This window comes from Nilaparvata lugens, chromosome X (assembly GCF_014356525.2).
Source record: "Nilaparvata lugens isolate BPH chromosome X, ASM1435652v1, whole genome shotgun sequence".
Classification (NCBI taxonomy): Eukaryota; Metazoa; Arthropoda; class Insecta; order Hemiptera; family Delphacidae; genus Nilaparvata; species Nilaparvata lugens.
Window position 1 is genome coordinate 95746803 of NC_052518.1, and position 72089 is coordinate 95818891.

Here is a 72089-nt window from a genome sequence, read left to right on the forward strand (position 1 = left end):
AAAGTTTATAGATGAGAAAACGTAATGTGAAAATGGAATTTTCGGGTTTAATCTCGTGCGAATCCAAGTAGGATTAAACTTCGGATTACAATCCTAATTTTAATTACTCGTACCACGTTATTCTGTTCCACTTGTATTGATTGCATTCAATAGAGTTAGTTATACTCCTTTCAAATAATTATCATATTGAATTTATATTACAAACTGAAACTTATCAACTGAGCTGTCATTTTAAGAACATTGCAGAAATTCAGCGTCAAGTCTCCACCAGAGTTTAAGCTGCTATATTCGTTTTTGAGTTGAACTCAAAATATATATTTTAGTATATTGAAGTTCATATTCTTCGTAAGGGCTACTCGTATTTACATAGAATTAAAATTAAAGTACCCTTTTTAAAACTTTATTCTATTTCTCAAAACATCATCCAACTCATAATGTAATATTCAAGTACGAAAAATGGAGTCGAACCATGTTATGAAAAATAATAGAGGGTTGAAAAAGGGTACGTCGAATTTAAATTTTATCTCAAAATCTAACGAATGATAAAACATTATCAAGATATGATGTGATTTTCATACTTTCTATTGTAATGGGGTATTTAAAATATGAATATATTGGGGTTATATTATGTATGGTATTGTGATGGTATTATAAGGTTGTGAGAACAACCCTAGACATTATGGTAACAATTTATAATAGGGGAATCGCTTGGCTTGCGAGAGGTTAAATTGATCTAACTCTATAACTCATGAGAAAGGAACTATATTTTAAAATAATAAACAAAACAGTTATATTTTGGAGAACTAAGTAATCGATTTAATCAAATTGTAACTCAAAATGAAACTGGAAACTTAAATAAAAATAATATTGAGAAAACTTTTTAAACAAACGATAGAATAATTACAGGATTTGCCTTCAATAAAAAAAGATGAATAATATATAATAATAAAATTGATAATATTAGCTCACTGAACTCACTGAACCAGGAAAATGGTGTTTCGGAAAAGAAGGGTAGAGCCGGGCCCGATTATCTGCTGTAGATAGCTCCAGGTCCCGTCCTCGTAACCGACTGACTAGAGCCTCTCATTTTTCCATAATTTTACTTGTCATGAATTTTCACCGTCGTCAACAAATTATCTATTCATTGTGAAAATTCATGACAAATAATAAAAATTATGTAGTTCTATTACATCCCCGGGTCCCCCTAAACTTCGACCCGAAGTTATCGAAAAAACGGCATCTCTCTAAGTTAATTTTTACACATTTCAATAATATTTCAAAAATTAAAGTCAAAATTACCGCAAGCTAAAATTATTATTATTATTCACAATATTATTCTAATTGGATATTTATATGTAACATAACTTTCAATGAATACCTTAAATCTATGTGAGTGCCAATTCATAAGCTAAATGCAAGTGATATAAATTACATTATAGTGAAGTAATTCATAAAAAATCAAACTTAGCCTAACACATCAATCAACTTCAAATCAACAATTCAATACATTCATATCTGAATAAGAATTGAATGGAAAAAATTTCAATTATATTGATGAATAAAATTAAACCTACAAAATCTACGAAAGTAATAAAATTGAATCATAATGCAAAAATTAAACATCAAGTCCGAATAGTATTCGAGTAAGCAAAATAATATTGTGGACCTTGAAAATAGGAATAATAATAATAATAATTGAAATAGTTTATCTTCTAATCTGGGAAAATATTTGAATCGATAGCATAAAAGAGTAAATGGATACAATAATAGTGAATAAGTAATTATTATTTGCATAGTTTCCTATATCCTAACCCATTATTTTAATGATTTCATTACATACTACTTTACTAAAACACAATATATTCTTAAAGCTCCTGTGGGTAGTCCACAATTGGAGTACGTTTCGGGACTCTCAGTTGATTTGCTTTCTTCTTAATATAATTTTGAAGACATAAATACAAGAATATAACAGTTATCAGTGTTTGCCAGACAATAATAATATAAATGATCAGTTTATTGTTCACCCCTAACAAATCAAAGTTATTTGGCATTTCAACATGATGGAAAATGTCTTCTGAGAATGAGTTGTGCTCTTCAAATTTTGAAAAATTCAAGTGCCAATTTTCATTTAAGATTTCCGAAAGGTTTAAGTACTGAGGCAGAGTCTCATGTTTAAAAATTGGGATGCTCAATTTAGATAAATTTGTCCACATGTGAGGAATTAAGTTATTAATAGCTGGAGAAGGATGGGAACGGGAGTCGCAAGGATAAAGAGTGCTTATCAGTACGTCGCCGTTGTCGTCTTGAAGTTCGCAGTTGCAAGGGATGTGGAGTGATAGGGTTCCTGGACTGTTGCTTGGGACCTCAGTTGTTGAGTTTTTACAGCGAATTGTCGTCTTTTTGCCGGTGTTGTGGAATAGGAAGGTGTCTTCTCGTAGGCGAGTGATTAGGGTTTGATTGTCAGTTGCTTTACAATCAAATTTGCAGACTTCTCGTAGCTCCGATACGTCTGCTTCTGATGTTAGAAGGTGGAGACAAGTGGCTTGGGTGGCGGAGTTCGACATCTTTTTCCTCGGAATCAAGCAGAGGCCTTTCTGCTTGAACTGGCAATCGTCTTCTTCGTCATCTGACAGGATTTGCAGTTTATTTTCTTCTCTAAGTATCAGGTGATGTTGGGAGGTCAAACGGCAGGTATGACCATTCCAATGAAGCGGGATAGATTGCAGGTGGAATAATGAAATAGTTGAATTTTTCTTCTTTATTGGTATTTTGAGGGTAACCAATAGTTCGTTGTCGGATTTTCTGCAGGATGTTAGTTTCAAGTTTCGAATTTTATCGTTGTCTTTTGTTGATATGGTGAAGTTTCTCTTGTTTATTTTCTTTTCGAGTTCTTGAAGTCGATTGTTTAGGTCTTCTTTTGAAATGACGTGATGAGAAAGTTGTTGATTGTAGCATCTCATGTCGATTTCATTGTAGTTGTTAGATAGAGTCATCATATACATGAAAATAGTAGTCCTCAGTTGTGTTTTCAGTACATCGGTTGTAGTATTCCCTTTCTGAAACTTATTCTGTTGGGTGAATGATTCTTGCCAAAGAATAAGGTCATGCTTCATGTTGTTCAATACTTTCTTCACGTTCTCTGCCATGCCGTTCATCTTGCGTGTGTTGTCTATCAATTCGACATGTTCAGCGTGAACGAAGTCTTGAAGATTACTGAGATGAGAAGTGATGTCGGTTTCGGTTTTCACGTATGCGCCCAATTCTTCGTCGGTAGCTACTCCGCAACACCAGTTTAGGACCGCCCCGATCGTATCGATAGAGCGTTCGCGGCGTGGTAGTCGATTTTCGCTCTCAGCTGGAGTGTTGTCGTCATCGCTGCCAATGTAAATGCCGTCTTGTAGTTGTAGAAGTTGCAGCTCCGTTCGATGAATCTGATCAAATACTGCACACTCCGATGAGGAAGGGAAAGGACATGAGTCAATTTTTGAAGGAGTACTCAGAAGGTTCCTCATAACAAATAAAGGATTTGACCTAGGAATACTGAATGTTATTGGAACTGTGGACTCGTAAAATACTACATTGTGAATTTCTTTAAATAGAGCTCCGTGAAAAAGAGAAATTTCTTGAGACAATACCGTACAACATATTTCTACAAATGCTAAGGAACAAAGTATTATGGTATTCATTTTAAAAATATTATAACCGTTAGTACTCTATATTAATCTATCAATGAACAGTTCGTATAAGATATCAATTTTATAAACAATAATTACTAGTAAAATCCCCAAAAACCCTACAAATAGATTATGTAAATGGTCAAATTAATAGCTATTTCTTATATTCCAATCGTAATCACCTACTGGAATTGATTATTTCATTAACATCAATACAGATAATATTGTTATTAAAATATACGTTTTCACATAAATAATCTTATAAATAAATAAATTATTATATCAAGAATCATCCGTTTCTGAAAAAGAGAAACATTTTATTACATACGAGTCAAGAAAATAATATTCAAGCATAAATCGTATTTGATGATTTTCAAATAGCATTCATTCATAAACAAAAACGTGAGAACAATTCACATCTTTTAATAATGAATCATCGTTAGAATGTCTAGTAAAATTGTCTATCAGAGCTCAATTATATTTCATTGTTTCATCGAAGTAGAAATCCAATCAATTAATTGATTGATTGAAAACTGCATACTATTGTGATTTGAGAATCATCTCGATATTTAGTCGTGAGAAAATGGATTTGATCGCTTCACAAGTCAATACTGATCTCGCAAACAAAATTCTCTAAAAATTCAGTTGTAAGCATGATATTGTTTTTCAATGATTTGGAAAATAAATAAATTACATGAATGTTTCATCTCGATTTCTTCTCATCAATTGTCTTTTAAATTAATGAAAGGCAAAGATTTAGGATGAGCGAGGTATAATTGCTAGCATAAAGAAAAGTGCTGGAATAAAGAATACAGTTAGACAATAGAACAATAAACACTTAATTGATGGGATCTCGTATGAAATATTTTTTCAATTTATCTACATGAAAAGCTACATTTTTATAAGTACCTCGTAGCGGAAAAAATATCTCATAGACTTCATCTGTTACTTTCTTTACTACTTCATATGGGCCTGAATATTTTTTGACTAATTTCCTAGACTGTCCTTGTCTTACATCAGGATCGTGGACCATAACTAAATCTCCTGGTTGAAAAATGCAATCTGTTCTATTCCTATCGTAATAGTATTTCTGTTTTTCTTGTGCATCTGATAAGATTGATGGTATCTGTTCTCGCACTTCTTTAAGATTTGCTAATCTCGCGTCTAAATGATAAGTGACGTCGTCATTTTCGGGAAAGATTTTCAAATCTAAAGGAGTAGTGGCTTCAAAACCGTGCAATAAGAAAAAAGGTGTATATTTCAAAGAGCATTGTTTCGAAGTATTGTATGCGAATAAAACTTTCGGCAGCATTTGTACCCACAATTTCCTATTATCGGCTACGTAAGCTGCATCTCTTGAATTGTCCGGTTGGCTCTTTCGGCCAGACCTTGACTTTGGTGGTGACTTGATGATCCTAATATGTGTTTGATTCCAAGCTCAACCATAAGGTCATCGACTTTTTTATTTACAAAATGTGTACCTCTATCGGATCGAACTTCTTTTGGAACGCCAAATCGGTATATTAATTTCCATAAGCATTTAGTGGTATTATTTGCGTCGGCGTGTTTACAAGGTTCAGCTAAAATATATCGGGTCGTTAAGTCAACAATCGTTAGAATGTATGAATAGCCCATTGAGCTCTCTAACGGACCGATGTAGTCCATCATGATACTTGAGAAAGGCTTACTATCACACTTGATGGGTGATAAGAAACCTTGAGGCTTCGAAGTAGGGGTTTTTCTCTCTTGGCAATTTTTACATGATCTTACATAATTCGCAATGTTTTCATACATATTTTCCCAATAATATTTCGATGATATTTTCTCATGGGTTTTATAAATGCCGGTATGTCCACCTGTTAAGGAATCATCATGGAATGTTTCAAGGATTTTATTGATAAGAGATCGGGGTACGAGAAGTTTCAATTCGCTCCTATTTCCAAACTGTCTATTAGGATTAGGATTATGTGATTGTGTGTTTCTGTCGCGATCATTGTAATTTTTATTGTTTGAATAAGGTTGTCTTTGGAAGTTGTTCTGATTTGTTTCGTGTGGGGAAAAGTTTCCGCTCCTATTTCCAAACTGTCTATTAGGATTGGGATTTTGTGATTGACCTACATTTCTACTCAAATTTTTCACCACAATACTCAGATCGTTCAATTTCTTCTCTAAAGTATCTACTACATTTATTTTTTGGACAGGCTGTTCGATTGAAGCATTATGCATTCCTAACTTTTTGTCTAGAAGGAAGCGAGATCTTTCATATTTGGCGAGATTTTTCTCTAAATCTTCAACTGATGCATTGTCCATGAAAGCAACATGTTGCAATGCTCCTACGTCTAAGCCTCTCAAAACATGTCCTACTATTCTTTTCTCTGACATTTGAGGCTCAAGAATGTGACAAAGTTTTATTATATCTGCTGTGTATTCTGTGTATGTTTCTGTTGGTAATTTGTTTCTGTTTTCGAGTTTTTGTCTGGTTGTCTCTTCATGAACAGGGTCTACAAGTTTACTTTTTAAGTGGCCTACTGCATCAAGAAATGTCGCGTTTTCATTTTTATCCGAAAATATGTCGAAAATTGCCAATGCTGTTTTCTTGAGGTAGAGGGGTAAATACAAGATTTTATCATCCTCATCCCACTTATTTATTTTTGCTGCCCTATTGAAGGTTTTCAACCACTCGTTGAAGTCTTCACTCTTTGTACCCCCATAGCTTTCGGGTTTCGCAAAGGGTCTTTTATCATTCCCTGCCATATTATTTTCTGGAATTAGGATATTTGCTAAGTTATCGGGAGCTACTGTGTCGTAGATGTGTTCTTGATTTCTGCCTAGCTTGCCTACTATTCGCTCGTAATCGGCTAACATAGGGAAGATAATACGATCGCGTTGAGACAGGGACCCTAACTTAAGTAATCGACTTAGAGCATCTCTAGCTCCTGAATCGTGGTCCACATAAATACAAACTTTTTTTTGCCAAGTCAACAGCGAATCTGAAGTATTCAATATTAACAGATTGAGGGATGTGAATACCTAACTGTTTACCTAGCTCTAATAATTCTGATTTATCCAGAGATTTTACTTTTAAATCAATAGGTAAACGTAATAATGAAACCTCGAATTCACTAGGTGATTGTTCAGAGTCACTAGAACTAGAGCTACTCATCTCAATATAACAATAATAACAATTATCATATTTACCCTGTACGTTGAGAGAATAGAGGACATAATTATACGAGATCAAACACAGAATATAATAATTATGATAATGACCTGAAATGAAAATGTCAATAGATAATTTGAAGGCTAATCTTGTCAATTAATAAACTCTTTCTCATGAGAACGACGCCTAACACCATGTAATGGGGTATTTAAAATATGAATATATTGGGGTTATATTATGTATGGTATTGTGATGGTATTATAAGGTTGTGAGAACAACCCTAGACATTATGGTAACAATTTATAATAGGGGAATCGCTTGGCTTGCGAGAGGTTAAATTGATCTAACTCTATAACTCATGAGAAAGGAACTATATTTTAAAATAATAAACAAAACAGTTATATTTTGGAGAACTAAGTAATCGATTTAATCAAATTGTAACTCAAAATGGAACTGGAAACTTAAATAAAAATAATATTGAGAAAACTTTTTAAACAAACGATAGAATAATTACAGGATTTGCCTTCAATAAAAAAAGATGAATAATATATAATAATAAAATTGATAATATTAGCTCACTGAACTCACTGAACCAGGAAAATGGTGTTTCGGAAAAGAAGGGTAGAGCCGGGCCCGATTATCTGCTGTAGATAGCTCCAGGTCCCGTCCTCGTAACCGACTGACTAGAGCCTCTCATTTTTCCATAATTTTACTTGTCATGAATTTTCACCGTCGTCAACAAATTATCTATTCATTGTGAAAATTCATGACAAATAATGAAAATTATGTAGTTCTATTACACTATATATAGAGGAAATAATATATTTCTCTGACAATAGCTATTTATGTATTAAGAGAGTGAAGCGACTCTATTGTTTGAGCAGAACAGTTATCGAGCGACACTTTATGGGACGCGATAATTTTCCGAAAGCAATATATTTTTTTTACAACAGCAGTTTGGTACTATAAAAAATAAATAATATATACACATAGTATATTGATGCGATTGTTGGGATTACATTAGCCATCATGGAACTTGGATGACCATATTAAATCATAGCTAGAACCAGCAACCAATCAGCTGGTGATAGGCGAAAGAAAAATCGAATTTATTAATTTCAGCGAGTGATAAAGTAGAAAATGTACTGAGCATGAAATGAATTACCAAAATAGATTACCCAGAAATTAGCTATTTTATGAAGAGCTTTCAGTACGTGGGCTGAATAATTGTTCTACAAGCAATTGTAGAAAAAAATCATTATTAATCAATAATTGTGATGTATTCATTAACTTGATATTCACATTGGACTTAACGAGGGCTTGGTCAAGTACAAAAACAATTACTGTAAGTGATCAAATACGTTTCAGCCTGTTCAAGAACACTTAGCTTGTCATTGCTGGGAGTGTTTACAAAACTTTTCACTTTTATTGAAATTGGATTTTTTATTACTTTTTCAAGCGTGTGAAATCCAGTAATTGGTAATCATCACTGTTAGATTTCATGAATTTGATTTCAAACCTCCCTAAATTTGTGAAAATATTTATGATCTTCTAGACTAATGTATTACCCTTGATGTCACTCCATCGAGATAGAGCATATGAACCGATATGCTTAACATCATATGATTAACATCATCGGCCGATATGATTAACATCAAAAATTTATTAATTTTAATTTTTCAATTTCTTAGTTTTCTGTTGATACTCTGTAAAATTTCCCTAAAATTTCCTCTGAGAAATTTATCTTCCCTCGATTTTGGACTACAACATCATTTGAAATTCATATCTGAGTAATATAACTCTAATTTTAAATGGTAAAGGGTTCCACCCATGATCATATTATTATTTCCCTTGCCCTATTACCATAGGTAAGGAAAGTATTGCTTTCCAAAAAAAATGAGGTACCCTAATTTCAAGTTTTCTATACGTTTCAAGGTCCCCTGATTCCAAAAACATGATTTTTGGGTGTTGGTCTGTGTGTGTGTGTGTGTGTGTGTGTGTGTGTGTGTGTGTGTGTGTGTGTGTGTGTGTGTGTTGTGTGTGTGTGTGTGTGTGTGTGTGTGTGTGTGTGTGTGTGTGTGTGTGTGTGTGTGTGTGTGTGTGTGTGTGTGTGTATGTCTGTGAACACGATAACTCGATAACTCCATTCCTAATTAACCGATTGACTTGAAATTTTAAACATGAGGTCCTTATACCATGAGGATCCGATAATAACAAATTCAATAAAATTCAATTCAAGATGGCGGATAATTACTAAAAAACCATGTTTTTCACGGTTTTCTCGAAAACGGCTCTAACGATTTTCTTCAAATTTATACCATGAATAGTTATTTATAAGCCCTATCAACTGACATGAGTCTCATTCCTGGGAAAATTGCAGGAGCTCCGTAATATTCTTGAGAAAAATAGCGGATAGTTACTAAAAAACCATGTTTTTCACGATTTTCTCAAAACTGATTTGACCAATTTTTTTCAAATTCATACTCTGTATAGCTATTTATCAGCTCTATCAACTGGCATGAGTCTCCTTCCTGGGAAACTAATGAGGGGTCCACCCCATCCTTCTCGTGGATGAGGTAGGTAGGTAGAGCAGTTTATAAAAAAAACACATAGTCGAGATAATTCATCTGTAGAACAGCTGTTTTGACGACTTTCAAAAACATCATCGAATTTCACAATTTACACGAAGAAAAAAGTACTCTGAAAAGCAATTATTATATAATTATAGGCCTACACATATACAGTAGTCTGATCGTAGTTTCAAATATGTTGCCGCCAATCGTCAGTATGTTATTCCCCTAAATTATTCTCGTTTAAGAATGAGGCTTCATTCAGTTCAATGAGCAAGGAAAGCTGTGTGAGTGTACCACACCAGATTTTTCTTGTATTGTATTCATAAAATAGAATTATAGTACCCATTTTTTGAAATTAATGGAATAATAGATTAAAGATACAATTAAATTTTGTATTATAATTTGTAACAGTTTTAATCAAGTTCACATCATCAGAATTGTATGTTCAACATAAATTTCATCTTATTGACCTGTAATTCAAGTATTACATACTTTGTTGATCAAGAATTCAATGAATTATTCCATTTCTATTCCTTTTTTTTCTCTACCTTTTGGGTTATACTAATGATCTTACGTCATATTCTCTCTCCCCTATTTGAAATCATTATATCAATATGTTACTACTGGTAAAAATGATTGGTGTTGAACTATTAAGGTGTTATTATTATTGATTAAGTGATTATTATAGCACAACTAGAATTTCACGCTCAGATTGTTCTTTGCGAAATTCAGTTGCTACAAATGTGAAAATGAATAGATTTTACTGCTGGTTGTTAGATTGATGGAATAAAACGAAAAATATTAGATAATCGAATGTGATTTGATGTTCCACTTATTGGTCTCCGTTCTACAGTCACCCAGCATTCAACTTCATTATGAGAGGTTGTTCCATCAATCATTAGCCTTCAATATTATTCTAACGAAGTTGAAATCTCAATTAAATCTAATAATATTTTTATTTTAATGGATTTGAATTGGTCGATATAATAGGAAGAAGGGATTGATAGAAGCAGAATTCAATTAAAATACATTTCAACTTTATTATGAGAGGTAGTTCCATCAATCATTAACCTTTAATATTATTCTAATGAAGTTGAAATTTCAAATAAATCTAATAATATTTTTATTTTAATGCGTTAGTATTGGTCGATATAATAGGAAGAAGGGATTGATATAAGCCGAATTCAATTACAATACATTTAATGATCAGTTTCAAGCAAATATCCAAACTACAAGCTAAATATGAATTTCATACTAAATAGCAGAATGCAAACTAATAAGAAATAAAAGGTTCAATCAAATCTTCAAGAAATACATAAGTATGGATACAATATACATATTCGATTTTTCAAATTCTGTGTCTGATAGTGTTAGGGTTCTAAACCCTCAATAATTCTATAACTTGAATTTATAATAATGAACAACCTGAGGTGTATTATTCATAAAAACTAACTTTGATATTAGAGCTGAACTATCATGAGAATGAAATTATTATTGATCACATCGGCTATATTATTTATCAATAATAAAGTCTAATAAAAAGACTTCACAAAGCAAAGTTGGATAAACTGAGAAATTTGGGGGGAGTGAGCATAATAAAGCTGAACTATCTAGAAATATCCATTCCGTTTTTCACTCTTGTTGTTAATCGAATAAGAAAAATCAACAAGGAATGACGAATAAGATATGCTTTGACTAGACCACACTCATCTCCTTTGAAAATTAAATCACACGATTTGAAACTACTCTTCCATACAATTCTCTCCTCTTTTATACAATACTCCACTCTTCTTTACAATTCTCTACTCTTTTCTGATTTTTCCTGATTTTCTCTGTTCTTTTTTACTCTTTTCAACTTCCTTCTACTCTTTCTAACACTTTTCTGATATTTTTCATTTTAATTTTTGTGTATTCATATTTTGAATTGTTCAATAGATATTCCTCAGTATGGAGGATGAAATATAATATGAGACTAGGAATATGATTCTATTAGATTGCTGAGATCAATTACGTTTGATTTCAAACTATTTTGAAATATAGAAGATATAGAAATATAGAAATATTATATATTATATAGAAATATTATATAGATATAGAAATATTGGAAGATATAGAAATATATTGGCAATCAGAATAACTGATAAATTTCACTTCATACGGAAAAACTCTTACGGAGTATTTAAAAAATCATGCAATATAACAAGCGTTGTTATACGTTGAAAAACGGGTTTTTTCATTAATGGTGTCTCTCTGTGGAGATAAGAGAAATATTGTCATGAGTATTCATAATAAAAACTGTATTGCTGATCGAGCTACATTAGGACTTTATAGGCCATATTTTAACGAGAATTCTATTGGTTTACGAAGTTTCGTTTCTGATTCATACGACTGTGAACAATTGGAAAACTTGTTCTCTATTCATTGTTTCTATGGTTGAAGAATTAGTGATTGATATTATTCTTGAAATCAAAAAGTTAATATTGTAATATCAATGAAGATATGATTAATCCAGTATGGAAGTGAAATTCTGCATACTGATATTGTACATGTAAACTGTATAACAGTGTGTGTAAGTAAGATTATAATTGTTTCAGATTACTAAATCTTTTGCATTCCAAGCATAACAGCATTTTGCATTCTTGAGAGTGACAGCTTGAGATCTTTTTGTGTATCATATTAAATATCCAAAGCTCTAAATTAAAAAAAAACTAAGATATATTTTTAAGACTACCTACATAAAATATTAGAATCTCTTAAAACTATTTAAGAATCACTAACAGAATATTAAATTGTAATTCATTAATTATATGGAATGTAGGCTGCAGAACTATTAATATAGTCTTTTCAAACTACAATATATTTTATTTCATTCAGGATATATTCTCAACTAGTTAATAATAATAAAGTATCAATATAAGTGAATATTGAAATTTTGAATAGAAAATCTTTTCGTCTATTTAAATATGTTGAAGCCCTTGAGGCAGTAGAATAGTTTTTATTTTAATTGGAAGTATAGTTACATTGGAAGACAATGGGAAACATGAAAGAGATCTTCAAAAGTAATGATTATCCAATTCTATTGCTTCATGATAACGAGTCTACATTATAGAAATACTGTATAGAATAATATGTATATTCAAAATGGATACATATATGTGATAGTTTTTGATAACTGAACAAAGACAGTTGAATTTTGTCTCCAAATTCTCTAGTAGTCATGATCCAGCTGAAAACTACTAAAACTGAAAATTTCTATAAATTAAAGCTAATGAAATGTAGAATCTAATAGTTTTTGATAATTGATTGATTGAACAAAGACAGTTGAATGGTTTCTTCAAACTTTCTAGTAGTCATGAGTCAGCTGAATACTAATAAAACTAAAAATAAAAATTAATAACTATCAAATTCTAATACTAATTTTGAAACTGATCGTGAAGTTTTTTAGTTTGGCAATCACACGTGTTCGGGATTGCGACATTCGCTAGCATTGTCCCTGTCCCTGTCCTTCACGCATGGCAAACACCTGCAAACACCACATTCAATAAGATAATCAAAATAATAATTGAAAATGAAAAAAATGATACGTGCATTATTCAATATATGTATAAACTGATAATAAGCTGAGAATTAGAGTAATTATTCGAATTTAGTTGATAGTTATGTCTAGAAAACTTGGAACCCTTACACTCAAAACCTGAAACCTGAAAATTTGAAACCCTGACACTCCGGGTTTGGGATACAATGGGAATAATAATATCGAAAATTGAAAATATATCAATTTGTGTATTATGTAATCAATGAATGAATGAATAATAAACTGAAAATCATAGAAATTATTTGAATTTAGTTTGTAGTTATTTGATGTTGAGGATCGTTTGACAGGATTTGATGTTTGAAGAGAAAATTAAATTTTGGGTCTATTGGAATTCATGCAATAATTGCAATATTCATACGACTTGCTGTCAATTATTTTAAACAGCGATCCCCACTGTTGAAAATGATTGCTTGCCGTTCGAATGTACTCCAGTCAGTAGTTTATTTGAAATAATTGACTGCTCGTCAAGTAAAATAAATCAAAAGTGTGTTAATACATCGCATCGCAATGGATCAAGAAACCATTATCTTTAATGGTTATGTCTGAAAACCTGGAAACCTTACATGTATCTAAGTCTCATAGATAGATAGATAGATGACTTTTAGTTACACTTTACAATAAAAGTGATGTGGGCGAAGTTGATGCAATAAGGGCCCCTTCTTCCACTTAACCCACGATTATAAGTTACATGAAAATAACAATATACTTTACAATTCAAAATTAAGACATAGAGTACAAATTGGGTATCAGTATTACAAACCATACAGTATTAAAAACCAGTACAGTATTAGAAAACAATACAGTGTATATGACATACAGTATTTTCCGATTTAGGACATACAGGAAATTCATTAGAGCAATGTTAAATTGATGCTCTACAAGAAAAGTTGTGCTTTTTTGGGTTCGCTGAATTTCTTAACCATTATCAGTTTTCCAGAACCATTTAATTTAGGATTTAGGATTACAATCTGAGTAATGAGTTTGAACCAAGAATCATTATCTACATGATACGGAGAATACATTTGTAATGTAATTAGAAATGTTTTACAGGTCTGGTACCTGGAGATGGGCTCACACTTATTGGAATTCTATTTTACAATAAACCTTTTAATATATAGTTTACAATAAGATAATTATGTTCTAGGTGTCGAAAATGTATTTTTTTGGATAGTGATTTTAAAACGTTTTGCTTTTTTCCCAATAAAGAATTAATTTCGTTTCTTTGTGAGTAGTTGACCAACATGGAGACGGGATATGACTAACGCCGAAAAATTGATAGAATGTTGATAAGAAGCAGACAGTAAAAATGTGAAGTATATCGTTCGAGAATTTGAGTCTTATCAGATCACGGAACTCTTTATCATGAAATGACTCAGGCTCTTAAAACTATTTCCGTAAACAATCAACCAACAGTTGAAAGAGAGCTCATGAATCAAACACTTGACAAGTCATTGCATTCATGGATCACTTCTTCCACGAGCTGTCAACGATTCTCAGAAAAAAAAATCAATAGAAGAGTTTTATAAGCGTTCTATAAACATATACAAATCTGAGTTGACTGTCCTGGAAGTGTAAACCTAGAATCTAAGGCTTTAGGTACAGACGTCTGCTTTCTGTAGAGATGATGCCCCTAAACATAATCAAAAGTACGCACATGGGCTATCTATCTATCTTTATCTATCTTCGTTCCTCAAAAGTCACAAGTTACATATGCACCTATAAATTTTAACGAAACAGGTGAATCTGAATTTACTATAGTGAGGTCTTCGTTAGTCTATTATGGCAGTAACATTGATGTTGCTTTCCTTGTCTATCAGTCGACAAAGCAGATAGCACCTTCCTTTTCTAGCTCCGCAAAGTTGCCAGATTGCTCTTGGCTCATGTACTAATATAATCAAAATACGAAAATGTGATAATTCTTGTTAGTTTTCACTAGTGATACCGGTTATTAGAAAATTAACGAAATGTTATGAAAAATAAGAGGTGACTGTCACTGATTAAAAAAATCTCAGGTGATTGGAAGAGATTTTGACATTACAATATAAAAAGACAGAGAACCAAATGAAAACTAGTCCATCTCAATTTACCAGTGAATATGTAACTTGTGACTCTTGAAAATGAGACCCATATAGATATAATAAGTAATTGAAGAGAGAGAAATAGGATTGCAAAGAAGGAGAAATGGGGAAAGATGCTTGCAAGGACTCACACAATGATTAGATGTAGAATAATTGAACGATTGTAGGGAGTTCCTACTGATGACTGTAGGCTTGAGTCGTTGTCATTTTGTATAATTGACGATTACTTTCGATTAAATCCACCAATCGAATTCAAACACATATTTTTTGAACCATTATACATGTCGAGTTCGTAGGCCAATGGAATAGATTCACTCCTTTATCATTTTTGAGGATATATAGTATAACATGAATGTGCGTAAGGAGCAAATTCATAGTAATATTCACCAAAATGAATCACAAACAGCTGTCATCTGGATTGCATGCAATGATGCATTTTATGCTATCAATAACTCAATAAATAACATTCAATGACGCAATAATCCATGCAATTAATAACTTTATCACAATGCAGCTGCAATAAATAACTTTATCATAATGCAGCTCGAACTTTATCTCTTGATTAGTCAGTGCTTTCAATAGAAAAGCTAACATATTTCAGCTTCAGTTTGAGCGAGTTCTCCAGCCAAGGAGTCTCATAGTTCAGTCGTTTATAGGAATAATTTTCAACTTCAACTTATCTACAGTTTTTCTTCAATCATCATGTGGATTATGGATGAAAGCATGAATAAACCATACAGAAATGTTTATAAATATTTATTTCTCGTCACTCAAACGTAAGATTGATTGATTGATTGATTGAGTACTTTTTTTATGTAGATTACAATATATACTGGCTCATACACTTATATACAATAGCTCACAATACAGCAAAGTTATAGAAGATGAGGGATGCCAATTGAAAATCCCGACAGCACTTGTCTAAGTATGATAATAAATTATTATATTATAATAATATAAATATATTTGGGATGTAGCCCAATGATATAATTTGTCGAATAACAGTATAAAAGAGAAACTTGAATGCTGAAGAGCAGTATTTTATTATTTGTGAGAGTCATATCTATGAGCCCATACTCAGCAAAATCTATATACTTAGCAAATTCTTATAATTTCAATGCTATTAACAAGTATTTTGAATACAACTCTTCTAATGTGTATTCGATTGTTCTTTCACTGTCAACTTGAGTGCCACGCCAAGTGAATATCAAACTTATCCTTATAAATAGTTTTATCGATATTTATAACAGAATATTGCAGGTTACTCACCTGAAATAGTTAATGAAGTTTCATGAATCTCCTACATTGGAAATTTGATAGAGATTCAAATCTGGGTAGAGTAGGCATAATCTTGAAAATTGACTTGAAAAATGTATTGTTTGGTAAGTATGATGCATTACCAAAATATCTTGCTACTACAAGATGAATTATTTTTATAATATTCAATCAATCTGACAATGAATGTTCATCCAGTCAATCTAATATAATAGAAATTCAAATCTGGGTAAGAGCATAAGCGTTTAAATTAAATTGAATATTGTCTTGTTTGTAAAGGTAACCATGATGCATTACCGAAATATCTAGCTACTTCAAGGTGAATTATTTTTTGAATATTCAATCAATCTGACTACCTTCTCTTTTCTAATAGATAGTGAACGGAGAAGCAGGGCCTTCACTGAATTTTCCTTTGCTTTTCCTCCACTAGAATGGTTATTTTAGAGATGTGAATAAATTCTGTGGTTTACATTTATTAATTTTATGGATTTTAAAGAGTAACTTGAGAAAACAGCTTCTACAAATACAACAGCTGCAAAAAAATGAACGTAGCTGTGATTTGCTGATTCCGTATTTGAGGGTTTTTTTCCAATCCCTACATGGATTAAGACGCAAATATGAACATTATAAACGTCAGAAAGAAACATAATAATCATGTCATTCATGTTTATATGTGCCTAGAAGTCAGACTGGATTGATAGCAACAGTAAGTAATGTTCTGAGAATGATTAGTAAGGATTTTGTGTTGGATCTCTCACAATTTTTAAATTTGTTTTTCTAAAATATTGATTGATAGTGGTGTGACCTAAATATTATTCAAGCAATCCATTTCTGGTGTTTCATGATTCATCAAACTACGTAGTACAAAAAAGTGTGTACCGAAGAATGATCCTTCGAGAGGATCTGTTATACATGTACGAGAAAGATAAGTTTTTATTTAGAGAGTGAGGTTGTTGTTGTCATCTTCCCGCACACACCCTTAATCTCTTCATTCTCTATTTTTCTCACTCTCTGTCTCTTTTGTTCTTATATTTCTCTCACGTCTACTTTCTCACTCACTCACGCCTGTCTCCAAGTAATACTCTACTGTAGAGAAGAACAGCTCTTGTATAATCTTCACCCTCTTGTTTAGAAGGAGTCCATGAACGCAGTGAACCAGTTCTCCCGTCCTCGCTGATGTTCACTCGATCCCACCGATCTGAGTTGCAGCTACCTCTACATAGAACTGCAAAGTTCAACAGGTCTTTCCTGGTTGTAGCTTCTCGATTGTGGAACTCACTACGATATAGTTTCAGCCCCTCAATCAATACATTCTTAACACTTGCGTAGCAGAGAGTCCCAATTCCACTCTTAATAAATAGGCAATAATAAAAGGCAGTAATTCAATTCACTCTCATCTACGTTTCCCGAAACCCTCTGATTTCTCCGCTCCACTATATTTCCTTCCTGATGGAGGCTTTCTGCAGGGGGCTAGCTGATTCATAAGAAGAGCAAACCAACAATCAATACCTCTTCTCTTCGACAAAGAAATTATTGAAATACCGAAGAGATTGATTGATTGATTTTATTATAATGTGCACAGATTGATAAGATTGATAGATCGATTGATTGGTTGAACTTATTATAATGTGCTCGGTCTCGACAGACCCATTGCATTAAACAATGTTACATAAAAATATACGGAATATGAGACAAAATATGAGTAAAGCTGGAGAGAGACAACAGAAAAGACTTGTAGTGGTCTACTCTAGTCCTTCAATTTTCACTTACCCAAAATATAAATATTGATAATATTTCTTTATTAATTTTAATAATGAATAATATTTTTTTATTCTTTTTAGAGCAATAATATAATTGTTCTATAAAATATTACAACATGATTAATAGAGGACACTATTGAACATTATAATATTTGATGATGATTAAAAATGCAATTACTCATCAGTATATAAATTTTTAATTAGCCTAAAATTTGATGAGCATGTAGAGTTAGCCTTGAATGAATTTATTCCATTCAGTTGACTGAAAATACGTGATTGTTTTCCTATCAGTTGAGTTCATTAATGTGTTTATAGCCTATTCAACTAGAGCAGACGAGAGATAGATGTCTAGACATGGTAATCATGGTGTGTTGCTTAAGTGTTGATAACGTTTGTCTAGACATGACATGACTGTAGAGAACATAAAGATGGAGTTTCAATTACGATGTATTGTCGTCTTTGAAATATTATTTTTACTTTCCTTGCCCTATTACCATAGGTAAGGAAAGTGTTGCTTTCCAAAAAATATTAAGGTACCCTAATTTCAAGTTTTCTATACGATTCAAGGTGCCCTGAGTCCAAAAACATTATTTTGGGTGTTGGTCTGTGTGTGTAACTGTGTATGTGTGTATGTGTGAATGTCTGTGAACACCATAACTCCATTTAACACCATAACACGATAACTCCATTCCTAATTAGCCGATTGACTTGAAATTTCAAACTTAAGATCCTCATACTATGAGGATCCGACAAAAGAAATTCAATTCAAGATGACGGAAAAATGGCTGATAATGACCAAAAAACCATGTTTTTCACGGTTTTCTTGAAAATGACTCTAACGATTTTCTTCAAATTTATACCCTGGATAGCTATTTATAAGCCCTATCAAATGATATTAGTCTCATTTCTGGGAAAATTGCAGGAGCTCCGTAATATTCTTGAGAAAAATGGATTTAGTTAAATTTCTATCACGATTTTCTCAAAAATGACTTGACCGATCTTTTTCAAATCCATACCCTGTATAATTATTCATCAACCCTATCAACTGGCATGAGTCTCCTTCCTGGGAAACTAACAGGGTCCACCCCATCCTTGAGAAATGGACTTTGTAACCTCCTTCTCGTGCATGAGGTAGGCAGGTAGGTAGAGCAGTTTATTCAAAAGAACACATTATAGTTGAGATTTTCCATCTGTGGAACAGCTGTTTTGACGACTTTAAAAAATCATCGAATTTCTCAATGTACACAAAGGAAAATGCACTCTGAAAACAGTTATATACAATAGTATGATCGTAGTTTTTTCAATATGTAGCCGCCAATTGTCAATATGTTATTCACATAAATTATTTTTGTTTAATGTTACAGTTCAATGAGCAAGGAAAGTTGTGTAAGTGTACCACACCGCACCATTTCTAAATAAAAATGATTTCATCAGATTGAAGACAGTCCAAATCATCAGTTATGCAATGGATATTTCACTTTTCACTATTAATTTATTCATCATGATTATATATGCTATTCATTTGTAATAAATATTGTTTCATAATTGAGATCCTGGATGATGTATTAGAATAATTACTAAAGCTTCAAAATATTCCTACTTTCAGATTTATTTGACCGATAATATTACAATGGCATGACAATAATTATAATTCCATTTCACCAAGTGAACAGTAGGGTCAAATACAGTACTTAATCTTGAACATGCAAGTTAACTTGTACAGGTATATTCCAATCCATTCTCAACAATGTATGTCTTAATAATATGATTAGAGACAATGAAATTACAATTTTTAACATATTCCCAAGCCTCATGATGGTTTCAACCTGCTCTTGAATGATAAATTATTTTTTGGACAATGTAATATAAATAGTTTTTGAAGGTTGTTTATGCAACAACCCATTCTCTAATAAATTCTCAGTTAACCTGTTCATCAAAACCGTGGAAAGACTTGAACTGCAATTGAATCATATGTACCATACCTATCTCTATGGTACACACAATATTATCTCTATAAGGTACATTTGTGTTTACTGTACTGTTACCACTATGGTAATCACAATATTACCGTACCAATATGGTATTGAATCAACCATACTACCTGTACCTCAAATATCAGTAATTGGAATTGTCTTGTAAGAACAATGAATTTAATGAAAAATGGAGTGATTCATCAACCATAGGATCTCAAATTTTAATTATTCAAGTTTGCAATTCACTGGCTGTAACCATAGAGTAGCTTCATACTGAATATGCTCTAATGGAGCTTCTCCCTCGCAGCCCAATCAATACTCAATAATCAAATATTTGTGTAACTTATCACCATATGTATATAGTGAAATGGCACTGAATCATCCACTCACTCATTCATAATCAACAAAACAAAAATTCTCTGCACCAAATACGTTCAAGTAAGTCATGTATGTCCAATTGGACTTCTAGAGATGCACTAAGAACGGATTTTAAAAAATCCCCAAAGATACGATCAACATTTGCGTTTTTCCAGCAGTCTCTTAGATTTTTTAATATCTAAGTAATTAAGTTAAACTGTTCAAATTTGTTTATAGAAGTTTAAAAGGATCTGGAATTTTTGTCTTGAAAGGACTTCAGGATAACGTCAAAGATACTCCCAAGATTGCGATTTTACTGCGTTTTTTCTAGCGTCCCTTTGCGTTTTCTCAGATTTCACAAAAACTAATGTTGAAATTTGGTACAGAAGTTTAGCTAAGGTCTAGAAATTTTGTATCAAGAGGACTTAAAAATTACGCCCAAGATGAGTGGATTTACAGCGTTTTCCCAGCGTTCCTGAGCGTTTTTCAAATTTGGTACACAGGTTCAGCTGGAGTTAAAAAATGTTGGACTGGAGAAGTTTTGAAATAACGCCAAAATTCCGCCCAACATCTGCCTTTTTTTTAGCTAGAAAGAGCCTGAAAGTCTGTATTTGACTATTTGAAGGGAGGAAGCAAGCTGAAATGAAGGATGCAGGCGAGCGAAGTATACTTCGAGTATATTACTATATTAGTAAATGCATATTACTGTATATTATTACTAAACGACTATATCATTTCACTACATTATCACTATATATTATACAGAGTGTTCTGAAAAAAGGTGCCCATAAGTCAGGGCGTGATTCTTCTCATCAAAAGAAGGAAAAAAGTTCCAATTAACATAAGTCCGAAATGCTTTGATAACAAGTTATTCAGGGTGAAAGATTATAAAATTCTGGATTAAAAAAAAATCATTCATAACTCTCTATCTCCAATGAGTACTGAGTTATGATTTTTCAAAAATGAGTGAAGTTTGAAGGAAAAAATCAATTTTGATGAATTTTAGTTTTTGATCAACAATATCTTCCGATTGTTACCATTTAGATGGATTATTCAAAATCCCTCTGAGCGTATTTTTGTGTTCTACAATCTGAGATCAGGTAGAGCGCTGTATCTCATATAGATTTTCAGGTACACCTGACAAAATTGCTCCTTGTATTGTGAAAAACACCTAATTTTGAGCTTCAACCATCATCACCAACTACAACGTCCTCACATTGATATTTCGCACAATGACATAAGTTCATGAGATTATTTTCTACGGGAATCACCCGTTAGATAAACTTCATTTCAGTATTTCCTAGTGGAGAGGCGCGCTTAAGGACACATCAAGGATCAAAATTTCAAACCCTTATTACTTTTGACAAAATGCTCAGATTTCATCGTACTACACTTCATTCATCTCGGCTCGTCAAAGCGGTCCAAAATCATGCATCATAAGTCAAATTCGGTCGGAAAATGTAAAATTTATCGTTGAGTGTACTAACTTATGCCCATATTCCAATACACAATAAACAAGTTATGAGTGTTTGAAATTTTGATCCTTGAGGTGTCCTTGAGCGCGTTTCTCCACTACGAAATACTGTAATGAAGTGCATCTAACGGGTGATTCCCGTAGAAAATAATCTCATGAACTTATGTCATTGTGCGAAATATCAATGTGAGGACGATGTATTTGGTGATGATGGTTGAAGCTGATAATAAGGTGTTTTTCACAATACAAGGAGCGATGTTGTCAGGTGTACCTGGAAATCTATATGAGATCGAGCCCTCTACCTGATATCAGATTGTAGAGCACAAAAATACGCCCAGAAGGATTTTCAATTATACATCTAAATGCTAACAATCGGAAGATATTGTTGATCAAAATCTAAAATTCATCAAAATTGATTTTTTCTTCAAATTTCACTCATTTTTGAAAATTCATAATTCAGTACTCATTAGAGATAGAGAGTTCCAAATGATTCCATTTTATCCAAAATTTTATAATCTAGAAAAAAGGCAAGAACAAGTTTTTCTGTCCGATTACGAGATTTGACAGAAATAGCTGAAAACTGGAAAATGAGACGAAAATACTAGGTTTTTGTAAAACACTACAAGGAAATTTTGCATGAAGAAAATGGTTCTGGACTTCTCTTATGTACCCAAATAATAAATAAAAAATCAGAAGTACAATATAAATTGCAAGCACACCCCATTTTTTATGTCTATATTGACTGGACTATAAAAGTCTATAATAGACTTGAAAAAAATCCTTAAAAAATAATTCTTAATTACATACAAAACGAAGAGAGAATAAATGAATTAGAATTTGAAATTTGATGGTTCACATTGGTTTGTAGGAGATAAGTGATTTGAGAGGCTCGGACAATAACAGCACATGGACGTTCCACACGCCACCTAGCTCGCCGAGTTCGCTTGGCTCCTGCAGTATAAGCAGCCTCAACAGCTTGTCCAGTGGCAGCTCCAAGTCACACCAGCACTCGCCTAGCTCATATATAATTTTGAACAGAACTTTGAACTTTAACTTTCCTCAGTAAGAACATAACCTATTTTTTCGAAAAATTTTATTATTTATCAAAATTTGGGAACAGAATAGTTTTGGGCTATGCCTGTTGTTCTATCCCGATAATATTCATATGATTTGTAATTGTATCAAAATGAACAAATAAATAAAAATGCATGAAGAGTTGACAGATTTTGTCTATCTTTCATGCATTTGTATGTAATTAAGGATTATTTTTTATGGGCTTATGAGCACCTTTCTCAGAACACTCTGTATAACTGTAAATGTAACAAGAGAGCATCAGAAACCAGAAAGAAAAGAACGCTGTAATGAATAAGGAAAATAAATCATCAAGTACCTTCTTTTTAGGATATCCTTTCTCGAGGTACTCAATTTATTCAAGTCCAATAAATTTAGTAGCCCTATAAAAGGAAAAATGAATATAGATGCTTATGGACATGCTTATGGATGAATTGGTTGCAACTCACTTGAAGCAGGAAAAGAACCAGTTGCAGCAGCCTCTTTCCCTGCGGTACATCTTGTTGCCAATGATTGTAACATTGGGAGGCAGGATCTGCCTGTTGGGATCGTAGGGACGATCGAATTCGCGATGCTTATCGATGAACACTTTGAAAGTGAACTGTAAAAAAAAACAACATTTCATTAGTGATCAAATATTTTTCTTCTCATAATAATCAATTGAATCTGATAAACTGTACTTGTTCACTATCATCACGTTAGAGTATTTCAAAATTCCATGACGGCGATTAAAATTCCATGTTCAACTTGTGATGCCCTACTTCCTACACTTATTTGGGTGAGGATGTAACGTCTCTTGAAGGTTTGGGTAGATTGGGGGCCAAATTCCCAGATAAGGATTTACATTAGTCAAGTCTCCTTGAACTACACAAATCAAAACTTGAACTACACAAACAGAAACTTGAATACACGATACCAATGTAAACCCTTCTTCAAGTTGTTGAATCAAATCTGGAATTCTCATGTTTTCATGAATTGAGAAGATGTTTAACATCTTTGACTTTCTCTTACAATTCGAAGGTTCAATACATCCTACAAATGGGAAAATGAGATGAAAACACTTGTTAGTGAATTTAGAATGTATAAAAATAACTGAATATAGAAGTATGATTCAGATGAAGAAGAAAATTTCAAAATTAATTTTATCTAAAAAAACTGAGAAAACAAGAAACTCTGTGTAAACTTCTTTTCAGGAGTGATTGAGACGTTATTTCAAAACCATTTTGGGCCGCTCTGCATATTTATGATGAAATATTCAATTATACGAGTAAGTAAACTACTTGCTTATAGCAATAACATTTTTGAATTGAAACTTTGATAGGGAAAAATGAAACACGTAATTTCATTTTTTGAAGATATATTTTTGGGAAACAACCCCGGACCCCATTCACTTAGGAGGTATAGTATATCAAACCCTCATACCCCCTGGTGTTTGCCCCCCCCCCCCACAGTTTAGTCTAATGGCTTCTTAGGAGCATTCGCGAAGAACTACTAATGGAAAGAGTGTATTATGCTTTACAACTTTATTCGCTCTTAATTACAGTATGGTTTAATCTTTTAGAATGATCCTTGAAGATTTCATTGGAAAGTTGCATTAATACTAAGTCACCTAATAAAAATTTCCCTTCAAAGATGTGTATGAGAGTTCCAGTGAAACTATAATTCAATCTGTGTTTTGTTTTTCACAGACCCTTGCGAAGCACGGGTTTCACCTGCTCGTTACTGAATTCACAAATTCATTCACTGAGAATGGATATGATTTCATGCAAATTCAGAGAATTAGTATTAATTATTCCAATACTGAGAATGAAATAATGAGAATAAAAAAGCTTCAACATCGTTATCAATCTATAGAGAGTAAGAAATGGTTAAATAGCCAAAACTAGTTTATCTTCCCAATAGAGATATGTTTCTGGTATTCTCAAATATAAATAGTCTACATAAAGTGGACATTTATATTCATTATATATATATATATATAATATATATATATATATATATATATATATATATATATATTTATTTATTTATTTATACCTTCCTGGTTGATTGACAAAGGGGGCCCAGCTCCACGAAAATTCTCGTTTAAATGTAAGTTTTTAAGTGTTTTTAATCTATCCGTTTAATCTATCCACATTATATTGATCATTCAAAAGACATTCGCTTTTCACAACTTTGAACGATTTGATGTGTTAGGATAGGATTCAGTCCCATTTCGATTTATTATCTCATACAGTACTTCTTCTCTTCTTCATCTAATCCAATGTGCCGTTTTCACAGCGTTGGTTGGTCACCTCCTCCATTGCTCTCTGTCACTGATGGGAAGGATTCTTCTATCATGCGGTCATTTCTCACTCTGCATCTTATTTACTGTTTTGCTAACTATTCTTTGGAGAAATTTCATTTTATATCCTTTTCAGAGAATCGACAATTATTTGTTGAAACACCGCCGATTTATGAAGTTACATCACAATATAATATTGAGATGGGAAGGATCCTTCTATTATGCGGTTTCATTTTCTTACTCTACATCTTATTGTTTTGCCAACTATTCTTCGGAGACATTTCATTTTATATATTTTCCAGAGAATCAACAATTATTATTTGTTGAAACCGCCGATTTATGAAGTTACATCACAATATTATATTATCGTTATTCCAATTGCATTCAATCTTTATTTTCATTGATTAATTTTTTATATTTTGTAAAATTCGTTGAATAATGAGCATTACCGTCATTTAATTTCAGTGTATAGGCCAGTGAATATTGCTACATACATAAATAAAGAACTCTAATCTAATCTAATCTAATCAACTGATTCACAGCCTTGCCTCTTTCTACTGCTATCCATGAAACAGTTGTCTCTCGTGTTACCCGTGATCTTCCTGTAGGTCGTCTTCCTTGGGCCCTGGCCTCCATGTATCTGCATTCATTCTGAGAATAAGTACAGCAGAACTCCAATTATCCGAACTCCGACTATCCGAATCGCCGATTATCCGAATTTGTCCAAAAAAAGTCCAAGTGTGCTATAATTCTTCCCCCTGCGATGCCAGTGTTTGCGCGTTCGCTCACTATTGTCCTTCCCTTGTACATAAGTACATTTTATTTTTATATTTAAAACATGTGAAAATATCATGCTTCTTTCATATCATTCAATAAAAAAATAGTGCAATATCAAAACGTAGCTTTTTCCGTCCAATGGCAATTTAAAAAAAAACTCCGAATATTTGATTATCCGAATGGGTCCCGGTCCCCATTAAATCTGATAATTGGAGTTCTACTAAACCAGGAGAGTATCCGTTCTTCAATTATTGTTTCTACTGATTCAATGTTCGATTCTTCTATTCTGCGGTCATTTCTCACTATGTGGCCTGGTTGCACAATAACCGGTTAAATTTTAACCGTGATTAATTCCACGAGATCCAATCAGAGAAGGATTTTTGAAAAGACAGCTTCTCGTGGAATTAATCATGGTTAAAATTTAACCGGCTGTTGTGCAACCGGGCCTTAATCTTCTTGTTTTGTCATCTATTCTTCGGAGACATTCCACTTGCACCACATTTATTTGGCGTTTCTCTTTTTTATTGTCTGTCCAACTTCCACTTCCATATATATGATGGGCTCAATGATTGAAAATATATACTTTTGATATTACTACTCAACTCAGCCTTTTCAAAAATTCTTCTACTGAGTGAATAATATGCATTTATATTACAGCTTTTTGAGTCCTTTATCTCACTTCTTATTAAAGTTTTTGGTGGAGAGATACTGGAAAGAATATTTTGAATATTCTTTCCCAAGAATGGACATTGATAATTATGTCCAAAGCTCCGCTAATTTATTTTTATGCATTACAATATCATCTTGTATAGTTACTTTTTTCATAGCATATACAGTTCAATTATTATTATTTCCTTAGTTAATATTATGTGAATTCATCTAAAACTTTGCTGTATTGTAAGCTATTGTATAAAAGTGTATCAGCCAGTATATATTGAAATATTCATAGATAAAGTACTCAATCAATCAATTCTTTTTGTAGCTTGGCAGTACAGTTTATGTTTGTGCCATCTCATACAGTACAAAGAGTGTGATTATTTATATACGATTTCTTTCAGTATTGATCATCACGATTTGTTATCATTAATTATATTTTGTCAATCTGGGTAACCACTAATGAAAACTATTATTCATCGGCTAACGAGGTGTAACTAGAATTGATGATTCACAAATGCACTAACGCTCTTGACTGTCTGTGTCTAAGCCGGAGGGAATGTGACATTCTATACATCCTATACATTATAGATACAGTCTATACATTTCAAACATATTTTATTCTAAGCATTCTTACATGTTATACTCTCTGGTCCAAGTTTGGAGCTCAAAGCGAATTTAGCTAACTAAAGTTCATCTCACTTTTCAGCACTTTTCGTAGAGGATATTATGGAGATTGATTGTTCATTTGTTTGCTATATACAGTAAAACCTCGATAATTCGGACATTAATAGCTCGCAAGTCTCTATAATTCGTAGTGAAAGCTCGGTCCCTTCAAAAAACCTATGGTGAACCAATGTATTTCGGTCCCCTCGATAATTTGTAGTAGAAACGAGCTCTGGCTTATCTTGGAACTCTATAATTCGTTGCTTTGTCTGCGAAAACTCTCTATGATTCGTATTCTATGGATTGGTTTTCACACCATGGTAGGTGAAGATATTCACAGTCCAGTACTACTTCATTCTCCAGACATAAGGTGAACCGGAAATTACACAGACTGCAAAACGAAATTATTGTCAGTCGACAAATTACAGTATTTGGCTCAATTCAACAGCATTGAACTTCAGCGTGGAGTATTCGTTAATCAGTTTATGAATGTAGTTATGCGAGTCGTGTTTTGCGCTAGTCCATCGGAAATAAATTTTATGTGATCAAAAATTTGAAATTAAACGAAACAATTTGAGTTGATTAAATATTTAAAACCATTTTCAATAATTTTTGCGAATTTCAAATTTTTAAAGCTTGTAATATATTGTATATACATATCATTTATCATTTTTAATAATGATTTTTTATGTATGATTGCTCATTAAATGTGCAGCTTTTATAATTCGAATGCTTTCCACATCAAAATCCATAATATTTATCAGCCTCCTTTTTCTTTTCCCTTCTTCTTCCTCCTCCTCCTCCTCCTCATCCTCATCCTCCTCCGACTCCTCCTCCTCCTCCTCCTCCTCCTCCTCCCCATCATCCTCTTCCTTCTCCTTAACCATAGCCTCCGTACCATCCTAATTCGTTTCTTCCATAATTCCATCATAGTAACAAAGATGAGCAGTTGAGCACTATATTGGGCTACTGCGTCGTTGTATGTAACTATACAGCTGTTCTGGCTTTGCCTCAATGCTTGTCTTTAGGCTAAGTCTCCAGAGAACGGAGCACAATATGTGATATCAATAAATTCAAATTGGAATCAAATTTATTTTGGCATCAATTTCCAACATGTCATATACCTTAAAATTTAAGGTATATAAAAATGAGTCATCTCCATTCATTCTCGTAGTTTATGTATAGCACCTTCTCATAAACAAAATCACTGTCCACTTGAAACCAGACTATCGATGAAACATGGTGACTGGTTGTTATTTTAATCTAACTTTGACCGTAATATATGACTCCGGTATCAATTAATTGAAGCCAACACATGTGGAGTAATGTGAACATAATAAGCGTCGGTTGAAGTGTGGGGTTATTTGAACCTTTGGATCCTTGAATCCATCCCTTCAAAAACAGTAAACAATAATGTCTTAATAGTTAAATTTTGTATAAAGACGCTTCCTTCCCTAGATTCGATTTTCAACAATATAGTATTTACAACAATAAACTATTATGAGATCTAAAAAAGGAGATTATCTTGAGTAGCATACATCATTCTTGCTATGTACCGAACTTGAAACACTTGAGCTGAGTAGACATCTAGTAGACCAAATAGTGCGACTTTCCACAGACAGTCTGTAGACGGTTCAGGGTCAGGTCTTTGACCTGTCTAGACTCTAGAAACATCGTCTCGTCTCATCTAGTGTTCACACTAAAATTTGCAGTTTAGACAATAGACGAGCCATCTATTTTTCAAAACCTGTAGAATGATGTTTGATTAAAAGGTTACGAATGTTTTGTAGCGTAACATATTTATGATACAGATGTTCTAAGATAGGAAATGTCTAAGTTGCATGAAGTCTCCCATTTCTGAAGGGAGAGCAGAGACCTGCGAGTTTTGGTTTCGAAACCGGCCCGTAGACGAGGATTGGTCCATTGACATGTATCTGAGACAAAAATTTTGTGCGACATGTCCTGTAGTGTGTACTAGGTTTACTTAACAATAATTCTTGAGTTGAATTATCCCCGAAAGATCTCTTAATTAGCACCTAGAACTTATACGTCCAGAAAATATAAACAACGGAAACATTGTTTATCGACTCCGTGATTTAAGGAAGGTGTATTCCAATGTAGTATTCTTCCAAAAATCATGAACATGAATCAGTCAATCAGTGTGTGATTTCAGAATAATTTTAATGGTATAGATGTCTACGATATTTGGTTTTGGTAGTTGTTGATCCAACTTTATAACTTATTTATTACTGAGATTGAGATAAGGCATTATAAATTGTTATTTGAAAAAGACAATTCATGGGTTACAATTTGATTCTTGGTTATTGATTAATTAGAATACTAACGAATTAATAATTATTATTAAATGAAAATCCAAATTAAATGCTGTAATTCACCCCGAATACCTCTGCTACTGCAAATATTGACAACAGGGTAAACAGCTAGATGGAAATACGATGAGCGCTACTATTCAAAAATTATTTGTCAGCCCGGGAATCGAACCCAGTACCTCCTTACTTGGATTTTTGTTTAATAATAATAATCAATTCATTAGCATAATTTGAATAATTGCAATATCTCAGTAATTTCCTTCTGTTGATTAGAATACGTTATTGCAGTTAATAACGGTTAGGACAGTCGCAACGACTGGCGTTACACCCTTCAGTCTGCCAGCACTACCTGGTTGTGGGTTCGAGTCCCGCCTGTAAGCATGGACGTTTGATCATCTCAATATTACTCTCACACTTTATATTACCCACGCACAAGCGGAAGTCTCATGTGGTCATCATCCACAGTGAAAAAAATATTAAGATAAAATTTGTTGAATGAGAATAATTGATATTGTGGAATTTCTCCATAATTGAGAAAAACAGTTTATTTCCGTCACATCCTGCTGAAGATGTGTTGGTTTCAACACTAAACTGCAGTCCTGTACAAAAGTATAATAAATGTGTCCTGTACAAAATTATAATGAATGTGGATGTGACAAAAATGAAACTGTGTTTTTCAATAATTAAGATGCCTAAAAATGAAAAGAAGTGCCGCGAGTACAATTGAAACATAATTTTGAATATTATGGTTTTATTGCATCACCGTCCAAGTCAAAATGGTTTGTAACAGAGTGTCATCGAATGCTATGAAACCATATTGTTTGCAAGATTTGCAAAGTTGCATCATGATACAGATAAGGATTTGACAGTATTTGAGTAGAAGTTCCATAAATCAGTATTATGTGCAGTTACAAAAACATTAACGTGGTGCGGTGATAATTTAATCATCTTATAATCTTACAGAAATCAGTGCGTATCTGGGAAAATCAATAATTTGATTAAGATTGGTTTCATTTTCTGTTGAAGAAACTTTGAATACTGTTCCACACCTCTCAGCTTTTTCAAACATAATTAAATTCACCACATCCGTAATCTTCATCTTTATTTAATCCAAGGAAATAAGAAATTGGAAATCTCCTTCATCTTACCTCGTTTAAAGAGATATCACTGCCTTTACTTGCATAATAACTAAGGAAAGGACCCGCTGCAAATCACGGAAGGGGAAGACTTCCATTCAGATTTGAGGATTTGTGAATTAGATGAAACCCATCAACTGCAGCCATCTTATTGAATCATGTCACACTTTCCGTAATTATAATGTTACAATGAGAAAATAGATTGACCTCATTCTTATCAAAATCATTAATGGAGGAGTGATGCTCTAGTTTAGACTAGATATTCTATTGTTTGTTTTACAAAAACTGGAGATCACTTCAAACGTCGAACTGGAAAAAACTTCAATCAATCAACTGGAGAGAACTTCGATCAATCAACTTCAAACTTTGAACTTCAACTTCAAACTTTGGCTTTTTGTGTAGTTGAGAAGTTGATATTGTGGTAATTATTCATATTGAATGAAGAAGACTGAGAAATTGACAATATTTCTTATTTTTTTCATTCAATTCAAGCTTTGGTTTCAGCAAGCTCGGTCAAGACAATTGAAAATGGAATATCGTTATATAAGCAGGTGTTACCCGTGCTCCGCGATTGTCTATAAAAAGTACAAATAGATTGAATTTAGTTTTAAGACAGTAGTTCCATTTTGATATTCAAAGTAAATAAAAACGAAATAGCGATTGGGCTTACATTTTACATAAATATTGTATCACAAATTGAATAAATTCGTTCTTATTATTGACATTGATCGATCAAAATGAAAATAGGACTTTGGAAATCTCTGGTAAATTGAGAATATTTATGCAAAATTTCAAGTTCAGAAGTTGAGACGTGATGAGCGTCAAACATGTATTTCGTATCCCTTACGGAAAGCCGTATAAGCCAATTCCTTCCTTCATATAGTATAGAAGGGGAAGATGAAAAAATAAGGAAAGGAAAAAGAGGAAGAAGAAGAAGAAGAAAGGAAGAGGAGGAGGAGGAGGAGTATGAGGGAGAGGAGTAGAAGGAGGAGAAGTAAATGGAAGTCCACATGGAGGAGGAAGAGTGGGAGTGAGAGTAGGAGGAAGAAGAGGAGGAGAAGTAGGTGAATGAGGGGGAGGTGATGAAAAGGAAGAAGAACAAGCATGCGAAAGAAAGGGAAAGAAAGGAAAGGTTAGGTGAAATTTTCCTCCTTATCCTTCTTTCTTTCTTCATCACCAATCCCCTTCATTACCATCCTATTCTTCTTTTCCTCCTTCTTCTTCTTCTTCTTCTTCTTCTTCTTCTTCTTCTTCTTCTTCTTCTTCTTCTTCTTCTTCTTCTTCTTCTTCTTCTTCTTCTTCTTCTTCTTCTTTTCTTCTTCTTCTTCATCATCCCCAATCTCATGACTCACCTATTTTCATTTTAGTATAATTTTCCTTTTCTTATTCTTCTTTCTTTCTTCTTATTCTCCTTCATATAATTTTATTATTCTTGTTCTACTTCTGTATAAATCATTTTCTGGCTACAAAGCCTCTCAAATAATGTTTTATGTGTTGGGAATGTTTGTAGTCAATAAACTAGAAGTAATTTAAACCATGATTGAATATGCGGTACAGAGTACCACTAGCGTGTACTATAGTCGACCGCATTAAAATAGTCCGATGGAAATTGGAATATATGAGTCCAACGATGCCAAATGAGAGTTAATCAACGTTGTCTACAGCTGATTATAAATATGAATTGATTAATATTTTCAAAATAGGCCTGATGAATTGGCAACTTCTATTGGTGCAAAGAATGAAGGGTGGTAAAATGCCTATTTTCGTGTGGTTGAATATAGTGTGATTTTTTTGTAGCGTGTAATAGGCCTGCTATAAATATTTAAATAATTTGTTTTAGGAGAGTAACTTGAACTAGAGACGGGGCGGAAAAATATTGGGCCTAGGGGCGCCAAATTGCTGAATCCGGCCCTGTCTGAGGCTCTTTCAAGTCCAAGCTAAATATCCTGAAATGAGCCAGTTACTCAAATTGAATTGACTTAACTGAAATTATAAATCAGTTACTCTGAAATCAGCCGGGGATCTTACTAGTAAAGATTATATATCAAAAACGTTATCTTAATTCAATTCAGTCTGATAGATTTCCAAGTTTGATGCTGATATCTGCTATAAAAAACTACCACTGAAGAGCGATACCATCTTGAACAAAATGTGTGAGATAGGTGAGGGAGCGTTGGTATATTTCTGATCCATAAAGAGAAATGGTGGGGGCTGGTGAGACTTATCGATTAACTTTCCATCCCATATCAGCGTTATTCAAAATAGTTTATCCATGTTGACCATTACCATAGAGTAGACATACAGTACCATAGTAATCCCACGGCATAAGTCGTTTATTTTCCAAATTTCAAGCCGATTTTTTGTTATTTTGTTAACTCTAGTTGACTAATGTCTATTATTACTTTCCTTGCCCTACTACCTACTACCCTACTACTATAGGTAAGGAAAGTATTGCTTTCCAAAAAAAATCAAGGTACCCCAATTTCAAGTTTTCTATACGTTTCAAGATCCCCTGAGTCCAAAAACATGATTTTTGGGTGTTGGTCTGTGTGTGTGTGTGTGTGTGTGTGTGTGTGTGTGTGTATGTCTGTGAACACGATAACTCGATAACTCCATTTCTAATCAACCGATTGACTTTAAATTTTAAACTTAAGGTCCTTATACCATGAGGACACGACAATAAGAAATTCAATAAAATTCAATCCAAGATGGCGGAAAAAAATGGCGGATAATTACTAAAAAAACATGTTTTTCACGATTTTTTCAAAAACGGCTCTAACGTTTTTCTTCAAAATTTATACCATGGATAGCTATTTATAAGCCCTATCAACTGACATGAGTCTCATTTCTGGGAAAACTGCAGGAGCTCCATAATATTCATGAGAAAAATGGCGGATAATTACTAAAAAACCATGTTTTTCACGGTTTTCTCGAAAACGGCTCTTACGATTTTCTTCAAATTCATACCATAGATAGCTATTTAAAAGCCTTATCAACTGACATGAGTCTCATTTCTGCGAAAATTGCAGGAGCTCCGTAATATTCTTGAGAAAAATGGCGGATAATTACTAAAAAAAACATGTTTTTCACGGTTTTCTCGAAAACGGCTCTAACGTTTTTCTTCAAATTTATACCATGAATAGCTATTTATAAGCCCTATCAACTGACATGAGTCTTATTTCTGGGAAAATTGCAGGAGCTCCGTAATATTCCTGAGAAGAATGAATTTTGTTAAATTTCTATCACGATTTTCTCGAAAATGACTTGACCGATTTTTTTTCAAATTCATACCCTGTATAGTAATATACCAGCTCTATTAACTGGAATGAGTCTCCTCCCTGAGAAACTAACAGGGGGTCCACCCCATCCCTGAGAAATTTACTTTGTAACCTCTTTCTCGTGCGTGAGGTAGGTAGGTAGAGCAGTTTATTCAAAATAACACATGTCGATATTTTATTTGTCGAACAGCTGTCTGTTTTGATAACTTTCAAAAAATCCTGAAATTTCATAATTCAAACAAAGGAAAATGTACTCTGAACACAATAACACTCGTATAGTCATAGTTATTTAGCCGCCAATCGGCATAATGTTATTCCCCTAGATTATCCTCGTTTAAGAATGAGGCTTATAGATCAATGAGCAAGGAAAGTTGTGTGAGTGTACCACACCAGATTTTTACTGTTTGGCCCAGGTGAAAGTGTAAGAATGATACAGTAAGAGACTACCAGCATCACATAGCTTCAAGAAAAATAACTACTAGGACTATCGGCTTGAAATTTGGAACATGAACGTCCTATAGCCTACCGTATAGGATATCATTTTATGCTATCTTTTCGTTATTCTAGTAAATCACATTGAGATACCAAGTTCTATAGAAAATCATAAATATCTATCATATTATTTTATTATCATTAAGCGTATGGCAGATACACCACATTATTATAAAGCGCATAAATCTCAAATGCCTGCATTATTCACTGAATGTTTCCAATTCTATTCATTTCAGATGAGGAGTAGAGTTTGGTCAGTAGAACATAAGTTTTAGTATAAAAATACTAGCAATGGATAACTACCACAATATCTCCTTCACAACTACTCAGAAAGGAAACATATTTGTCTGACTGCCATTGTTTGCTAGTCTATTTATAATCTATCCATCTTTCTATCTATCCATCTATCCACGTTTGGTAGAGAGTTAGTGGGGAGGATATTTTTAATATTCTTTCCGAAGAATGGACATTGATATGTCCAAAGCTCCGCCAATTTATGTAGATGCATAACAATATAATTATTATCTATAGTTATTATATTACAAATTGCTTTTTCATATCATATACAGTTCAATAATTATTTTCTTAGTCTATATTATGTGAATTCATCTATAATTTTGCTGTATTGTAAGCTATTGTATATAAGTGTATAAGCCAGTATATATTGTAATCTACATAAATGAAGTACTCAATCAATCAATCAATCTTAATCGTGAATACAATCATTAAAATCTGCACTTCTTCAGCATTTTTTACTAATAATAAGTACAACTATTTTTGAAATTAAATACAAAAGTATTTATAGTTACATCCGGTGGAACACTAGACCTGACTTCGACTTTTAGATTTCAGAAAATCAGAGGTTGAGCAAAATCTCAAACTGTAACTACGTCTGATCGTAGGGACGTCACTGGAAACATTTTATCCAAATCTTTTCAAGCAGTATTTCTTTAATCTGATAAGTAGTATACCGACTGCTCCATGTTAGATATTGAATAAATAATACTCTTCATACAATTCAAACAAAGGAAAATGTACTCTGAACACAATAACACTCGTATAGTCGTAGTTATTTAGCCGCCAATCGGCATAATGTTATTCCCCTAAATTATCCTCGTTTAAGAATGAGGCTTATAGATCAATGAGCAAGGAAAGTTGTGTGAGTGTACCACACCAGATTCTTACTGTTTGGCCCAGGTGAAAGTGTAAGAATGATACAGTAAGAGACTACCAGCATCACATAGCTTCAAGAAAAATAACTACTAGGACTATCGGCTTGAAATTTGGAACATGAACGTCCTATAGCCTACCGTATAGGATATCATTTTATGCTATCTTTTCGTTATTCTAGTAAATCACATTGAGATACCAAGTTCTATAGAAAATAATAAATATCTATCATATATTATTTTATCATCATTAAGCGTATGGCAAATACACCACATTATTATAAAGCGCATAAATCTCATAAAGAGATTTATTAGTTTATTTAACTAATAAATTAATAAATTTATTAAAAAAATAAAGATAACGTTTTTAAAAGATAATGTTTTTAACGTTTTTTAAAGATAATGTTTATTAAAAATAAAGATAACCATCTTTATTTTTAATACATTCAAGACTGAATTGTTATTAATGTCTTGGTAACTAGTGTATTGAAATCATATGATAATAATAATAACTATCATCTGTAACAGTGATCTTGAAGATTTCGACTATTTATCGGCTAATAGTCGCCAATCATGTAGAGAAATATCAGAAACGATGAAACTTCTATTTAAATCAATGATAATAATTATAATATTGATTTTTATTGAAATGTAGGCCTACTCACATCTCCAGATCCTCTGGCGCTGGTGTAGCGCCTGACTTCATAGCGAGGCGAATCATCTTCGACGTCGCTAGTGGTGAGACGACTCATGTAGTATTCGATCTCTTCCTCTTCGGATTCAGTGATTTTCACCCCAGGTGGCTCGAAAATGCCAAGCGGATCTCTTTCTTCGTCACTACTAGTCTCCATTGCGCAGGCTTCCCCTCCATCAGTATCTTGCTTTTTATCATTGACAGCTGCTGCAGGTTGCAATTGTTCGTTCTCTTTGAGAACCTCTTCTTCAATCATTTCCAACTCCATTCTTTTAAGCTGATCGAGCAAGTCCTTGTATGTTGGGATGTCGGACATACTATGAACCTGCCCGAGCTCTATCCCAGAAGCAGGTGTCAAAACCCCGAACCTACCCGAAACAAACAGGAAACAAATGTTCAATTCCAAATAAAATATCCTAATTCAGAATTTTAGCAGAATATCGAATTAGTCATACATTTCCATGTGTAATATATTCATATTTGTAAATTTTATTCATTATTGGACAATAAATTGAATTAAATTTAAATTGAACCCATCTGCCCCTCGGAATTGGTGCGCATGCGATGGTAGCTCAGCGCTTCAGGTGAGGGTTTTGTAAACCCTGACCTTTCCCTAACCCTGGCCCTAACTTTATCTAACACCTCAAGCATTCGTCCTATGCACACGCACGGATTCTGCAAGACAGACAATCTAAGGTACCCTACTTTTTTCGACAAATGAATTCCGCTGAAGGGGGTTCAATTGAAAATCAAATAATCAGGTAGAATCCTAAAAAAATTGGTAAAATTTTACAAATTTGTATTTGAATTCCACAAGACATACAATCTAAGAAATTATTCTTTCACGGACAGGTGAATTCCGTTAAAGGGGGTTTAATTGAAAATCAAACAATCAGGTAGAATCCTAAAAAGATTGATAAAATTTCACGAATTAGGATTTTATGGGAAGATTGAAATAGATGAGAAGAATTTGACTCGATTTCATTTGATTTTCTCAAATTTATAGTTTGATAAGCGTATTTATCTGCTCAAGAACAAAAAAATTGAATAAAACACTAAATAGACTAACAACTTTTTTTAGTGATCTCAAATGGAGTTTCGCAGTGTATAACATTAGCGGATTCAGCAGGGGATTGAAGAGAATGCGATTGTTCCATGGCCATAACATATATACAGAAATACATATACAGAAACCAAATAGAGTCTAGCTTTACAAATACAACAATAATCCATCTAAAATTTAATAATAGATTGTAAGTAATAGTATATAATATAATAATATATAATATAATATTAATGTGAACAATAACTGCTCACAAAGTGCTTCATGAAGCACTTGTCCGTGAGCAGGAGTTGAGGTTTAATCGGATATAGGAGAAAAAAGCCTACACACACACACACACACACACACACACACACACACACACACACACAAACACACACACATTCAATCACCATCATCAAGTAATTTTATTGATTGATTGTAGCATTTCCTCTCTTTAAATATACTTATATTATGAAATGTAGTTCAAACGGCGAAAAAAATGGGAGGAAGAATCACCAGTATAATTTTTTTCAACATAATTCATGACAAGAGAGGGAAAAAAATGAAAAATAAAAGATGAGACATAACAGTGATAAATAAAACAATGTTTGCAGATCAAAGCTCAAAGCAAAGGTTAAACTTTAAAGGATACAGAAGTAACTACAGTAAAAAGGCCATACTACACTGAAATTCATATTCAATAATGTATTAGATATTAGCACCATGTGTTTCTCAGCTTACTACTTTGAATAAGTCTTCTACTTCTAATGGTGAATGAAGCCATAACCAACTCTTCGTTTGTTTTAGGAATTTATTGAGATTCTGTAGCTTTCTAATCTCATCTGGGAGAATATTAAAGAATTTAGGTCCAAGGAATAAAAAGCATCTCTGGAAGGTAGTGCTGTTTGGTTTGGGGAGTCTGATTAGCATCCTTGTAGTTTGCCTAGTTATCTGCTGATTTTGTTCAAGATTCCCCATTTGATTCCTATCCCCACTCATTTTATAAAACAAAGATAAAACTTTCAGTACATACATGTATCTGAAAGGTAGAATTCCAAAAAACCTGAATATTGGGAAAGTATGCGTTCGTCTATTAGCTCCAAACATTATTCTAACAATTGATTTTTTTAGGACTATACGATTTTTAAAATGAGACATGAAGGTAGATGCATAACATGAGATTCCGTATTCCAGCCTACTATTGAAAAAAGAGAAATACATTACACGAAGAATATTTACAGGGAAGAATTGACGCAGTTGATAGAAAGTCCTAACCAAGTATAAGAGGTACCCTTTTACTTTATTCACATGCAAATCCCAATTTAGACTTTGATCCAATATTAGCCCAAGATATTCAATAGAGTCAGATTGTTGAATTACTTCACAGTCACAACTCACAGATCTGCAACCAACCTGATGATACCTGACAGGATCAGTGAAACTAAATGGTGATGATAATGAAAAGTTTATATAGTTTGTATAACTTTGTTTTTATTTGGAGTTAATATTCCATCTACTATATTTAATCTAATTGGTTTTTATCTACGATAGATGAAATTGGAAGTATGAATATATTTCTAGTGGGTCTACTCTATCTATGTAGTATAATAATAGTCTTGTGTCAAGTAGAAGTATATAGTGAGGTCCATGTTAAAATGGCTGTGTTTGATTAGCTAACCTTGTGAAAGACAAGGAAGCTGATAGCGCTGTCTCTTTCTCGCTTTGCTCTGTTCCCAGATCGTCTTTTAACAATGTAGAATCAATAATTAATTAGCAAAATATTTCATCTTAATTGTGTAAATTCATTATGACATTAATAAAAAATACTATTTATTAATAAAATACAATTGACTATTTTAAACGGAAATGAACATCAGTAGTATTCAAAATGAATATCAGTTAGAAATCAGCCAGTAATGAAAATGAATATCAGTTAGTATTACATCAATAAACCTGTACCTGCTACCGTCTATAGAAGGCACTGACAAGACAGAGGTTCGGCAACGTTTTTCTCCTATCTTTCTCCACTGCCATTATAACGTGGACCTCACTATAGTGAATATCGTGGTTCAGAAATCAATATTCAGAAAGTAAGCTTGAAATTGCCCTTACTCAATATAATGAGAAACTAGTCTTCGTTGTGAACATTAACATTGTAAACTCATTGTTGTTGAGCGAAAATTCATTTGCTTATCACACATGGATAAATTGACCCAGCGAAGTGAGGTCTAAGATTCAAGTCGACGGTTTTACATTTCTCTTCATATTTTTATGTTTGTTCTGCATTTACGGCCAAACGCGGCAACATATTTTCATGAAATTTGACAGGAATGTTCTTTTTTGAATAGCACGTCAATTTATATTACATACAGTTTTAGAAATTGCATTTTAAGAATAATATGAAAAGAAAATGAATTTCCTCCATACTTGAATATCACTGTAAAAATCAGAGTATAGAATTATATCAGCTATCAACTATCATAATTAATCAGCTATCGAGTGGCATGCAATGACGCATGAGCAATTAATAACTCTCATGCCCGGTTGCAGAGTCGACAAATAGCGTCGCCCATAGTTAACAGCGCGGACTTAACTATTTAACAGGTCAATTTCATTGCAGAGACGTTCTGTTAGCTATTGCTCTGCCAATAGGTAACAGCGCGCCAACAAACACGTTTTTCCGTTGCAGAGACGAAAAACCTACAGGCAGATGACGTCATCTGAGGCTACCAATAACTAAAAGTGTTCTTTATTTAAATACCCAAAATCGTGCTTATAAATCCACTAGCCTATACATTCGCGCCAAGTGTATTTTAAGGTTATGTTGACGAAAATGGTCCAAAAACATTACATTATAACTATTTGAAACTGTAGATAAAGTGTAAATAAACTGAATAAAATATCATTGACTATTCGAGTAGCTTGAAAGAAGATGTAATACAATTTTTAATAAATTGTTCAATAAATATTTAATAATCAATTATTATCAATTTTAATAATAAGTACCGTATGCAGAGTCATTAGAAATATATCTTGTAAACTGGCTGCTTTGTTTCCAAGATATATCAAAATGCCAGAAGACAATGAAATAATTCTGGTAACACAAATAAGCAGACAGCAGTGTTATGAGAAACAAGCGCCATGTTGTGACGTCATCCGACTGGAGGTTTGGAAGAACAGTTCACAGTGATTCTCTCCCCGTTGCCAAAAAATTAGTTGGATAGAAGCATACCACGCAGAAAGTGGTATGAGCAGCAGTATGACTTATGTGTGTGCCTTATCAGAGCCATAGTTAAAAGGGGTCTGGCAAACGACTCTGCAACGAACATCTATGATGTATATTTATGGGCGAGTTGTTAACTAATGGCTCTGTTAACTATTGGTGACTTTATGTAGCGACTCTGCAACCGGGCATAAGTAACTTATTTTCTCACGACCTTCCTCTGCTTTCAATTTGGGCTGACCAGTTGACAGTATTAAAGGAGGCTGTGGTTTATACTTCATCGATATCTACTCTATCTCGATGTTTGACATCACAAGGTATAGGTATCACACAACTACTTGTAACAATCAGGGCGGATTCAGCTCCCTGACCTAGGGGGGGGGGGTGACTCTGTGTTGGTCATCCAGGGGACACCCTCAACAGGAAAAATTGATGCAGTTTCTAATCAAAAACAGCATTTGAAAGTTTTATTTTTTAAATTTTAATTAGATTTTTGGATTTGTTCATTCAAATTCCAAGGAAATGTTACTTTTTTTCTGCACTAACAAGTCTTTTTTCAGACACCACTTGGAAAAGTAGGGGAGGGGGTTGATCGCCCCCCTCTGGATTCGCGCCTGGTAGCAATAAATGATTTCTTGTAAACCTCAAGAATCTAATATAGTTGGTCATAAAAAGCTCATGATTATTGAACTCAAATTATGTGAATGCCTTCCAGATTTCATTTGGAAAATTGTTTATTATATTTATTTATTAGGTTAGCACAAACAATAGAATGATCGGAAAAGAAAAAACAGGCTATTGCCCAAAACTTATTCAATTTCCTTATTAAGTTTCAAATTGTTCGAATATTATGAAGATACCTTAAGTTTCAGATTGTCCAAATATTATGGAGATACCCGAAGCTTCACAATCTAATTTCCACACCTTCATATCCACCAAATAAACTAAACTAAACTACCATTATCAAATATTCACTATTGTCTATGAATGTATGCTAGTGAGCCCCCCGAGCTTGAGAACTCACTCATTAACTATTGTACTGATTTTTAATCCGTATCATGTAATTATTTAGTACATATAATCATTAGAATTTTATAGTTCACTCCATATGGATGAATAAGTCTGAATCAAAATTCAAAACAGCTGAAATCACGTGGCGGCGCATAAACGACAATCTGATAGTATGTTTGTGTAATAACTACTCTAAAAACATAAACTAACAGTCAGCTAGCTGATAAGTCACTACAATTTTGTTTCTTATGCACTGTTATATCATCCTGTTATATCATTTCTTATCCTGTTATATCATCAAAAAATATGAAGGATTGAGTTGATTTTGATATCCAACAAATTTTAGTGCCGGTTGCACAAAAACCGGTTGAATTTTAACCGTGATTAATTCCACGAGAGCCATTCAGAGAAGGCGTTTTTGAAAAGACGGCTTCTCTGATTGGTTCTCGTGGAATTAATCCCGGTTAGAATCTAACCGGCTTTTGTGTAACCGGCACTAAGTCTGTATAATGGTACAAAGAATATGTGTTGAAAATTTGGGATCGATTGATAAAAGTAGTCTTAATTAATCGTCGAACAAAGAAAACTCACAAACAAACCCAGAAACGGACAACAAAATCAACTATTGAAGTTGATCAACTATTGAACTAAATCAACTATCGAAAATGACTCAAAGCTCTAGTCACCAGTAAGGATTCACTTGGCAAAATTTTATACCAATCGCCACATACAGAGTGAGTCATATGACATATGACTATGGGAACCCTTCAATAAATTGGAGACTGTTGTAGATACACTGTAACTTAAAATACTCTACCTTTTGACGTACTACTGAATTACAACCCCTCATAAGGGGATGACTTAGCAGTTGTAACTCGGATATTTCAAATGTAAACACCCTTTACATAATTTTGAAGGCTTTTTTGAAACAGGAAAGATGACATCGACAAAAATGTTTCACGATACTTGTATCCAAAAGGTATGATCAACCTAGCAAACAAAACTAGCCGTCAGGATCGCTTCGCTCGCCATATCCGTCTAGCCAGGGGGCTCCGCCCCCTGGCCCCCCGACTGGATCGTTCAAAAATGAGATCAGCGGGCTCGCTTCGCTCGCCTGCATTTTTCGGCTGAGCTTCTGTAGTAAATTTGAACATTTTCTCTTAATTTGTTCTCGATAAAGCTGAGAAAGCGCAAAAAACACTGGAAAAACGCAGATTTTGGGCGTATCATTGGCGTTATTCCAAATTCCTTCTAACACCACATTATTACACCCTAGCTGAGTTTCTGTACTAAATTTGAACATTTTCTGTTCATTTGTTCTCAATAAAGCTGAGAAATTGCTAAAAAACGCTGGAAAAACGCAGATTTTGGGCGTATCATTGGAAATTTTTCCAAATCCGTTCTTAGTGCGCCTCTAAAGGGCCAACTGAACATACCTACCAAATTTGAACGTTTTTGGTCCAGTAGATTTTTAGTTCTGCGCGCGAGTGAGTGAGTGAGTCAGTCAGTCAGTGAGTGAGTGAGTGCCATTTCGCTTTTATAGATGGCGGCTGATTGATGTTTGAGTTTTTAAAGAAATAATTTATACATTTCAACCAGCCGCCATTTTGGATAAAAGTATCATAGTACATTTTTATTGATCTCATCTTTCTAGTTCTAAGAAAGCCTTTCAAATGATGTACCACACAATGGGAGTTCACGTTTAAAATATTTGAGTTACAACCCTTCATTTCCTTAAAAACTAAAACTTCAATCAGCCGCCATTTTGGATAAAAGTATCATAGAACATTTTTGTCGATGCCACCTTTCTTGTTTCAAAAAGTCTTTTAAAATGATGTACCACACAATGGGTGTTTATATTCAAAATATTTGAGTTACAACCCCTAAGTTACCTCCTTATGAGGGGTTGTACTTCAAAAGATAGAGTTATTTGACCAATAGCTTATCCTGAAAGTTACAGTATTATATATACAACAGTCTCCAATTTATTGCAGGGTTCCCATACATATGACTCACTCTGTAAGTGTGAGTAACTAATGATAATAATCTAATAACTAATAAGACTAACAAGTAAGTTATGATAAAGCTACACTGAATGCTGTTTCTCTAACAATATGGATCCGGTATACAATGTTTCGTGGGATTGATTGATAGAATGATTATATGCCTTGATTGGGGCGGAGTTAGGACTCCAGGTCCTCTCTGCTACACTACCCTTGGATCTGGGAGGAATTTGGAAGGGAGGTCCGTTACGAGAAAAACTATTCAAATTTATACTCATGAAGGGGTTTAAAGCTATTTGGGTGAATAATGTTACAAGATTTTTGTTTTTTATTTTTTGTTCTAAGAGGTACCGGTTCGGCGTACCGTACCGTCACAAAAACAGCATTGGGTGTACTAATAGAAGCTAGATTTAATAATTAGCTGAATTGTCTGTGGTTATAAATAGATTAGCAACCCAAGAAATATTATTCAACCTGAGGGAGTATTTGGAAACTTTATTGCTATAGAAACAGAAATTTTTGTTGATAATACGTGGGCAAGACAAGTCTGTTGTTTATTCACACAAGTCCGCTTGTCTGTTCTTCATATTTGTATTTGAATACTTTATAGCGTACGGTCACAAAAACAGCACTGGGTGTACTAATAGAAGCTTCATTTAATAATATTGGCTGAATTGTCTGTGGTTATCAATAAATCAGCACCTCAAGAAATATTATTCAACCTGAGGGAGTATTTGGAAACTTAATTGCTATAAAAACAGAAGCTTTTGTTGATAATACGTGGGCAAGACAAGTCTGTTGTTTATTCACACAAGTCCGCTTGTCTGTTCTTCATTCATCCATGTATGATAGTGAATGGTCGACGATTCCACTTTCGGAATTCAACATACATCGAAGTTATCTTATCGGATAGTAGAAAGAGTGAGCAGAACAGTTCTGTTCGTATGCTGTTTACTATATCCATTCATCTATTCATGAATGGAGAAGATGAATGGAGAGTTGGGTCGTTGTGATTTAGAGTAACTGGTAGTATAGTACGCTCATCAATGAGTGGCCAGATAAGAGCTACCCAAACATAAACATAAGATCTGCGCTCATTCAAGTTTTGGGAGCGTATAGTACTAGCGGAAACACAAATACAGCTGAAATACGATTAAAATTTGTTTTTTCGTCGATGAGGAACGCAGACACTGTTTTATGAAACATGCACTAAAGACCTCCACATAGTTTTTACGCTATAGTATAACAAACGTACGGTCAAGTCTGCACATGTCACCTCTCATATAGTAATTCTAATTTTTTATTGTGAATCACAAATAATAATTGTTGGGTTGAAGCAAAATTCCTAAATCAGTATAAAATTATAATTCAATACTATTTGGGAATATTTTCAAAAAAAAGGTTTATATCTTCCAAAGAAGCACCCCCATACACGAGAAATCATCAATATTTCTTCAATCACCTCTGATCAACGATCAACAATTAAAGGACTCAATTAACAATTCACACAATTAACTATAAACAATAACATGGATTATTACTGGAACCATATTTTGGCACAAACTCACACTGATTCATTGTAATTTTGAAAATAATACACATTCACGTTATATTATACACAGAATGAGAGCAACTAGGAAAAGCATTCATCACTAAAACATAATACAACTTTCATCACGACTGAGCTTCAACAGATTCATAGACTATTTTCTTTAAGTGATACAATATTAATCCTAGTTGATCATTTATTTATTCAAAGACAATAAGAATAATCCAGGTGAAAGATCCCAAAACTGCTTGAAAACTCAATTAAAAATAAACAGTTCACCGTAAAGTTCTCAAAGTCATAGCGACTTTCAAAGTATAAATTGTAATGGAGTGGTAAAAAGAGAATTCATTCTCATTGAATTTTTTAATCATTCATTTTCATTTATCTATTCATAGACAATAGGTACAATCCAGGTAAAAGGTCCCAAAAACTGATTTAAAACTCAATTAAAAATAAACAGTCTAATAGCTCTCAAAGTCATAGCGACTTTATAGGTGAGTATAAATTCTGATGAAATGGTAAAAAGAGAATATTTTTATCAAAATTATTTATATTCAATATCTATTTATCATATAGAGTATTGAAAGTTTCAAAAACAGAAGACGTCAGAACCTCCAAGCTGAATAAGCAATAGCAAGGATATCCACAACAATACTCCTATAACTTCGAAACATTTCTTGCAAGAATTAAATTGAGGCTTTTGAATATTTATAAAAAAATTCAAATTCAAATTTTATCATATGTATTGAACTGCATTTCATTGTATAGAATCATGCAGGTAATGAAGTGGAAAATAGTAAATCTTCAGTTAAAATTTGAAGTGTTAATAAAATATCAAAAAATCAATAATATTTTAATATGAATCTAATGAGATTTTGTGACAATGATGAGAAATTGTATTGTGAAAATAGTATTAAAATATGAGAACACTCACCTCGTCGTAACACAGTAGTTGCCAAGTCAAGTGAACGATGTTGACTGAACACTGTCTAAGTAGCCACTGAGTGCACTGAGCTCCAAATACTGTTGTTTAAGCTTGACTCACCGTTTGTAAGCCAAATAATGAGTAATATGCGCCATATTGGTTGATGGACCTTTGCATAATTTCCTTTTTTGTCTTCGTCACTCTATCTCTGTCTCTATCGTAATAGGTATTAAAAAGTCTACCAGCTTTTAATATTCTCTGATAAGGAGTCTCACTCCCTCTTTTTACTACTTGAATCTTCTTTCTTCTTCTAGGGAATATGATAAACAGAAGGTTCATAGTTTCTAAGGCGCAATATACAGGAATCAATAAATTAGATATCCAGACGAAGACTCTACTTCTAGGAAAAGTGTACACATCTTATCCATCAACATCTCGACTTTTCACGATGGGCTTCCAGTGTCAATCAGATGATGGCTTTCTGGGATATTGATGAACTTTACTCCACCCAAAGTTCCTGAAAAAGGAACGTTTGGTTGATAATATTAATGACTCTCAACTATAAACCAGGAAGATTCTTTGAAGCTTACCGTATACGGCGTGAGCATTATCAATTGAGAGGAAAGTATAAACAAATATAAGGACTGACTATGATTTTGTAATGAGAAGTAACCTTTAAATAATAATCCTCGAGAGTGAGTGAAATAGAGTATAAGGAAGAAAGTAGAAGAAGATGATGTATGAGGGTAAGGAGGAGGAGGAGTAGGAGGAGGAGTAGGAGGAGGAGGAGGAGGAGGAGGATGGGGATGAGGATGAGGATGGAGATGATTTGGATCGAAAGGAGAAAAAGGGATGAGGAGAGGGGAAGAAGAAGAAGAAGAAGAAGAAGAAGAAGAAGAAGAAGAAGAAGAAGAAGAAGAAGAAATAGAAGATTTAAGGGGGAATTAGGGTGCAAGAAATAGGTGGATTCTGCTATAGTGAGGTCCACGTTACATTGGTAGTACTTGATTAGCATTGGTGTTATTATCCTTGTTCATCTTATAGTGCTATCCTTTTCTAGCTACGCAACGTTGCCAGATTGTTCTCCTAACAATGTAGAGATATAATTAACAAAATATTCTATCTCAATTATTATGAAAATGTGTGAATCATTGAAGAATATATCTTATTGAAGAATAAAATATAATAATTGATAATTTTGAAACAAGAATGAACAGTTAATATTATATCAGATATACCGGTATTAGCTATCCTCTATAGATGGCAGTGACAAGGCAGACAAACAGCAACGGTGTTCTCCTATCTTTTCTCTCCTCTTTCTACTGACATTATAACGCGAACATCAATATAGTATCTAATTGATGTTTCTATCTGTATTCAAAAAATATTACTAATCTTATGACCACAACACAATACTATTCCACGACTATTCCACAGCTGGAATAGTAACCATCCATGATATGTGTATGACATTGTATTAGATGGCCTTGTGCTAAACAATGCTGGAACAAAGACCAGCTTGCTTTACTAATTTACTCTTACAATAATGCGACTTATAGTGAAAACGTACGACTTTTCAATGATTTCATAGTTGAAAACGATGAGAACACCATTTGATCAAGTAAGCCTGCTTATCCAATTTCAATGCTATAAAATTCTCCAACTATATTTCAATGGAATCTGGTTGAAATCAGTGCTATTTCGCTTATTCGACGACAGAAGAGTATACATTAATTTTAAGTCTACTTAGTTTAGTTTGTTTTGTTCATTCACTTGAAAATGTCTCAAAAGTTGGAACATGTTGTGAAAAATAATAAAAAAGCAGATGTTAAAAAGAGCAATTTGATGGTCTAAGTAATTTCTATGTAAATACAATTAGCCCTAAACAAGAAAGTGAATACTTCAGTTCCAAACTCTTCCTCCTTACTCATCTATTATCTGTACAATCTATAAAACATTGAACTTAGTCTTAGATAATGAACGCAGTGTGGATGTTATTTCTCCAAGCTCCTGTATCTAAAGCTTTTCTCCGTGTTCAGTAAAGCTATTTTGTTGAAATTTAGTGGAAGTGTGCAAGTATTGTCACTTGTGGAATTGATATCCTCAGTTTCCTAAAGTGAGGTCCCCGTTTTAATGACAGTTGAGGAAGATAAGAGAACAGCTCTACCTTGTCACTCATTGCCTTATAGAGGATAGCTGATAATGTGTGTATCTCATGTAATTTCAACTGTTCATACTTGTTCGAAATTATCAGTTATTTTTTATCTCTTTATATAAAAATGAATGTCTGTTTGTGTGTTTGGTTGTATGTTTGTTTGTTTGTTTGTTAGACTCGAAAACTACTTAACAGAACGGCATGAAACTTTGGGAATATATTGTGTGAATATTGTGGATGGTTTCTGACCGGGAATTTCAATAGGGGGGCTAATAATACTCATTTATTAATCCATTTTACAAACCTATGTTTTCAAAATTTTCGGCCGAGCGGCTTACCGAAGAACGGAAAGATGAGCATGAGTCTCGATCATATTGTGATAATATGATTTAGCATCTAAAGTTACCAGCTGTATAATAAACACGTCACCCTGTGATAAATTGTGAACTGGTATTAAAACGGTAGTTTGGAGTTGAAGTTAGTGTAGATGATTGGTACCAGCTGTAGATAATCGTTCCTTAGAAGACGTATACAAATAGTTATCACTCCCCTATCATTGAGTAACTGGAAAATGTTGGAAAAACATTATTCACCTCATGAAAGAGAGTTGTACATATTGCATTCATTAATTACTGAAGAATGACAGACTAATTTACATTTTTTTCAATTCATCCTAAAATGGAAAGAATATGTAATTCTGTATAATTTATCGTACATCGCATATTTCCTGGACCATCTAATGACAATCAACAACTATGTAAACATTAAATTCATCTTTGAAACACTGATTCAACTTATGTATTTTTTCAATTCAACACTTTACTGATAGATATTACTACCAAATTGATTGAGAAGAATATATTTTCGGAATAATAAATGCTGCATGACTAAGCGCAAAGGAAGCCCGTATTGAGATGTAAATGAAAATATTAATTGTCAGATAAATTTCATGATTTATCAAATAAAGTCAAGTGTGAATCTAGATGGATTGACTTTTTGAAGGTACGAAGTTCGCCGGGTTAGCTAGATCTTGATCCCCAAGAGGTTGATCATGAACAGGAAAATGATACTTTGATTAGAAAATCCAGTACTACACGATCAGGTAGGATAGTTGGAAAACCAAAGCATTTGGCTGATTATGAGTAATCTTTTGTAACCATCAATATTTGTTTGTTCTGTACGTTTTTCTATTATCATTTCTGTACGTTTTCTATTATCATTTCTGTACGTTTTATATTATTATTTCTTTATGTTCCTCTATCATTATTTCTGCTGCTTCCATGAAAAAGGGAGATGCAATATGTTTTGTCATGTCGTCGTTGGCAACGGGTTGTTGTAGCCAAAGTGAACACGGAACTGTTTGTGTTCTAATACAATGTATACTCATCATGAATAAATAAATTGGTAATTAACTTGATCCAGTTCATTTCATCTTATAAAATATTTAACATTCTTCATTTGTCAATAAAATATATAATTTTTCAAATGATTGGTTTAGATGCTGGATTTGTAAACTGCAGAGGCCTGGGTTCGAATCCTGACCCGGGCAAGATATTTTTCTCGTGTCCTCCCGTGTTTCGGATGGGCACGTGAAGGCATCGGTCCCGGCTGCCTGAGAAGCAGTAGTTTATTCATGTCAGAAGCCCTGAAATCGATCAGGTGCGACCTGAAAACTCTTGACACCAGACCTGAGCCATCCAGATCACTCGACATAGTAATAATAATGAATAAAAAAAATATTATTGTTATTGAGATAAAATATTTTGTCGATTAAATATATTCCATAATTGTTAAAAAACGATATGGTAACGTTGTAGAACTAGAAGAGGACTGCACTGTATGCTTTGTCGAATTATAAACAAGTAGAGTAACACCAATATTAATGAAATACTGCCATTATAATTACACTAGCTGGTAACCCGTGCTTCGCAAGGGTCTATTTTAAAACTTAACAAACTGAAAACTTGAGGTGATGAAATCTGAAAGAATTGAAGATAGGCCTATAAGAATCCTCGGTTAATTAAGAATTTATATGCAACATCTCAAGTAAATCGTCCAGTAGTTCAGACGTGATGATGTGTCAAACATAATTTTCCTATCCTTTACAGGTGTATACGTGTATAAGCCAGTTCATTCCTTCATTATAGCATATAAGATGGTAGATAGATGGATTTATATATAAGCATCTTTGAATTAGAATACCTTATGAAAGGTTTGAGATATCGATGTTCGGTTTTCACCATATTTTCTGTTGAAATCCTGTATCGAGATCATATTATCATATGACCACCTTCCAATTGAAAAAAAATTGAGCTGGATTCAAAATGGCGGCTCAAAAATGGTGTACGAAATTTGGGTCGACGGGAAACCTGATTTTATTATTCGAATAGGATTCCAAATCATACCTATCTTCTAATTTCCCTTTTAAAAGAAATGTTCAGCTTCTTCCATATAACAACTGGAAGCATGACAAATTGAAAACTTGACGTAATCAAATCTTGAAGAATCAAAAATAGGCCTATAATCATCCTCGGTTAATTAAGAATATATATGCAAAATTGAAAGTTAATCAGTCCAGTTAAAACGTGATTATGTGTCAAACATAATTTTCCTATTCCGTACGTGTAAAAGCCAGTTCTTTCCTTTATTATAGTATAGATTATTATGTTGCTTTGGCCTGTGATCTGTAGAAATGTCCTGTAACATCTATAGCTGTGACCACTCTCCGAACCGTTCGCCGTGCCGCTCGCCTCAGTTTCAACTGTTCGCCGTACCGCACTCCGAACGCTGAACTTTTCAGCCAATCAGAGTCCTCCATTACAATTCGCCGTGCAGTTTGCTCTACAATTTTGGCTATCCATCACCAGTGTCAACATGCGAACACGTTCGCGAACATGAATACAGAAGTATATGGGCCTTTTTTATTTTGATGAAATTCATGTATCGGACAATTCATTGTTACGAATCTTAGACCATTTATAGAATAGACACGCTGGGAAGCCTAGACTCTGAAGCCAACATCTAACTGCCAAATCCGCCCACCTTGACGTCACAACCAAGCTAACAACAATTCATTGAATAACAAAAATGTAAGTTAAACACCACAAACACCTACACAACAAACTTTTGTGACGTCAAGGTGGGCGGATTTGGCAGTTAGATGTTGGCTTCATGTATGAATATACAATGGGCCGTGTCTAATCTATTACTGGTCTAAGTTACGAATGATAAATTGATAGAACCTATAAATATTTTCTAATTCATATAAAATAACTTCTGGAAAAATAATGAATGGATAAATACAGATATTGAAATATTGTTGACCAAAAATTTAGTACAACAACAATTCATTCTACTAATTCTGTACTGTTAAAATTATAATAATTTTTTTTATTGTTAATCAATTCCATCAACTAACCATGCTAACCATTAGCTAAAGAATAAAAAACTTTTGATTGCAGTGACCCCGACTATTACAAAATGAATAAACATTTGGGTCAAATATAAGGAATTACTCACATCTCTGATCAACTCGTACTTTTTATTCACAAAATATTAACAAAAAATATATAACAATTATATAAAATGAACTCACGGTTAGTACTCAAGTTCGTCTTTTTCTGACCGTGCTACAAATTAATGTAGGTATATGTTTGACATTTTTTTTTTGTAATCTTGTTGTCTATTTATTAAGAAAGTTTCCAATGTGATTTTTATTTTAAAGCAATAAAATTTGAATTTGAAAAAAGTATTATCAACAAACTCCTAACCAAAGAAAATCTCTGTGCTCTGTTCTAATCGGAATGTATAAGACTCCGTAAATATACAGCTGATTGAAGGCGCAAACCGAACTGGCCAAGCATACAACAATGGAACAAACACATGGCAAGCTTGCGCTCTCAATAAACACAAAATTAATTCGATCAGCTGATTGATAAGATTATTTTAAGCTTTCCAATGATTACAACATAATATGTTAGAATATCATGTGTCAATTATTTCAGTTTCATGTGGCGTTCACCTTTCAATGTTTATAACCTTACTTGATAGGATCCTTTTTCATCCTTTGAAACCCTTAGAGGCAGAATATCTCAAAATTCGTTCTTAGTGCGCGTCTAGCATGTTTGAAGAATATTTGTGCAAAGTTTCAAGTCTGTAGGGCAATTAGTTTGAGCTTTAGTGTGATTTTACAATAAAATTTTCGAAAAATTCCCTCTCCTTAGCCCCCCTGTGCTCCTGATCGGAATTTTTCTGCATAGATCTAATTTGTTTCGTAGCTGAACAAAAAAGCTCCTCATGACTTTGCTGTGCAATGAGCGATTAGAAAGTACAAAATTTTTGGGGGGCCCCCAGCTCCCTCAGGGGGCCAATTTCTGAAAATTTCTGAATCTTAGTGGTTCTTTTGAGGCTACCATAAACAATTGTGCAAAATGTCAAGTTTATAGGCTCAGTAGTTTGGGCTGTGGTGTGATTTCAGTCTGTCTGGGGCTTAGCCTTTTATAGATATAGATTGACCTCTTTATGTAAGTGTTTGAGTGCTAAAAAATCGAGAAAACAACATGTCTCATAACTCGCCAGGACTAATGCAATAGGTAAGGCTAGCGATAAGCGAATGAACTCTGTGACTGATTCAGCTCCTTTAGTGAGGTCCACGTTATAATGGAAGTGTTTGATTAGCAATGGTATTGCTATCCTTGTCTATCATTCAACAAAGCGGATAGCGATATCTCCTTCATGCTTTGCTCTGTTGCCTGATCGTATTTTAAAAATGTAGAATTTATTAATTAACAAAATATTCCATTTCAATTATGAAAATTCATTATAAAATTATTGATAAATATAATTTCGTGCCTATAATAGATCCATTGAACGAGAATGAACACTTAATATTACATTAATAAACCTGTATCAGCTAACGTCTATAGAAGGCTATAGGACAAGACAGAGGATCGGCAACGTTTTTCTCCTATCTTTCTCCACTGCCATTATAACGTAGACCCCACTATAGTGCAATTAAATGGTCTTTATCGGCCCAAGCGACTGAGGGTGATGCCCACATAAGCTCCAAATTAATTTGGAATAGAGACAATTTAGAGTCAATTTTGATGTATGTTGTATCTTTCAACTTAGTGAATATATTGTATTTCCAATCAACTCTTTATTATTCGTTTCAGAGAATTTTCAGAAATAGAAGCAGAGCTTCTTGCTATGAAAGGTGAGGTTCAGAGGATGAAGAAATTTGTCGATTTAAATACAATCGATGCTGTAAAGCTAGCATTCACAGAGAAAAATCAAAAACTCATTGAATGCTCCAGAACTATGGAACGATTAGAGGAATTTGCCAAAGAAAGTTAACATGTTTTTTTTTCTAGTTTCTAGCCTTTTCTAACAATAGTCTTTGATATTACACCTTTCTACCTCCTCAAACAGAATTTGCGAATTAATGTTATACGGTACTGAAACCTGAAAATAATTTAGTTTCACTGGAAGTTTCATTTCAATTCAATTTCCAGACTGGAAGTGAATTGAATATTTTCATAGCTATGTATTTGAAGTGACGTCTGGAGCGTTCTAATATTGGTTTTGGGAGGTCAATGCTCTGTGCATTCCTGAGGTTCATTTTTGTTGGATATCGAAATTATTTTTAGCTAAATCCAGCATTACTTTGAATTGAAATCGATATCTTACTGGTAATATTTTTCAAACTAAATATTGATAGTTCTCTGAAGAACATCATTGAACTATACTGTTTAGGTTTATTAGAATTATAATTATTTTTAATATTATGCTTCTGGCCAGTAATCACAAGTTCAATATGAACATTTTTGCAAAGATTCTCATTCGTAAACAACAAGACTCTCCGGTAAAACGTATAACTAACGAAGAGGACCTCAAACCATTTGAATAAATGTATTACTACACTGTATTTACTGGTTTCTATTATTTAAAGACTGATATATATTTAAATGTGGCGATATGTGTCACGAGTTGACCGAGCTCTGTATTTTTTTCTTTCATTAATGGTAATAGACTTTCTTATCTCCTTTAACTTTAACTTTCTCCTATTCTTTTCTCAGAGTTAATTCTATTCCTTCTTAATTCTTTTTTAAATTTCTCCTTTATTACAAGATTTTGAATAGCTTATTTTTCGTGTTCCTATTAATTTTTCCTTTTTTGTATGGTTCTTATAAATGACCCTGAAGAGCATATTTCTCTTGAGACTTACAATACTATTATAATAGAGGATATTTTTCAATCTCAGATTGAGTTGTTTGGTAGTAGTGATAATCAATCTTACCTGAACATTATTAACGTAAACATAAGAAGTTTGCGAAAAAATTTTGATGAGCTGTCATACATTATCAGTAATTGTTCATTAGAGTTTCATATTATTATCCTCAGTGAGACTTGGATAGTTGAAGAGGATGATTTTAATTTTAATTTGAATGGTTATTCAGTGGTTAACAAGCCATGTAAAACAAATAAATGTGATAGAATTTTTTTCAAATGTAATTTTATAGTAGATGAGTTGGATTACGAAATAAAAGAATCTAACTCAATTCTTTTGGATGTACAAGTGCCAGGTGCGAAGGATAAGATAACACTTATCGCTGTTTATAGGTCTCCTTCAACCAATGTAGATAATTTTCTCAACTGTTTGAATGATTGTTTGTATTCTATCAAAAATAAGCCCAATATAATTTTTGCCGGTGACTTAAATATACATCTGAATAAGTCTACGCTTGCGACTAATGAATATTTCGGAATTTTATCTTTGAATGGTTTAAATCATACATAAACAAGCCTACAAAACGGCACTGAATCGATTATCGATCAAATTTTTTTAAAGAATTCCTCTTTCAATCCCGGCAATGTATCAAGTTCAGTAATAAAAACAACCATCACTGATCACTTTTGTGTCAGCATCCACATTGATCTTTCAACTGACAAAATCGTAAGTAAAAATAATTCTTTTAATAAAATAGATTTCAATAAATCAATATTATCCATTAAAACTGAAAACAGGGATAACTTATTAGATGACAATTCACATGTGAATGAAGCAATGCAAATTTTAACTGACAAAATATCAAATCACATTGTACTTGCAACAGTTACAGTAAAGATTCCGCATAAATTACAACCCCTTAAACCTTGGATTACGCGTGGTCTTGTACATTCGATTAAAAAACGGGACAAATTGTTTAAAACACTTTCAAAGCAGCCTTTCAATGACCGTTTAAGAAATGAGTATAAAAATTACAGGAATCTTCTTGATAAATTAATAAAACAGAATAAATGTGAGTATTATACGAATAAAATCAATCAGAATATAAAGAACTCTAAGAAAATCTGGGAAACTCTAAACGAATTGTTAGGTAGAAGACATACTAAAAAAATTCCCAAAATAGAAGCTGATACACTAAATCAACATTTTGCTCGCATAGGAAAACTTTATGCTGAGAAATTGAAGTCAAATAATCCCATTGCAACAACATGTAATCATTTCAAGGACTCATGTGTGGAGCATTACAACTCTTTCTTCTTGACACCTACCAATGAAAATGAAATTACTGCTACAATAAACTCTCTAAACAATAACTCAGCTCCAGGAATTGACAATATTAGTAATAGGATTTTAAAAACTATTTCACCACATATTATAAAACCATTGAAGGTGATAATAAATCAATGTTTTGCGGAGGGTTTTTTCCCTGATAGTTTAACCCTTAAAATTGGCCAATATCATACCCCTACATAAATCAGGTGATGCTTCTAATCCATCAAATTATCGTCCAATCAGCTTGTTGAGTACTTTTTCCAAAATTATTGAAAAGTTAATAAAATACTGTTTAGTTAGCTACCTAAAGCATAATATAATTCACAAAAATCGATTTGGGTTTCAGTCTAAAAAAGTACAGTAGATGCAATATTTCTTCTAACACAGAAAATAACAGAAAATTTCAATAACAAAAATAAAACAATAGCCATATTTTTAGACCTTGCTAAAGCTTTTGACACTATTCCTCACTCAAAACTTCTGATAAAAATGGAAAAGTTGGGTATTCGAGGAATAGCCCTTGAATTATTTAAGAGCTATTCAAAAAATAGATTCCAAATGCTCAAAATTGATAATAAAACCAGCCTTGAACTACTCACTGATTACGGTATTCCACAAGGAACAGTCTTGTCGCCGATTCTCTTCCTAATCTACATTAATGATCTTCTCAAGTTAGAATCAAAAAATGGTGTCTCAATTGCTCTTGCTGATGACAATTCATTGTTATTCAGTGAAACGAATTGGGAGGATACTAAAAAAGCAGCAGAATCCGGACTTAAAATAGTAAAATCCTGGTTTGATGAGCATATATTAACCTTGAACATAAAAAAAAGTAATTTCATGTCTTTCTCTCCAAATTCTATAGGCCAGCCGCAAGGTTTGGATTCCATTAAAATCCATAATGTAAATTGCAACGAATCTGATTGGATGAATTGTACATGCTCAAAGCTTAATAGAGAACATCGTGTTAAATATTTGGGTGTAATGATTGATCAACATTTGCGTTGGGATGTTCACATCAATAGTACATGTAACAAACTCAGACATTGGATAGTAAATTCCGTAATATCAGCCAAGTTGGTAATAAAAAAATCTCAAGACTCATATATTTTGCCTACATTCAATCATTTCTGCAATATGGAATAAAAATTTGGGGTGGAACATACTTAAACCACTTGGAGAAACTCTTTGTAATTCAAAAACACCTTATAAGAGCTATATTGGGAAAACCCAGACTCTATCCAAGTGAGTTTCTGTTTAGTGAGCTAGATGTTTTAACTGTCAGGCAGCTTTACATAAGAAATTTAATCATCTACATAAATAAACATATGAATCTTTTCAACCTGCGTGTTTCACAGTATAACCTCCGTCCCTCATCTATTACCTTTCAAATTACAGATACTATTTTATCAATTTGTAGAAAACAATTTTTATATCAGGTATCAAAGCTCATCAATGTTATTCTTAACCATTTTATCACTAGTAAATTGAATAGAAAACTGCTAATTGAAATTCATACATGGATAATCTCGAACAATGTAATTTTGGCAATGTAATTTCCTCATAGCTTAGTATAAAGACTTCTCATGTTTTTTATGTAAATTTCAACTATTCTTTACTTTTCCCCTAAGCCTTCATTCTGCTCTTTCTCTTCCCTTCCTCACTCACTTTTTCTTTTCCCTTTTTCTTTATAATATCCCATTATTATTCTCATGTACTGTTAAGCATTGAACACTCGGCCTCTGCGCTCAGGTTCCTCGAACCTTGCAGGGACTTCCCGTTTTTAATATAGTTATGTATAATCCTATTAATGATATTCTTCTTTTTCATTTTATATTTTATTTTACTTTTTTCATTTACAACCATTTTTGTCATTGTAATTATGTTTTCCTACAGATACCCTGAAAAGTGACCATTTGTGCACTGATTGCAGGCTGCAAAGAATCACTTTTCCGCACTAGTGCGCAAAGTGAGTACTTTGCGTACTCCAGATTTGCAGCATGACAACGCAAAATAGTTAGTAGGTTATATGGAGCACCAGTGCAGCAAAATCAAAATTAAGTTGGTAACAGTGACTGGTGTGGCTGCTATAGTGAGCAGAGGTGAAAAGAAGCACAACGCGCTAATTATTAAGTAGATTTATTACAACCAAGGACAACGACAGCACAGTGCCACCACAGCACACACCACACAGCCGCCTCGCCATTCAAACACTACTACATTATTCAGGCAAATTTTACCCATAATTACCCACTTTTCATATTCAATGGTAACTGTAGGAAAAATTTAATGTGAAATACGTGCGCAAAGTTCGTTTGCTGCACTCAAGAAACCATTCCGCCCTCGCCTACGGCTCGGGCGTAAACGTTTCTTTCGATGCAGCAAACTGTCACTTTGCGCACTAGTTGCACAAATAACTATTTTGGGACAAATAAAGATTTGATTTGATTTGAACATTGTACGCATCCCCATAGCTCAGTATTACATAGTTCATTCTAGAACCAAAATAATTGCATAATATAATTGCAACAATACTTCTTCTGGACATAACTTTTTGAGATAATAGAACTTCCTTATGCAATATAGTCATATAATATATCATTATATAATTTACTTCCTTATACTTTGTATGTATACAAATCAGTCATCTTTTATATTCTGTACATGATCTAACCAAGTGAGCCTACTAACTAATATAACGCCCAGGTACTTGACTGTACTTGCTTGCTTTATTGTTTCAAAGTTACACAATACATTATTCCCCTGTTGTGTACAATCTAATTGACCGAACGAAGTGAGGTCTAAGATTCAAGTCGACGGTTTGGCATTTCTCTTAATGTTTGAATGTTTAAATGTTTATATGTTTATATGCATATATGCATATGAGTTTATTAGAACCTATAGAGACCAGGGAGGAACTGATTCTCAGAATTCGATTGACGTTTAAAGTAATAAAGAGACGGCCCAACGAAGTGAGACAGGTAGCTCGAAGCTTGATGAACGGCAGAAGAAGTTGCACAAAGAGAAATGGAGGCTATTTTGAATTCCTGTAAACAGTGACATGTAACTTGATTATCATCTGAATGATTGCCATCACTTTTTTTCAATTCTGTCATTTATCTACTTTCAATTATTATTCTATGGATAAATTTTGTTGGATTTTGTAAAAGTGTATGATTAATATTTCATATAGAATATTTAGGCTATATGCTACGGAAAATAATGCAATAATCAGGTGATTCCACCCTTGGGGAAATAATGCAAGTGACTGAGCATGTCATATCATTGTAGAATGTTAAAATATAGATTAAAAATTGTGAATAATGTCAGAGACAAGATCAGTTGATTTCTCCCTAGGATAACCACTTAATGCTTGCTGTTTGTTAATTTCCTCATTTTTAAGGTGTTCAGTCCAGATATTAGCAGTTTTAAACACTTTATCATGGAACTTACCTTTTCGAATTTATACTCATTCAAAAGCTTATGAAATGGAGAAATTTTAGAAATGAAACCACTATAATCAACCGGAGAAAAACCGAGAAAAAACGGTTTGAAATTTCACTTTGAATTTGAAGAATAGCATTTTTTCAAGTTTAAGCCCTAATAAAAAACTACAAAATATCTTACAACAAATAAAATTACATTAATCTTGTTTTAAATGTTTTAGTCTTTTCAACAATACCCTTGAAATTGAAATTCGACCGGTAGTTTTCGAGTTATTGAGTATTCAATGACCAGAAGTAGGCATATTTTGAAAATATCGAAAAATCGAAAGGTCGATAGGACGAAAGGAGAAAAGTTTACTGAACATTTTTAACATTTTTTGTCAGAAATTTTGAGTAAAATGTATGGTTAACGACTGTTACAACCTTGGTGGGACATCCTATATAGGCCTATATATATATATATATATATATATATATATATATATATATATATATATTATATATATATATATAGTAGGTAACCCGTGCTTCGCAAGGGTCTATTTTAAAACTGCAAAATGAAAACTTGACGTAATAAAAAATTCGAAATTTGAAAATAGACCTATAACCATCCTCGGTTAATGAAGAATCTTTATGCAAAATTTCAAATCAATCAGTCCAGTAATTCAGACGTGATGATGTGTCAAACATAGTTTCCCTACATCACGTACGTGTATGAGCCAGCTCTTTCCATTATTATAGTAAAGATGATGGATAGATGGATGATTTATCAGTTCTTTGAATGAGAATAACTTTTGAACGGTTTGAGAAATCGGTGCGACAGTTTATTTTGATGCGACAGAAAATCAGTTATTTTTATTCGAATAGGATCCCCAATCATACCTATCATCTAGTGTCCCTTTTAAAAGAAATGTTCAGCTGCTTCTATACAACAACTGGAAGCATGAAAAATTGAAAACTTGACGTAATGAAATCTTGAAGAACTGAAACTAGGCATAAATAACCATCCTCGGTTAATTAAGAATCTATATATGCAAAATTTAAAATTAATCAGTTCAGTTAATTCAGACGTGATGATGCGTCAAACATAATTCCCTATTCCTTACGTGTATAAGCCAGTTCTTTCCTTTATTATAGTATAGAAAACTGAAGAATATATAATACTTGAAAACATCACAGAATCATATTGATTTTTCCAATACATCAATAAATTTTAGTTCGATTAGGATCCTCCTCAATTTGAATCAGGCAGCCTTTGTCTTCCCAATTCCAAACAAAATACCTAAAATACTCGTTTCACTGGGAATTCGTGTCTGATAGTACATTATAACTGAAGAATATAAATTATTACTTATTTTATTGTGATCTATTCATGTTTTTCAAATTCCTTCAAAAAATAATTGATAATAATACGCTTCGAGGGAAAAAATTAAGAACAAAAAAATTGGGAAGCCTCGGGGATTCAAACCGAGGAACCATCGCTCCGTAAGCTAGCGTTTTACCGTTGCGCTACACAGCCGTTCGAAAATAATTTTCGAACTATAATTTCAAGACTATAATTATTATAGTCTTGTAACAGCATTATAGCCTCCCCATAAAAAACACACTTTGGGCTGCATTAATGTAGCCTATGGAACTTCATGTACGGTAGCATAGATGAATTTGAACATTAATTCTGAAAAATCTAGAAAGAAAATTGAAATTTGGGCTTCCAGGTGCACGAGATTGATATTTTTAGGATCTATGTTCAAAATTTGGAGATCTAAATCATTCCCGTTTTTCCGGTATGCAATCCACAAGTTGACATGTTTTGATGCGAACAAACGAACAAACAAACACACTAACACACGAACAAACACAACCCTACTCTCTCTTATTATATAAAAGATATATTCCCCAACCTCCGTGGTTTCTCGACCGATTTTGTTAGTTCAAGTCTCATTATGAAAGAACTCATCGAGTCTTACATTTTGAAAAGCATCATCGTGGACAAGATGAATGAACGTTGAAAGTTTCAATTTTTGACTGCTATGATAGAGGATATGATAAAGAGGAAGAGAGTGAGAGAAGAAGAAGGCGAAGAAGAAAGAGGAGGAACAGGAGAAGATGAAGAAGATGAAGAAGAAGAGAGGAAAAAATAAAAATAAAAAATGAAATAAGAAGAAGAAGAAGAAGAAGAGGAGTTATAAAACTTTTTATAATTTTTAAACAGTAAGTTAATTTTTTAAAATATTTAATAATTGTTAAACAGTTATTTGAAAACATGACCGGCTGATTTGACTTTCTTGGTTACTGAGCAATCTGGCAGCACTGTAACCCATAAGAACAATGCTGCAGTCTACGGTTTGCACGAACTATAGATCCTTCCAAAGTATGCATTAATGGAGTTCATACGTTGTGGATTATTAATTATTGTGACTAGTGTCCAATTTTGATTGATATTTTGAACTGTACTTATTGTCCAGGCGCAAATGTCATGAAAATTGAATGATAAAAATGTCATGATTTCTCATTCCCTCACAAACTCTTTTCCATGTCACTTCTTCTATAGATACCAATTTCATTTTTTCTCCACATCCTTCTTCCTCTTCACCTGTCACCTCATCTTTGTCGATCCGCCTCTACTTCCTCTCAACCTTCTTTCTTCTCTCTTTTTCTTTATTCAATTTTCATTCTTTGTCATCCCTCACCTTTGTGCGTATATCCGACTATCGATGCATGTATCTTATTCCTCTCCTTTTATCTCAATATATATTCTTCCCAGTACACTTCTGCCTTTATCCTCCCAGTTCCTTTACTCTTTCCTTCATTAACACTTTTTACTCTTTCCTCAATTATTCTCCTCTGTTCCCCACTCTTCACCATGAACCCTTTTCTCAACCCAAGACTCGAAAGCACCCGAAATTGCAAATCCTCTGAAGGTATTCTACATCTTCCACCACTGGTCATAAAAAGCGCTCACCGAAATCCCTCTGTGTATTACATCATAATCTCACCCTTTACTGAACTCTTTCGTCTCTTCCTTCTAATACCTTCCTTCCTCATATTTCTTCCCTCCTTTTGATTTCCACTTCATTCTTCCACTCAGACCTCCCTTTTCTACACTGGCAGCTGATTTTACATTTTAGTTTCTAACTTGGCAACAAGGCTACAGAAGATTTATTGTTGCTATACTAAGATTCAATTTCTGTCAGCATTCCTCATAAATATCATCATTGAAGTCTCATTCAAGTAATTCTGTCAGTTTTGCGTGGATCCCGCTACAGTTCTGTCCCAATATCAATCAGCGTTATTCTACTTTGTAGGAATATTCTAATTTACGAGTGCGGGCATACTTTATTTCATAGTTGGTTGGGGAAATCGTTGATACTGCAATAATTTGTATGATGATTACTGGAGTTGCTTTCATTTTCCTTAAGACTTATCTCTGTTCTGTTACTACGAATAATGCTGGTTGTAGGTTTCCTGTGCAGGGATTTTGCGTTGGGAGTAGAATAAATGGAATGTGAAATATTTTTCTAATCACGTTGCTACTGAGTTCCATTGAAGCCTAATATCATGAATAAGTAGTTAAAATGAATTTTAGAAAATATTATTCTAAAGATAAATCAAATAAAAATTTTTAAATAGAATTAAAAGTTTTTAAATAAATTAAAACGTTTTTTCTACATTTCTTGTCCAAAGTTTGACATTATTTTCACATGAAAATTGCCAAAAATTCACTTGAAAAATATTTTTACAATATTTTCTTGTGAAAAGATGAAGAAGGATTACCTTTATAATCCTGAATAAATAACCTTCTCAATTCTCCATTTTTACATTAAAAAAGTGTAATTCTTATAAAACTTTTGAATAACCACAATATAATATGAAGTAAATTCTCAACCCTAACTTTACAATAATTTTAAACAAAACTGAATGAAAATTAAATTCAACTATAAAGTCCTATTCAGACAAATGGATTTTTCCCCAGTAGGTGATATGCAATTCAACAGCTGGACACTATTATTACAAAAAAGCTCATTTTGATTTGAGAGCTCAAACTTTTGAAAGCTCATTCAACTGCTGACAAATTTCAAATATTTTTCATGTAAGCTTTTTTTTTGTAAATCAGCTGTTGGACTTTGTACCAGCCATTTGCTTGTATTAGCTTTGTATCACCCATTGGGAAAAAACCATAATAATGATAAATAATAAAAAATCTTTATTTCACTTTCTTCTATCGTTGAAACGAATACATTTTTTACAGCAATGGCCACACGGCCGTCTGCCAGGAGTTGGCTTTTAAGTAATACAATTTTGCTTTATTTTTTAAATCATACATACATTTTATCTGCAAACCTGAAAAAGTAATTACAAAATAAAATATATATATAATTAATCAATCATTGTGTTTTTCTTATTTCTAAACTCCTATCTTATCTCTATTTCATGTGTTAAATTACTCAATGAGTTGCGAGCGATATCGCCATGCAATTTTCACATATTTTATTAATTTCTCCCAGCTCTCACCTTTCAACTGCTCTATTACTTGCTACTCGGTTAATTCACGTTCACCCCAAACCTCCCATCTAATTTCTGATGAAAAAGAACATCTTCCTAAGAAATGATATGTGTCCTTCAATCTGTCATTACACATTGAACAAAGTGCTTGGTCTCCTTCTCTATTCTATAATTGAGAGGCCACAAAGCTGCTCTTGACTTCAGTATCATGGCTGTTTCTGCTCTATTAAACTTCGCATTTATATAGTCCCTGCCACCTAAATTCTGTTTTAATTTTGCATAGATGTCATGATACCTTGACCTTCTTGCCCTCTCGCTACACTTTTCACGAAATTCCTTCATCATGCAGTCCATAAGTAGTTCTTGTTGTGCTTCCTGATTGACAATACTTGTTAGGTTCACGCCTACTTCGCATTGATATTTGTTGCCTAAATTCTTCCATTCCTTGAACCAACCCATATTTTTTTCTATCATGACATCGGCTAAAAAACGAGGCAAATGAGATGTTGGCAACTTCAATACTTTAAGAATGTATTTATAGTGTAATCTAAAACCATGAAAAAGCAGAAGATTTTTCCCTGTTTCTAAATACAAAATGTAGTTGTGTGTACATCTAGGTAGGGAAAATAACTTTTTGATAAAAAATCTTTGAAAAATTTCTAGCTCTTCAAACATCTTGTAACCCCAGACCTGTCCACTATAACTCACAATCGCTCTAATTGCTGGAATTGTGTTGTTAGTGATTATACTGCTCCAAACTGTATTCACTCCACACTTAGCTGCTGACACCCTATCTTTTATGTGAGTTCCTAACCTCATGGTGGCCGTGAAGATAACCCCCAGATACTTATATGTTCCTACTATTTCAATTTTCTCTCTACCCCAAAACCATTCTTCATGACTAGCCAATTTCCCACCCTTTCTAAAAACCATTATTTTTGATTTATTCATATTTATTTTGATTCCCCATACCTCACAATACGATTTAAGTTTATTAATCATTCTCTGCAGAGCTTTGGGTGTATCTGACAGCAGCACCAAATCATCGGCATAAAGTAAGCCTCTAATATTCCGATCCCTAATCCATAACCCATCTCCTACATAATCTAATAAATCATTAATGAATAAGGAGAAGAGAACCGGTGATAATAAGAAGCCTTGTCTTAAGCCGCAGTAAGTTTCGAATTCCTGTGTTAGCCCCTTAGTGGTCCAAACAGCTGATTTTGTGCATTTATATAATTCCTGTAACATTTTTATTAATTTAAATGGTATTCCCATGTTATATAATTTGAACCATAGTGCCTTTCGGTCAATGACATCGAACGCAGCCCGGAAATCGACATACATACAATACACTTTAATGCCTTTCTTCGCTATTTTTAAAGTAACAATACTGTACAAATTGAAAATGTTGTCTACTGTAGAGTAACCCTTTCTAAAACCGGCCTGACTCTCTGCTATAACATTGTGTTGTATCAAATATTTTTCCAATCTCCTCAACAGTACTCCTGCAAAAATTTTGACTCCCGAATCTAAGAATGCAATGCCTCTATAATTCTCTACTAGCGCCACATCTCCTTTCTTATGGATTGGGAGAATTATGGCTTTACCAAAACTAGAAGGTAACTCACCTTTTTCAAAAACGTGATTGAAAAAGCAGCGCAACAATGCAACAAAGCTTCTAGGGGCATATTTGAAAAATTCTCCTGGTATCCCATCTATGCCCGGTGCTTTACCCTATTTCAATTTTTTTAACACTTCTAATATTTCGGCATCCGTTATTTCAGCATTTAACAGATTTCCCATTCCCTTTTGTCTGACGCCTGTTTCCCTGCTGCTTCATAAATAATTTTTAAAATATCTGTCCACTTTCGCTCAATATCCTCTTCCCAAGTAAAATCTCTACATCTTATTTCTAAACTATGTTTATAATTTTCATTATTTTGTTTCACCCATTTTAATTTTGGTACTGACTTAATCGTCCGCAAAGACTGACTCTCTTCTACCTTCAAATCAAGTTGTACAATAATAGGCATATGATCGGAAAAAATATGGTTGCCAACACTAAATTCGCGCACTAGCCCTAATATATTCGATGACATTAAACAGAGATCAATAACGGAAGATCCCATAGCTCCAACAAAAGTATATTCTCCCATACAGTCACCTCTCAGTCTTCCATTTATCACCGTCAAACCAAACGTGTCACAGATATTCAAAATGAAATCATTCGCCCTCTTGTATTTACAACTTTATCTTTCGAGCTTATGGGAAAAAACCATAAATGTCTGGATGGCCAATAAGAAGATTTTTGCTTTAATAAAATGAAGAAACAACAATTATATATATATATATATTAAAATTGAATTTATTTTCAAAACATCACAGTCTTCAACCCTTTAATAAGTTAAAGACTGTTGTTGATACAATACTGTCACTTTCAGGATAAGTTATTGGTCGAATACTTTTTGACGTACAACTGAATTTCAACCCCTCATAAGGGGGTGACTTGAGGGTTGTAACTCGAATATTTCAAATATAGATATTGCTACAGCTGTGCTGAATAATAAGTTCTATTTTTCCGGCTCTAAATTTTGTAAAATTACGTGAAAATGTTTCAATTATCAGTGATTTGAGTGTAATTTTTTTGTTTCCTATCCAGTTTCTCAACCTTCAAAATTCAAAATTCTTAGTTTTAGTTGTTTTTGAGTGAAAAAGAACTAAATTTCAGAAAAGTGGAATCATAACCTCATTTTGGACTTTTAAATTATTATCTAAATTTGGGAGAAAAATAGTACAAGGAGTATCCTTAGTTTTTCTCTCCCATTCAGTCCTTCTTGTAAAAATTATAATATAATAAATAATAATAATAATATAATAAATAATAATAATATAATAAATGTAAACACCCATTGTGTGGTACATAATTCCAAAGGCCTTTTGCAAAAAAGAAAGATAACATTAATTAAAATGTACTATGATACTTGTATTCAAAATGGCGGCTGATTGAAGTTTTAGTTTTTAAAGAAATGAGATGTTGTAACTCAAATATTTTGAATGTAAATACCCATTCTGTGATACATTATTTTAAAAGCCTTCTCAAAAAGAAAAAGATGACATCAATAAAAATCTTCTATGATACTTTTATCCGAAATGGCGGCCGATTGAAGCTTTAGTTTGAAAAAAAGTAATTGATAAAGTTCAATCAGCCGCCATTTTGAATAAAAGTATCATAGAAGATTTTTATTGATGGCATCTTTCTAGTTTTAAAAAGGCCTTTATAATTATGTATCACACAATGGGCGTTTACATTAAAAATGTTCGAGTTAGAACCCCTAATAAGTCACCATATTATTATACCTTCTGAACCTAGTCAACCCCCTCATGAAGGGGTTGGAATTCAGTTGTACGTCAAAAGTTAGAGTATTTGACCAGTAACTTATCCTGAAAGTTACAGTATTATATCTACAACAGTCTCCAATTTATTGAAGGGTTCCCATACATATGACTCACTCTGTATAATTACCAACTAATAATGATTAGCACAAGCCTAGAACTCTTGTGGGCATCACCTATAGAAAAAAATTGATTGACTTTATATTATGTTTTAAAATAATCAAGATTCAAGATTCGTTTATAATTGTCAGAACATTAAAAATAATGCAAGACATTATCAAAAAATATACAAACGATCACAAATTTAACAATATAATTATCACAGGTCATAGAATTACATCACATTATTATGTATTTCAAACTGTAAGATTAGCAGTCAATTAAAACAAATTTAACATCAATATATCACAGGTCATAAAAATTACAAATTACATCACATTATTTATACATTACATCAAGTCATTTATACTGTAAGGACAGCAGTCAATAAAAATATTTTTCACACAAATTTTGAACTGTCTAATTTTAAGCTCTTTTATTTCAACTGGTAACTTATTGTACATTCTTTTTCCAAACTCAACAAAACTATTCAACATAAAGTGGTAGTTACACTGAGTCCTTCTGAGTGCTGTAGCCTGTCTAGTAAAATGGCTGTGAACATTACTGTTGATTGGAAAACTGTTTACATTTTTCTTTGTGTACATTAGGCATTCAAAAGCATGCAGTGCAGTCATTGTATGCAGTGAATGTAAAAATGGAAGAGATGAGAAGATTGTTTCAGGACAAGAAATTTTTGTAATAAAATAAATAAGTGTGTGACATTTGATTTGGAAAAAATGGGTCGAATCAACCCCATAACCCCTTGTTATTTTTTGATAATCTGAGTAAACATTTCAGAACAAAGTTGATAAATGAATGGAATGATATCAGACATTCTATAATGGTACAACTTTTGATCAATGGTACAATGGAAACGATCAAAAAAGGATGGAGCGATGGAGGTCATATGAGAAGAATTGATAATAGTTTCAATGAATTCAAAAAACTTTTTCAGAGAAGATCTTTCCAAAGAAATTCTCAGCCTCATCTGAAGCATCACCAAAAACTGCATCAAAAAAAAGCAACAGGTGATGGAGGGATGAGGAAAAAGGAGAGGAGGAGAAGAGAGAGAAGAGAAAGTGGCTGAAAAGGCTGTTGCAGAAGAAGAAACAGGCCATGAGAAAGAAGGAGGAGGAGGAGTTTGTTGAAGCGGCTTATGAAGAAGGAGAAGGCGGTAAAGAAAAATGTGATAAGGGAAGAGGAGGAAGAGGTGGCAAGGAATTGTGGATTCAATTCCATTAATTTGAACTAATATGTTAGATAAGGACATTATGCAACATTGAAATTTTGAGATCATTTGAGTAGTCAGTAGACAGATTAGTAGTGAATAGACTTTTGGAGAGGGGGGTTGATAGGCATTATTTGTTATGAGGATTGCTTGTTAAAATTAATTAAACTCTTTTCTAGTCATTAATCAATTTACTGATCATTTTTATTACTCACTGGTAGTTTTAATAATTTCTTACATTATCACATTTCTTCAACTATTCTTCATAATAATTCATACTTCAATTTTTTTCAAAAATCATAATAATGTACAGCTACAGAATTGTTTTATCATACTGTTGACTAATCTTAATATTGCTATAGTGAGGCCCACGTCATTATGACAGTGAATAAAGATAGAAGAATAGCGATTGCGATTCTCTGTATAAATTAATCATATTTCTACACTGTGAAAAACATAATTGGCACCGTTGGGGACCTAGAAAAGGATAGTACCACCGGCTTTGTCGAAAGATAGACAAGGATAGCAAAACCAAAGTTGATCAAATACTGTCATTATAACGTGGACCTCACTATATATCTGGAAATCTACATTCCGAAGTATGCAATTCCGAAGTTCACTAGACATAAGGGCATACACCAACTCTCTATAAGTTGACATCGACTTTTATTTCTCGGGTGAAAAAAATATGATAAGTGATAAGTTCTAAATAGTGTGTTTGTCTTTTCGGTCTCAAAATTTTATAGTTTTTCAAAGTTTGGAATTTTCTAATTAATTGTGATTGATTTAATTCAATTTAGAAGATTTTTTTTTTAATTTAAAAATGATTTTTGTGTTTTGAATTGTGAATTGAGTGTTTAATTGGAGAATGTTAAGTGACACATAACCTAGCTACATTATTTGGACTGTTGTATAAATTAGAATTGGAACCGTTTTGGGCTTATAAGCCTGTGGTACTTTTCTGTAAGTTGTGTAATTCTGAATGACTTAATAAATATATATATATATATATATATATATATATATATAATATATATATATATATATATGTTTTGCAAATCCGACTATACAATGTTTACTTTAGCTAACACTAAAGTAAAGAAACAGTTCTTTATTGAACAATACATCAATGGCTTGTAATTATTATTGCCACTGCCCATCATTTGAAATGGAGGTAGTGAATGAGAAATGTCAACAAAGCCATGAAGGAAAATCAAGTTTATGTTCTAAACGCACAATAAAATTAATATGTAAGTCTGGGCAATTTTCTTCCCGTCAGATGATGGGACGTTATACACCTCAGTAATCTCAAATAAAAAACATGAATTTTCAAATTTAAAAATGCTATGTTACTATACTTGGCACTCTAAATTTATATCAACTTGAATTTTTCATCTAGCATGGAAATTAACAGTTTTATCAAAAAAGAAAATCATTCAAAGTCTTCCCATCATCAATTCACAGAATCTATCGAACATCATTATATACGTAAACATGAAGGGTGAAAGATGACATACTTAAATCAGAAGAAGTAGAAGAAGGGGAAGAAGGAGAAGAAGGAGAAGAAAAATGTTGAATAGAAAGAAAAGGAGAAGAAGAAGAAGAAGGAAAAGAAGGAGAAGGAGAAGAGGAAGAAGAGGAGCACGAGGAAGAAATGGATGAAGGAGAAGAAGAAGGAGAAGAAGAAGGTGAAGAAAAAGGTGAAGAAGAAGAAGAAGAAGAAAAGGATGATGAAGAAGAAAAGAATGAAGGAGAAGAAACCTCATTACATTCTTCTTCATAATCGATTCATCTATCCATTCTCTATCTATTTGCAGGATGACTTGTGACCCCAAAAGGACGTTACAATGTATAGAAGTTTCTGTATTAATGTAAATAAAAAGCGTATTGTTAACAAATAATCTTCAAACTATTTTTCTTTACTCAAGTGAAATAAATTACAGTGATTATAAACTTATGCCAAGACCAAGAGAGTTATGTAACATCGAATTATTGTTTGAAATAATCTAAAATAGCTTACAAATGACTTGCAAAGCAGCCGGAGACTGTTGCATTGTTGTGGCAGACTTTAGCCGCATGCACTGCAATCAACCCCCAGCGGTGTCCTATCACTAAAGCTATCATAATCACAGTTAATATTGGTCAATCTTAGAAAATCAGGTACTAATAGATAGGTTATTGAATTTGCTAAGAAAAGCTATGACTATCCTCCCATCAACTATCAACTATTTATGACTATCCTCCCTACTAGAAATCATCAAGCCCTCAATTGCAGAATTCCCTTCATCTTTATCCAACGCTTTCATAATTCATCATTCATACACACATGCATACTGATCCCTCCGTTTAATTCATTCATTACTGTTGGAGGGGTTGGCTTTTTAATAACGAAGCTTGAGTATAAGACTTCTCCACACAAAAAGTCACATTTATCAATCGCTACTCATTCCAATAACATCGTTCACACAACTATGACCATAACAAACAACTATTACCTGCTTAATGTATGTGGAAGTCATATTTTTCCTGAATTGAGAGTGCACTCCTAGAGAATTAAAGATGTTGAACCGGCAAGATGTTCTACTGATTATTTGTAATACTCGTATAAAGTAGGCTACACAGACAAGATATCAAGGATTCTGAGAGGAATAATATTATAGCCCAATTAATTTTCTCACGTTTTTAATTCCTTAATCAATGATTGATTTATCAAATTCATCAGCATTGAGTAATTTAGTTACAGAAGAGCCAGGGAAGCATGTTGGTTTTTCAATAAGAGAGCAACAGCTATTCGATGTGCAGGCTATTACAAAATCTAGCATTTTGAAAGATCCAGCCGTCCAAAAGTATTGAATTTCTAGAAACGTTGAAGTTAAATATTGTATTAATCGTAGGAGATGTCTATGACACTTGAAAGTCATGTACTTTTTGAGAAAAAGACTTGAAAAGTTACTCAATTTAACATTGGAAAGAAAGGAAGAATAGATTTTTAGAGCAACAATGACGTCACACCGATCATCTGACTCTGATCATCAAAAGATCGAGATGCGCTTGATCCTTGTATTCTAGGTAAATTGGTATAGACTATATTTTCAGTGAAGTTCAAATAATAACATAAACTCTGGACTGTTCTAAAGAAATTTGGAGAAGAAGCAGTTTCGGGCGGAAGGCCTGTTATTTTATTTCACATTATGTATCAATCATTCTGCAATCAGTAAATCTTTATTCGATCGTGACGATAAAAATGAACTGAAAGGGAATGTGATGGAAGAAAAGAGGTAATAAATAAAAATAATGTCATATACAAATAATAACAACAACTGTCATATACAGATTTGTTACATTCATCCTCGCAATTGCGAATGGATAGAGAATGGAGGAATAGATGATGAAGATGAATGTTAGGAGTACTTATGTTCAGTTTTGTCCTATTCCCTCATTACATTGATTTTCTTCTCCTTCTTATCTTTCCTCT

General features: G+C 33.1%; 2 protein-coding genes across 2 annotated transcripts; both read right to left on the reverse strand.

The window, feature by feature from the left end:
- Positions 1–1686: 1686 nt before the first annotated feature.
- LOC120354841 lies at positions 1687–7041 on the reverse strand. Its single transcript, XM_039442758.1, has 2 exons — positions 5886–7041; positions 1687–2636 (listed from the first exon to the last, which is right to left on the reverse strand). The coding sequence occupies exons 1-2, from the start codon at positions 6537–6539 to the stop codon at positions 1866–1868; spliced, it is 1425 nt and encodes a 474-aa protein (XP_039298692.1). The 5' UTR covers positions 6540–7041; the 3' UTR covers positions 1687–1865.
- Positions 7042–11546: 4505 nt separating this feature from the next.
- Positions 11547–46335, reverse strand: LOC111046561. The gene is made up of 4 exons (XM_022332138.2): positions 46236–46335; positions 36442–36838; positions 23440–23591; positions 11547–12930 (listed from the first exon to the last, which is right to left on the reverse strand). Exons 2-4 carry the CDS (start codon positions 36784–36786, stop codon positions 12861–12863), a joined length of 567 nt encoding a protein of 188 aa, XP_022187830.2. The 5' UTR covers positions 36787–36838; positions 46236–46335; the 3' UTR covers positions 11547–12860.
- Between the last annotated feature and the right edge of the window lie 25754 nt (positions 46336–72089).

Bases quoted from the DNA above. Each gene is read 5' to 3' on its own strand.
- LOC120354841 (XM_039442758.1), bottom strand. From the start codon at position 6,539: ATGTTAGCCGATTACGAGCGAATAGTAGGCAAGCTAGGCAGAAATCAA. The intron at 2,637-5,885 runs ATCGAACAGCCT...AATAAACTGCAA, and splicing joins TAGGAATGCATAATGCTTCA to ATCCTGTCAGATGACGAAGA.
- LOC111046561 (XM_022332138.2), bottom strand. From the start codon at position 36,786: ATGTCCGACATCCCAACATACAAGGACTTGCTCGATCAGCTTAAAAGA. The intron at 23,592-36,441 runs GTGAGTAGGCCT...TTTTTTTTACAG, and splicing joins GCGCCAGAGGATCTGGAGAT to TTCACTTTCAAAGTGTTCAT. The intron at 12,931-23,439 runs GTGAGTTGCAAC...TGGTGTTTGCAG, and splicing joins TGGTTCTTTTCCTGCTTCAA to GTGTTTGCCATGCGTGAAGG.